At 36.4% G+C, this 69,899-nt stretch overlaps 2 protein-coding genes across 5 annotated transcripts; both read right to left on the bottom strand.

Annotated features, from left to right (window-relative positions):
* Nucleotides 1–3,567: 3,567 nt before the first annotated feature.
* LOC117916508 (serine--glyoxylate aminotransferase) lies at nucleotides 3,568–7,596 on the bottom strand. 2 transcript variants are annotated; one of them, XM_034832581.1, is made up of 6 exons: nucleotides 7,499–7,596; nucleotides 5,612–5,840; nucleotides 5,098–5,382; nucleotides 4,613–4,979; nucleotides 4,316–4,526; nucleotides 3,568–3,920 (listed from the first exon to the last, which is right to left on the bottom strand). In XM_034832581.1, exons 2-6 carry the CDS (start codon nucleotides 5,814–5,816, stop codon nucleotides 3,783–3,785), a joined length of 1,206 nt encoding a protein of 401 aa, XP_034688472.1. In that variant the 5' UTR covers nucleotides 5,817–5,840; nucleotides 7,499–7,596; the 3' UTR covers nucleotides 3,568–3,782. The 2 variants fall into 2 exon arrangements, with proteins under 2 accessions (XP_034688472.1, XP_034688473.1); XM_034832582.1 differs by having other exon boundaries at nucleotides 5,612–5,837; nucleotides 7,499–7,595.
* A 3,054-nt stretch (nucleotides 7,597–10,650) lies between these two features.
* LOC117917148 (protein CHROMATIN REMODELING 5) lies at nucleotides 10,651–64,199 on the bottom strand. 3 transcript variants are annotated; one of them, XM_034833394.1, is made up of 31 exons: nucleotides 63,854–64,199; nucleotides 62,180–62,972; nucleotides 61,939–62,006; nucleotides 44,145–44,591; nucleotides 40,124–40,348; nucleotides 39,870–39,953; nucleotides 33,254–33,313; nucleotides 33,038–33,141; nucleotides 32,740–32,791; nucleotides 32,267–32,330; nucleotides 29,707–29,800; nucleotides 29,506–29,593; nucleotides 29,213–29,347; nucleotides 25,560–25,751; nucleotides 25,306–25,373; nucleotides 19,247–19,340; nucleotides 18,978–19,102; nucleotides 18,827–18,890; nucleotides 18,309–18,521; nucleotides 17,061–17,303; nucleotides 16,868–16,978; nucleotides 16,611–16,697; nucleotides 16,173–16,352; nucleotides 15,854–15,934; nucleotides 15,498–15,734; nucleotides 15,065–15,220; nucleotides 14,768–14,945; nucleotides 14,472–14,653; nucleotides 11,901–12,260; nucleotides 11,719–11,812; nucleotides 10,651–11,631 (listed from the first exon to the last, which is right to left on the bottom strand). In XM_034833394.1, exons 2-31 carry the CDS (start codon nucleotides 62,874–62,876, stop codon nucleotides 11,132–11,134), a joined length of 5,283 nt encoding a protein of 1,760 aa, XP_034689285.1. In that variant the 5' UTR covers nucleotides 62,877–62,972; nucleotides 63,854–64,199; the 3' UTR covers nucleotides 10,651–11,131. The 3 variants fall into 3 exon arrangements, with proteins under 3 accessions (XP_034689285.1, XP_034689287.1, XP_034689286.1); XM_034833396.1 differs by having other exon boundaries at nucleotides 61,939–62,003; XM_034833395.1 differs by having other exon boundaries at nucleotides 63,956–64,199.
* Between the last annotated feature and the right edge of the window lie 5,700 nt (nucleotides 64,200–69,899).

Raw genomic sequence — 69,899 nt, 5'->3', positions numbered from 1 at the left:
TTGTCTATGTTTTAGAAAGTTTAAATAATGAGACCATTATATTTGACACTTCAATTCAAATTTGAAATATTGCCAACATATGAATCTAAAGTTTAAATTTAGACAACACTTAAAAGTTGATTTGTCAATCAAATTCACTTTTAAACTTTTCATTAATTCTTAACTTAAAAATAAATTATATTACCTAGATTTTATGCAATTTATAAATTAGTAAATTTATTATCAATAGGAATCAAATATAATTAAGATACGTTATAATATAATTAACATATATTTGACTTTTAATCATTTTTTCTTATTTTTTAAGTAAATTTAGATATAAATTTTTGTTTGAAGAATATATATTAAATACAACACAAATTATATTTTGATCGGATAAACCGAACATAATTATCTTACTTTAAACAAATATTAAATACATCGGTATAAGAGTGAAAGACTAGGGGTCTATTTAGTAATTGTTTTCAAGAACAGTTTTCTATTCTTCATAATAAAATAATAAGAAAATATGTTTGATAATCAGAAACTATTTTTTTTTTTCTTTAAGATCTGAAAACAGGATATTTTCAGATTACATCTTTAATTATTTATATTGTTTTCCCTTGTTTTCTAAAAGTTATCTCATAAAATAATTATAAAATGATTAAAAATAAAACACAGGATATAAGAACTATTTTTGAAACATATTTTAAAATATTAAAAACGGGTTAAAAACAAAATCAGAAAACATGTTCTCAAAAATAGTTTTTCATAACTATTTTCGAAAACAACTATCAAATAGTGTCCAATTAACTAGGTAAAAAGAAAACATTTATTTATTCTAAACAAATATAATTGAATACATTAACACAAAAGTGGTAACTAAAAATATATCTGATAATTATTACTTTTCTTTCAAAGCAAATACAACATATCACCGTCCAATAATTGTACATGAGGAAATAAAAGTACATGTTTTATAATTTATAAAATAAATAATAATAAAGTAGTAAATATTTTAAATATCAAACAAGATTGAAGATTCTATCCATGGTATGGAAAACCACTTTATTTAGTCACGTGTGATCGTCATCTCTGCAACCTGAAACATTTCCTCTATTCATCATCATGCAGACTTTCCAGGAGTTCCTAGACCTGGGGGACCTTTACCGCGGCATCTGGTGATGGGTGAGCAACCCCTTTTCCATCGATGGGCTTCTTGAGGTGGAGCCTTGGGATTCTCGCGACAACCTTCTGGTGGACTCGGTCCATGGCATGGGTCTAGGAACTTATCAATGTCAACCTCACCATGTACGTGCATGACCAAAATCATGCTGACAAGAGTCAGACATATGAGCCATTTCTTCGTGATGGAGAGTCCCATGATCTCTATGTTAAATTCCTTTTTCTTTAGCTTCCAATGCATGGCTAGTCATGTGAAGGGAGTTTATATAGATTTTGGATATGGAGACCTTTGGGGAGTCGAATGTCTTAACATAGAAGTGCTTAAAATAAAGAAGGGCAAAACCCTTTTGTTTAGATGGTTGGAAAATGATTTAGAAAAATAATTTTTGACAACTATTTTAACTATTTTAGGAAAATTGTTCGTTATTGTTTTGTAATGTAAATAAAAGTTTCTTTTAACCAATTTTTTTACTATGACAAATGTTATTTATTTGACCAAATTTTTAGTGTCAATGACTTCAAAATATTTCCTTGGAGTAAAAAATTAAAAATAATTTGGTATATGATTGTTAGGTATTTTTGGGCATAAAATATATCTTTCACGTTTTCACACTGATAAGTGTCAAATATTTCATTAATTCTTTCAAGTCAATGACTCAAAAATTTCAATTTACAAAGTTTTTGTCCAAACTTTTGTTTTCTTTGTTTAATTCAACATGTAACATAATCTTAAAACATGCCCAAATTTTGATAGCGACCCGAAAATGTTTTGGAAATGAAGATGATAAAATTAGTGTTAAATAATAATAATAATAATAATAACTATCGTTTTTGTTTTGTGGTTATGAGAGCTCTATGTTTTTGCTGAACTATTATGATACTTTCAATGCTTAATTATGTTATATACATAGCACCGTAAATTTCATTTATATAATATGAATTTAATTTAATTTAAGTTTTATAAAAAATGAAAATAATTTCATAATTAAAAATAAATAGCTTTGAATAAAATATAAATAGTAATATTATAATAAAATTAAAAAAAATTATTGTTATTTTTTTAGAAAAATAATATTTTGGTGTATGTTAGAAAAATATGAATATTAACGTCTTCATAAAAAAGTATAATTGATTTAATCTATAATTAGTTGGATTAGTTTTTTAAATTCTAAATTATTTTTAAAGAATAGAATATTTATTAAATAATTTTTATTATTAATTATGTATCACTTAATTTAGAACCTATTTATATAGTGAGAAAATTAAAAAAAATATGGTATTTCATAGGAGAAACAGTAAAGTCAAAATTTATAATGTATCGGTTTTGGTCTATTATTTTTTGTAGTGATTAGATTTATTTTAAGTTCCAAATTATTTTTGAGAATTATTGAACTCATTATCAACATAAAGTGTTGCTTACTTTGGAATTCATTTTTCTAATAAGACAATTTATAAAAATATAATTATATGCAAAAAGAAATAAAAAAAGCCATTGTAAAATCATTTTTATCCATAATTTTTTTTATTAATTGGATCATTATTTAAGTTTTAAGTTATTTCTAAAAATTATTAGGCTCATTAAAAATTCAATGCATTCAATCTTGTTTAAGTTGTAGTTTATTTGTGTGGTAAGAAAAAAAAAAAAAAAAAAGAATTATGGTTCTATATAAAGGACAAACAATATATTCATTTTAAACTAATTTTTATCCATAATTTTTTTATATTAATTAAATCAATATTTAAGTTTCAAGTTATTTATGAAAATTTCTAAACTCCTTATGAACTCAAAGCATTAAGTCTTACTTAATTTGGAGATTATTTGTTTAGTAAAAAAAAATTTGCAAAAATATGATGAAATGCTAAAAAGAAACTGAACAAGTTGTTCGAAATGAATTTTAATTTATGACTTTCTAATACTATGAGTTTCATGACTTTCTAGTACTAATTGAACAATTTTTGAGTTTTAAATTATTTTAAAAAATTAATAAATTCTATGTATCAAATATAATTTAATTTAAAATTTATTTATTTAATGAAAAAATTTAGATAAGCTAAAGGAAATTTTAAAGATCATATAAGATATACTGAGATTTTTAGCATGGATATTGGATCATGGAGAAAGAAGAAAATTGATATTATTGAATATGGAGAGAGAGAAAGAACGCTAATATGTTTAATTTTATTTGGTTTTTTATGATCTTTTTTTTTTAAATCTATATTTTCCTTTGATTTTTAAAAACAGATGAAAACTATTTCATTTTGTTTTTTAAAACATAGAAATAGAGAACAATGACAAAATAATATTATGAATGTCTGTCTTTTGTCTGTCTCTCCATGTGCAGGTACAAGCTAGACTGATATTCATTCTAAAAGCTTCATTTTTGTGAGAGAAAATGAGTGATATGGGTAGAAAATTTAGGGCATTTTTCATAAGCAATAGATGGATTCAACAGGCTTATAAATACAGGACAACGCAGCAAGAAATGTATCTCTTGGGATTTTTTGTGCTTCAAAAGAGTGCTAGCACAGAAAGGAAATTATCAACTTTTTACATAGTACCCTGAAGCACATTATAGAAAGAAAAATAGTTACATGGACAGACAGTTGGGAGGCACGCATCAAATCCTTGAAGGAATCAAGGGGATGGTGTTTTGCAGATATGCAGAAGCAGCTCCAACCCCACTTCCCATCTTCACCGGGTATCCCACATCCTTAAGTACCATCTCCACCCCAGCAAGACACCCCAGCAGTTGCACCTGAAGAAAAAATCATTCAATCCATTAATCACAAGCCTATAAAACTTTGAATGAAATGAAAATTACCTATTTTATTGAAGGCTGTAAAGCATTTGTATCTTGTCAGTTAAGTTTTCTAATCCTTCACAACCAAGAAAGAAAGTTTAAGCATTTGGGGTTTACTCACATCGGATGGGGTTAAAAGTTCTGTATGTATGAACTCCTTTTAACCTTATAGACGTCTTACAAAATTGTAAGGGTCCTTCAAGTCTAGAACAGACAATCTCCATACATCCCTGACCCTGTATGGGAGTTTGTTTGGCCTGCAATCTTATGGTTTTCCAACTAATCTCTAGTAATACTTTTAAGATTCAAACTATCTAATATCATATAGGAAGATGGGAAATGAACCATACATCATTAAGGTGGCCGAGATGGCCTATTCTGAAAACCTTTCCAGCAACTTTGTTCAGGCCTAGACCTAAGCTTAAGTTGTATCTCTTCCATGCCCTCTTGACGATCTCCGTACTATCGATGTATGGAGGCACAACCACAGCAGTGACGGTGTCACTGAACCATTCCTCCCTTTGGGTGCAATTCTTCAGGCCCCATGCCTCCACAGCAAGCCTGCAGTATCAAGAGAAGGCCCATAGAATTTATAATTCAGGTACAACGAACATTCACATTGTGTTAGAAGGAGAAAGAATATTCACCTTGTTGCTTTGCCCAAACGGCTATGCCTTTCAATCACATTGTCAAGTCCTTCCTCAAAGATGATATCCAGAGCTGCTCTCATCCCATACAGCAGTTGGATGGAAGGGGTGTATGGCCAAAATGTTCCCAATTTATAGAACTTCAAGTAGTCATTCCAGTCAAAGAAAAATCTCACTGATTGTGCAGATTTGCTTGCCTCTAGAGCCTTGGGGCCTGCACATACAATCCCCATTCCAGTGGGAAGAGAAAGAGCTTTCTGAGAGCCGGTTAACGCCACATCCACTCCCCATTCATCCATACGGAAATCAAGGGCACATATGGATGACACCCCATCAACAAGAAAGAGTGCTGGATGACTGTACTCATCTGATATTTCAATACAAAAAAGAACGTTAAAAATGAGAACCCAATAGTGGAAAATGACAGAATCCTAATGTGAAGTTTCCTTGCAGATGAAGATGTGGCCTAGAAAATGAATTCTTACCAAGGATTCTCCTTACTGCAGCCAAATTGTTGGTAACTCCAGTAGCTGTCTCATTGTGAACAATACAAACAGCCTTAATAGTGTGTGCTCTGTCTGCTGCAATTTTTTCTGCTAGAATCTCAAGGTTAGCACCTTGGCCCCATTCACTTTCTATGACATCCACATTGAACCTAAGACGTTTCTGCTGGTCGATCCACAGCAAACTGAATTGCCCAATCAGGAATGATACAGTTCGATCTCCAGGAGACAATGTGTTTGTAAGTGCACTTTCCCATGCACCAGTACCTGAGCCAAGACAGCAACAACAATATGTAACACAAATGAAGAGTAAATTATCAATCTTCCAATGACAGAAAAGGAGAACCAGAAGGAGAGTTATATTGTGCTGCCATAGCCAAACGATCGTTTGATCTATGCGTGCAAATATCAAAGGATGCCACAGAGAAATGGAAACTTCAAACCATCCTGATGATTAAGATTTCTGAAGAAAGCAGACTGTTAGTGAATGCAGTACCTGTGGTGGGAATGAGAAATGGGGTTCCAGTAGTTGTCTTGAAGATCTTCTTAACATCCTCAAGAAGGTCTCTGGTCAATGCTGGAATTGGTGGAGCACGATAATCCTCATTGTTCCGGTTCATGGCCCGAATGACATGGTCTGGGATATTGACAGGCCCCGGAACAAAGAGATGATTTGTTCCTGGTGCAAAATAGCGGTCCATCTTGCCCTCCTTGAAATCTCACTGCTGAGGTAAAATTTTGAGAGAACACCTTAGCTACAATGAACCAATTAAGGGGGGAAAGAAGAGAAAAACCAACTGAAAATCTGCAAAAGTCTGTTAAGAAACTCTGTCTTTTCATTCATTTATAGGTTTGTATTAATAAAAGAACAGAGCTAGAAAGAAAAAAAAAAACCAGAATTTTCGTCTCCCCTCGATCAATTACAATCAGGGGCCTAGCAAACATAAAGAAATTATGAAGTGAAGTAAAATCAGATGTTACCTAGATAAGACAAGAAAGAAGCTAATACTTCTTCAAAAGAGAATTTCATTGTAAATCCAAATCCTGGTCTGCAAATTCAGATTATGTGCATATTTATATTGGTTCTGAGTCTTCTGACATATGTAACAACAAGTACTAGTTTGGAAGAGTGCAAAAAGGATAAGAAGAATACAAAAACTGAAATGGGTAGAGACAGTTTAGACAAAAACACCATTGTCAAGGACCTAAATGGAGAATATGACTCCTATTTTTTCCAGATTGAGACTTCATGCAGTTTAGTTGATATGACCAGCCAAGAACTTACCAACCATATAATTGTGGATAATTGTTGGAACAAGACCCAAGTTCTTAGATCAAATTTTTCTTAAATTTCGTCGGGTAAATGAATGAAATATGTACACAAAAAAAATAAATAAATAAATAAATAATCTAATTCTGATAAACCGCAGGAAATGACTCAAAAATCATTCTGCAACTTCCAGTTTTTGCTTTAGTTCCTGGTGAAATGTAATTATCTAGAGTTATACCATGCATCAGAATGGTCATGAACTACACCTATCAACCTTTACATGACATTAATAAAACAAAAGAAGCTTGGAAAATCATTCTATCAAAGAAAAAAGGGACGATTACACTAAGAAAATTAACTGTTTGTTTCTCAAGAAATATCTTTTCAGAAAAGTGAGGGACTTTTTTAGCGAGAACTAAATGGATTGAAGAAGTAGGAAATCCTGAACATTCCATGAAATTAAACTCAGTGGAAGCTGCAATAACAACTGAGCAAGGAGGAATATGATTCTCCAATGACTAAAAATCAAAGTACTCATTTCTCATGAGTTAAAAATCATATGAAGTATAGTTTCAAGAAAAATATATCATAGCTCAGCCAAAAAAAAGGGGGCAAAAATCATGGGTCTTGTTGTTTGGTACCAAGACAATAAATTACATCAAACAAACCACTGATTAGAGCCTCTGTTTCTTATGTTGTATGAATAAAAGACAATCATTTCAATACACCCTAAAAAGAATCTCCCATCTTACAAGAGCACACACTTTCCTATTTCCCAACCAGGTTTTGATGGCTCCATAGCCTTTTCCCAACATGACAAAAAGTAGTATTTTCACCTTGGAAGAAGCCAAACAAGCCTGAAAAACTTGGAATTCTAAATTTCAAGAAACAGAGAGATGACTAAACTCTCCACAAATCACCAAAAGTTTTGCTAAGTATACTTAACATACATACCAGTCTAAATTAAACCAAAACCCCAAAGAAAAATAGAACAAGAGAACATAAAACACAACCTTTTCAAGCTGAAAGCAATCAGAATGAATAAAAAGATAGTGAAATAAGACACAGAAATGAATGATAAAGAGTTGAGAAGAGGAGAGCAATAGATTATACCTGAAGGTGAAAAGAGTGGGGGTTGAGGGAGTTGGGCAGAGGCACATAGAAAAAGAGGGTTCAGATATGAAAAGGCCAAAGAGGAATTGATTTTATAAGTGGGCGGGAGGCCAATCAACATTGCATCTGGCCCCCACTTTCCTCCAGTGTGGCAGATAAGACTTGGCTCCTAATAGAATCCTGGGGCTGCCATTCAATAATCTCATGTATGACGTGGCAGCATACTATTCTGCCTTTTTTTTTTCTTTTTCTTTTTCCTTGGATTTGCCCTAACATATTTAACTATTTTATTTTTGTTTTTCCTTCTAGGTTTTGAAATTTTCATTGAGGTCCCTATGTTATCATGCAATGTTCGAGATACCTCGAAAGAAAATTTTAAATCTTATATATTCATTTAAGCTATCACCCACCCGATCTTTCATATAGACGCATTCTACATTCAATTTATACATCATCACGGTCTTAAAACATGTATATATAAAATATAATTATATCTTATTAAAAAATCAAGATAGATAATATTAAAGTTGACATTCATTCAAAAGTGTACGAAGTTTGTCACCTTTTTTTCTTATTTATGAATCAGTGATATTCTCCCTCCCATAAGAATGAGCAAATGTGAGCTCCAACATATTGGGAAGTTTATAGAATTAAGGGATGATTTATTTCTTAAACCAAGGACAAAAAGGAAACAAAGTCAATGAAGTAATAGGCAAGACTAGAAAATAGAGAGAAGAGAGGGGCAAATATGCTAAAACATAGAAAAAGAAGGGGAGTCCAAATCCAAAAGATGGAAAAAAAAATAGATAATTACTTGGCAGAAAATTCTACTATTTAATATGAGAGGCTGAGAAGGAAATATGAAAGATAACATGATAAAGGGCTGTGTCAGCCACACCCTCACTTGTGGGAACCAAGGCCACATACAAGTCTTGGTTTTGTATTTTTGTAGCTCACACATACCTCATCTTGTTTGTTTTTGTCTACATCTTCAAGTCCATACCCACGATGTCATGTGTACATCTTCAAGTCCATTCATATGTATCCCATAACTTAATCCAAATTTGTTTCGATGCTTGATCTAAATTTTATTATCTACATTTAAGAATCTAAGTAAAGAGTTTGGTAGGTTGGTGGAAAAATAAGGTGATGATGTAATGTAATTAGTAACTGTGGTTTTAAAACCGAAAAAAAAAAAAATAACAAAGTGGAAGTTGACATGAGGAATTATTTGATGAATATTTTTAATGCAAATTTAGATAGAGATTTAAAAAAAAAATTACTTTGATGGTAGACTTTTGTTTTTTTACTTAATTCTAAATAGAAGTTTAATACTTAATAGTGTTAAATATTATGTTATTTATTTTTATCGTGTTTTATTTTTATTAAGTATTAAAAAGTAAAAAAAAAAAAACAATATGTTATTTTTCCATTTAGAAAAAACTCTATATTTTGGTTTTTTTATTTAGTAAAAAGTTTATAATAAGTTATGAAAAAATAGAAAAATAAACAACCTAAATTCTAAAAATAAATTACTTTAAGCAAAAAGCCAAAAAAACAAACAACACATTAGTATATCTTTTTTCCATCCAACTTACAACATAAATTTTACATTTTTGAAATTTATTAAGGAGGTATTTTTGTTTAATTAAAATCTTAAAAATATCAAAATCATTTTTTAATAAAAATGTTTTATCCTAAATATAGAGCAAGTAAAAGTAATTATTTTTATTTTTATTCCTTCAATGGTTAATGGTGAGAGTCAGAGCATGCAATCAGGTAATGTGAATGGTTCAGAATCCACTGAAACTTCTGGTATCATGAAGGAATCTTCAGCCAAACACCACCCCTTTTTCTTTGTCTGGTCCTTTATTTTACATGTCTTAAATTTTAACATTTTTTTTAAATAACTTTTAAAAACACAAGATAAATTTGAGTTATGTTTTTAAAAAATAAAAAATAAAAAGCTTATCCAAACAAGATTTAAGAGTTTCTTTACCAATTTTTTTTTAAATAATTTTCTTTCCTAGAAAAAAAAAAAAAGTACGATCGGTAACAAAAAAACAAAAAAAATATTTTTTGTTTTTGAAAACAGAAAAATGAGTGTTTTCAAATTGTTTTCAAATTGTTTTAACTTATTTTCTAAAATTTATTTTAAAAAATAACTATACAAATATAAAAATGATTAAAAATATTATACATAACAATTTATTTTAAAACATAGAAAACGATTTTAAAATTGGTTTCACTTTTATTTGACCAAAAGCCATAGATGAAATCTTTAACAATTGTTTTCAGGAACTATTTTTCAGAATTGTTCTTACAAATACTTTCTAAATATAGTGCAACCACTCACCCTATGAACCAAACCCTTTTGCATTTGGAGATGGACTTCCAAAATATTCTTGCATACAAAAGAAACTACCTTGCCACTCATCCTATGAACCAAACCCTCTTGCATGCATTTGGTGATGGACATCCAAAATATTCTTACATACAAAAGAAACTACGAGTGCATTTGGTAGTGATTCTAAAAAGTGTTTCTAATATTTTTTTTTTTTTAAATAAAAATTTTTAAGTATTAAAAAAACTAAAAATACTACTGTCGAATGTTCGATGTATGAAATTCCCTTGTTTCCTATCTAGGAGCTATTTTACCATAATGTTAATGTGAGAACAATTTTATTATAGATCCATAGTCGTCCATCTTATATACAATCCTTGCAACAACTAAGAAATAATATGGGACTAATTGAGGCATCACCTCCCTTACTTCAATCATTCAATTATGATAATGGAAAATCATTTCATCTTTTTAGTTGAACTTTAGGCCTGCAAAATTTCTAGGTATTACATGACTTTGGACAGTCCTCTCATAAAGACCCATTCGGGGCTAATTGAGGTAATGAGAGAGGGCAATGGAAATCAAGATTTATCAGGTACCTTCTGTCAAATCAGAAAAAAACAAATAGAGGAAAGCTATTGGTAGGGAAGATAAGTTGCATGTGATGAAACTTAATAGCATGAGTTTAAGATGATAATAAGATAATAATTCAATGTATTTATATCATGAGTTTAACATGCCATTTCCTCCACAAACATCTACATACAACAACGGAGGAAAATGCATATATCAACATTTCTAAGGAAAATTTTCAAAGGAGAGGATCAAGATTTCAATGATTCAAAACTGATAATGTACAATTCTGAAAGGACATAATACATATAAATGTCTCCCTCATGTAAATGTAATTCAAATGAGTGAGAAGTAAATCCTTTCCTAAATTTTCCCTATATACGTAAACAAATCACCGGCCTCATTTGAAAAGGGTTAAAAAGAAAAAGAACAAAAACAAAACAAAAAAATTTTGGCAAGACTCCCATCTCCTCCTTTAGTCTCTGCACATAAAAGGATCTTTGGCTTTTTCTCTCAGCCACCATGTTTCATGGTTGTGGCAATTCCCCACTGATCGTATCCAACTTCTCGAAAGGGATATTCAAAGTTTTATTCCCATGGACGGAAAAAAAATCCAGAGAATGTCAATGGCTGAAGCAATAAATTCCAACTGAGTGAGCAATTTTTTGCTTCACTCTCTAATTAGCGGGCTCTCATCCAATCAAAGCATCCTAAGACTACTTGATAACTGATGAGAAACCTTGTCGGGGAGGATAACCACTTTGACGCATCCTAGAAGGCTTCTCATTACCAAAACGTCTGTTATCAGTTGGTCCTGATCCAAGAATCCCCAAAGAATTTGGATCGGGTAAACGGGAACCATTGCTCATTGGCCTTTGAGGCAGGGGCTGAGTGTTAATATTATCAGCTCTTCTCCTCCGTTTCCATGCTTCAAATTTCCCAGCATCATGACTCTTAGAAACTGGTTCTGCTGTTTGATAGGCAGACATATTTTTGTACCCTCTTGGTGGTCTCTCACCATGGCGATGAAAAGAAGGGAACTGACCAGGATCACTGTCTTTGTCACCAGGACCCCATGCAGAACCATTGATATGAGATGATCCTACCCCTCCATCCTCATCTTGCTCCTGTTTAAGTTTTGAATGAATCTGACGAAGCTTCTCCCCAGACAAATTTGAAAAAGTTGAGATGTAGTTCCACAACCTCATGATCATTCCTGTAAATGAAACAGTGTGAGCAAGCATGTTAAGGCATCAAGAGTATGGATGAACAAATAATTCAATCAGGATGAACAAAAGCTTACTGTCTTGTTTATATTGTTCCTTGTCATGCTCCAGAACAATTTGGTCTATCCTTCGTCCAAGAAGCTGCAAATACTTCCGAATTTTTGAAAGCACCTGAAGAAAAATACACCCGATAAATACAGTTCTGTAATAGAATAAAGACAATGGCCAGTAAAAATGGTAGACAAGAAATGAGATGTACCAAATCCTTTGGAAGATTAGCACTAGTAGTTTGTAATTTGTGAAGACGGTTCAGGGTCTTAATCTCCGTCTTCATGACATCTTCACACCATTCCATCCATTTCACTTCCCTGAACTGCTCATATACTTCTTCATTACCGGACATTTCACCCTCCTCTTTCACTAAAGGTTCAACTCTATGGGGTTTATGGGATCTATCCTTCCTCATTTGAACGTTAGTTACAGGAAAACCAGGTTTTCCTTTCCTGTCCTTGCTGCGAGATATTGAGATATTCATAAGATTCTCTCTCTCCTTCTCCTTTTTAGAAGTCTTGCGACTAGCTTTGGTATTGGTGTTCTTCCCACCAACAGCTACAAGTTCCTGATTAAAAACACCTCTGGTCAGTTCTTGCAATCCGCAATCAAAGCAGCAATTTGTGGGAAGATGGAAACGGATAAGAGGAGAAATGAAGATATTCCAGGAAACCTAGAGGCACAACCTTATGTTAAAAACAGAAAAGAAAGAAAAGAAAATTTGAGGAAGTTGGCTGAGATGATACTTTTATGTACATTTCTGGCATAACCACCAACATGGACAGTGTATGTACACACACATAAATCCCTCCTAACCCAATCTTATCATCAATCACCTTTATCCTAAAAAATGGCACTCCAAGTTCTCAACAATTCTTTTCATAAGCAACACAGAAATAATCCAAAATTTTTGAAAGGGTACAACAGAAATATATCCTTGTACTGCTCTTGCCCAATGCACATGTTGGTGTTAGTATGATATCATCATGTAAAAAATGCCAATAATTTTAAATTAAACCTTATTTTCCATTTTATAGTTATATTCTAAATTTATATATGCATTTAAGTATCACCCAATGTGTTTGGGGCATGTAAGACCTATATTGAGCATTTTTCCAAAATTTGTCACCATTTTGAACTCCTGGACCAATTCTAGGCAGGTTCATCAGTTACAAGTGACTAGGCTCTCACTCTTTCTTCTTCTTTTTTTTTTTTTTTTTTTTTTTTTTTTTTTTTTGCATTTTTGTTCATAGCAAACAAAAACTGAACAAAAATTTATTAGAAAAGGGCCTAGTCAGTCCTAAACACAAGATATAAACACGCCCAAGGGTGAAACAAGAAAAGAAGGGAGAACGCAAAAGAATACAAGCTGTAGCTCCTAGTCACTCCTATCAATGCAATCCAATAGCATAATATTGGCATTCCTAAAAACAACACTAGACCACTGAAACATAGATTCAAGGAAAAAAAACATATCAGCAACTAATCAGAGCACTCCTCTTAAATCATGCTATACACTCTCAATGCACACCAAAACAAACAAAGAGGGACTGAATCTTGCACCATCCTACACTGATTGCCCACACTTCTACCATGCCACCCCAGCAGTAACTCTTTAAACAACCATGGAAACCCGCACTGAATTTGAAACAAAGAGAGAAAAAGGTCCTAAAAACAAACTAGCCTAATGACAATGAATGAGAATATGATTTGTAGACTCCTTATACCGACATCTCTGTTTTTTTATAAACAACTATTCCACAAATCTTCACTGATTAAAAAAAAAAAAAAAAAAACTCTTACACAAATCTTCTTTAAGACAGCAAGTCAGGAGCAACAAACTACAGATTACTTGTATCAATTGTTTTAATAGATTGACCTGCAAAGCATTTTAAACTATTGATTATTAAAATAGACATACACTAAAAATCATTTAAAATGTGGTGCTTCCAATTATGCGGTCAATTCTCACACCCATATTCTGTTTTCATTTTTAATAGAATTTTTCGCCCATATTCTCCATTCCATGAACTAAATTCTTCAACAGGTTGAGATTATCACAGTTCCCATACAGCATGAACCCAATCAGGGATGATTACTATTTTCCAAACCAATTTATTCTCACTAGAAAAGGGCCGATATTTAGCTCTCAACATATGAAGCCATTGGAATAAGTAAACCATTAATGAATGACAGAACAAAAATAAAATAAGAAATGAAAATCCAGACTCCTTTTTGCACTGCACAGTGGGGCAAAGCAGCAGTTCGCTAGCAGCAAATTAGTACATTGCTTTGACTCTCAACTTAAATATTTGACTTTTCAGGGGAAGCCAATATCTAGCAATCATAAAGAATCAACAAAGTACTCCAGAGAAAGTACATTTACAGGCGATCAATGTGAATTTTAGGCAGAAGATGGGCCATTCAGTAACACAGTTTATAGGTAAACACTGAAACCATCTTTTATAACATTCTGTTTTTTTTTTTAACCTCTTTCCTAGCTGATCCGTTTACTAACATAATAATCACTAAAATCTGTTTTCTGCTAACAACAGAACCAAAAGTTGGAGATTGCTAACATATGCTGAACATTAAATTCACTGCCTCTGTAATTTATACTGCCTATGCAGAGTACCCATTTCCTATTATTTTATTACCCTACCAACCCTCGGTATGTTTACGTGTTTAGTGCTATAATTCAGCATAAAAGATTTTAGTTGACAAACAATGCTGAAGCAACTCTCATTCATCCAAGGAATGGGCATAAGTGATTGCCTACCATTTCCAGAAGTGCAGAAGCACGGTCTTTCAGGTTGGGAGCACGAGGTAGGAAGGTTTCGTGGTGTTGAAGTTCAACTGGAGCGATCTTTTTTGTGAGACCCAGCCTTTCATCTAATCTTATCTTTTCCCAATTGCCAAATCCATGATAATGTATTCCAAGAAGCAATCTGGCATCGTCAACTAATGACAATATCAATAGTTAAAAGTATTACAATCAGAAAAACATAACTGAATTTCCTTTCTATCAAAAAAATAAAGAAATGAAAAATATAATAGAAAAATGATAACGCTTACTCTGATTCCAGCCACAACCTTTAGACCAATTTGAAGGTTTGAGGTACATTAACACCCGGAACTGGGCAATGGGATCTTCATAGCGACTGATGCGCTTAGCTAGGAGCTGAAGTTCTTGAACACGGTTAAGTACTTCATTAGCTTTTACCGGGACACCAAAAAAGTCCAATATAGGCCCCTATAGAGGAATACCACATGAAAATGTTAAACCACTAAAAAATGCTTCCAAAACAAACAAGATGCAGATATAAAATTCAAGTAACAATCTGTGACTCCAGAAACAATCTTACAGCCAACCTTTGGGTCTAGATTTCCTTCTTTAACTGCTTCTCTACACCCATCAATTAATGCATCAAAAAGCTCAATTTGTGCTTCAGTTGAAGCTGCTTCAATTGTACCACCAACCTCCATGACAATTGAGCCAATTTGACTGGGGTTTCCAAATTTCAATACCTGATTTCAAAAGGAACTAAAAATTAAGCAATTGAAGTTGTAGTGTACAATGCAAAAAGAACATAAAATTTTATGGCATGTGACCAAAGATCCAGCTTTGTATATCACAGATGAAAATGCAGAATCCTTGTCCACCATGACACAAGTATTCTGATTTTAACCCAAATACTTGCACATCTTGCAAGGAATAGTCAAAACTAATTAATCAAAAGCCAATTTTCTAGCAACCTCCTGTAAGGTGCAACCCCAAAGACAAGGTTGATGAATAGGACATTACCGCACGAGAAAAACGTGATGCATCTCTCTTTGGCAAGTTACCATAAGACCAACCCCTTACTTGAGCAGCCGCTCCCTCAATCCTTGGCACTAAATGAACCAAATAATCTGCTTTGCGGCGCTTCTGAGCTCTCTCCTGTGGTTCAGCAGCCTTCTTTTTCCTTTTACTAATTCTCTCAGGTTGATTAGCCTCAGCATAGCTCTTGGTATTTCTTGCAGCACGTGGAGCTAAAGCATCCTAAAAGGGAGTAAAAAAAAATTTAACAGAAAACTTGTAAGAAACAGAATCCTCAGACAAATATAGAGAATAGTCAGTTGCATTTCAGATTCAATCTTATCAACACAACGTGTTCATACTTCAGCTTCCGCTACAGCTTCTGGTTTTATCCAACGGGACCAGAAACTCCCATCATCTTCAGCACTACCGAAATTTGCAACCTGGGTATAATAAAAAAAATTAAAAAAAAGAGATCTCCTCAGGAAAATGCAAAGGGACCGACTTGCTATAACATGAAAGCAGAGACAACAAGAAATCAAACACAAGCAACAAATAACCACACTTAAAACCTCCTCTAACCCAACCAAACCCCCACCCACCTCAAGAGATGGGAAAAATAGAACAAAAAATAAAGCATAGAACAGTTTCAAGCCCCAAGGGTGATTGCTATATGCTTACCTTAAAAGCACTCAATAATTCATTCCCTTCCTCTCCAGTTTCCTTCTCTTCTACTTTCTCTGCTCTTTCAAGAATTTCATCAATATCCATACTTAAGAGCCTCTTTTTGCTTTCTTCTTCATTTTTGTCTTCCTTAAAAAGTTCCTCCGCCCCAAACCTTAAAATAGCCGACAGCTCATTCTGCAATCAAGAAAAGAAAATGTGGGATGGAGCAATCACACTATACAACCAAAAAAAACAGCAATGCAACATGTTCCTAAAAATATAAAATGACATAGGAAGAACTACGGTTGCAAGGAAGATGAACAAAAGAGAAATCGAGAAGATGATGGCAATGATGATGACTTCAATTAAAAAACAACACCAACAAAGCTTCAAAATCCAAAACCATCTCCAATGTAATCCAATAAGAACAATTGTTTTACAATGTATCCTTACTTTGTCAAAGTAACTCCCCTTTTTCGATTCTTTCTTCTCCAGTCTACCTTCTGCATTTAGTTTTTGAATCACCAAATGATCAAGTACCTATAAAGAAAAAATGGGAACATAAGAAAAAACATGTAAATTGTTTGGCCTCAATTAGTGAAATAGTAGAGACCATATAATCCACCATGTGTGCAAACAGACATGCTTTTAAATATAAACAGTATGAAAAGCAAAGGATTTAAACATAGACAAAGAAATGTTTGGTTTACCATCTTTTGCTTGGCTCGCTTCAGAATATTTTCCTCAACACTTTTGCTTGTAACAAATCGGTAGATGTTAACTACTTCTCGTTGCCCAATTCTATGAGCCCTACTCATTGCCTAGTGCATAAAGCTATAATAAGTATAATTGAGAAAAATATAACCAACTACATGACCAAACTAAGGGACATCCAGTCAAAACCTGTAAGTCATTTTGGGGATTCCAGTCAGAATCAAATATAATAACTGTGTCTGCAGTTGCAAGGTTAATGCCCAGGCCACCAGCACGGGTTGAAAGGAGGAAACAGAAATCATCACTTCCAGGTGCATTAAAATGATCCATTGCCTGCTGACGCAACTCAGCCTTTGTACTACCATCAAGCCGCTGAAATTGGAACCCTCTAAGTGACATATATTCTGCCAGTATATCCAACATTCTAACCATCTGCATAAAACAATCTTGTCACTTAAATAGCCAGTACAATTGTATCCCTAAATAAAGATAGTTTTTTAAGACATAATTTTGATCAATAGACGACTAATCTTGATCAACTTTCATCTAAATATAAAGGACACATGGTACAATAAATAAATCATAAAAAAAAAAAAAATTAATTTATGTAAACTGTAAGCATAGTTGACCCTAATAAATATTAGCCAAATATTGTTATGATCTCATAGGCAAGCACACACCTAATCAATAAGGAAAACAAAAAGACCTACATGACACCAAGGTGCAATTTTGTTGACGATTGCATGCTTCAAAGAAAATTTAATGGATTTTTCTTTCCTTCAGTGGTCTAAAGAGGAGAACAAATTGTTTGAGTATAATTTTAAGGGGGTAACTCACTAAATACCTTACAAAACTTAATTTCATTTTTATATTTCACATCTTTTTTTTTTATGAAATATTTTAAATCCTCTTCTAATTAAACAATTTTCAACTTTGTATACCAATCCTTATGACTTCCCATTTCGTATGGAGATATAAGAGCAAAAGGATATGAAGTAGAAGAGGGAAGAAGCCCTCTTTACACCACTTCTCTAATAAGCAGTAATTACAACACCAAACAGCAGGAGAGTTGAAAATTTAATGTCCCTTTTCAATGCAGAAGGCATAATTAGGATGTAAATGGAATATTTAGTTAAGCCACCCATCTTGTTCCTTTTGGAATAGATATGGCATTGCCAGAACCAGGTTTGTATAAGCATCATATAGGGTACTATAAGCATCACCCACTTCCAACAGAAACTAAGATGATAAAGCAGCAAAAAAAAAACACAAATGGGATTATGCACAATAAAATCATAGTCACTTTTCATGACTCCCAAGTGGAATAGATTAATTCAAGAGAAAGGATGATATCAGCTATTACCAAAAACCATGTAATACCTGGCCCAACAATTGCTAATACATTAGTCAAAATGCACAATAGTTGGCAACACAAACCTGAGAAAATATTAGAACACGATGATTCGTCTCATGCAATTTCTCAAGTAGCTTATCAAGTAAAACTAGCTTCCCACTGCTTAAAATAAGCCTCTCCAGTTTACCGCAGTCATTGGTACTTCTGTTCCCACCATAACCATGGTCTGCGCTTTCAAATAGAAAAGGATGATTGCAGCATTTCTTCAATTCTACAACAATATTTAGAAGTGAAACCTGCAATTTTGAAAGGATTGATATATGTCAAAGTTCAATTACTATGGAATGGGGAAAGAATAGCCATGAGTAAATCAAGAGTTATTCAGAAAGTTAAATCTCTGGTCGGTCAAGTCATAAAAGCAGTATATTTTGATCATTTTAGCAAGGTCATGCTTGAATCTCACAATAACAACTAAAGCTAAAAATCATAGACAATAATAACATATACAGATAATAGGCACCATCTAACTTCGTCAAGGAGCTGTGACAAAAGTACCCAAACCTAAACAATTTAAATAAGAATATGTTGTATATGTACTAACCTGATTCCCACGAACTCCTTTGTTCAAGTCATGGAAATTGCGTTCCAAAATCCACTTATAATACCTATGAATGTAAGTACCAGGTGAGAATAGAGAAAACTGATATAACCAGAAATGATACTACTTCATACAAGTTAAGGATAATACTAACTGTTTTTGAAGAGGGGACATTTCAACCCTAAGAATACGTTCAATTTTTGGAGGCAAAGACTTCTCTACATCCTTGATAACTCTTCGAAGAATATGGGGCCTCAATTCCATATGAAGATTTGCAAGCTACAAAAATAAATAAAAACAAAAAATAAATTTAAATTCCAGTTCTACGTGTAGTGAAATTGGTACTTTGTTGAATGAAACTAAAATTTATTGGGTGATGAGCGAGGCAAAGAAATTGTGTAATGTAGATAACCATAAATGTACCTCCATTTCGTTGAATGAGCTAAGATTCTTGTAATTCTGAACAAAATCATCTTTGTTCTTGAATTTATCAGGATCAAGGAAGTGAAGTAGAGCCCTAAAATTCAAAAGAAAAAGAAAATAAAAGAGATAAACTAAAGAACCAAGTACCAATGCTTGTGCAAAGGAGATATATATGGCATCAATAGTAGCCAGTGAATCCTTTCAAAAAAAATAGACAAAAGGAAAATAAAAATCAGTGGAGCCACTAACTTTCTTTTACCAAAAATAATAAAAAATAATACTACTACAATATTGTGGAGAAGGCCATGAAGTAGAGGTATAATGCGGGGATGAGGGCCCACTAAAAAGGGCTCTGGCAGATGGCAGTAGGGTGTAGCTTTCAGGTCCTCTGGAAAAGGTTGAAGAAGGCCTAATGGGTTTGAAGGTGAGAGTAGGGGTCACAGATAGTGGGAGGGACCAGGAGGGGTTAGTTCCCTCAGAAGATTGGTCCAACAGTAGCCTAGCTATTTTTTTAGCAAGTGTTTGGGCATGCCAATCAAGGGCTACAAGGTAGAAATGTTGACTCTCCTAAGAAAATTGAAGGCAAGAATGGAGTCGAAGGGCCAAGTCAATGCAAAGAGGAGGAAAGTATACACTTCAAAATTTAGAAGACAGTTATGGAAGTTGGAGTGCTCAGTGAACTATAATGGAGCAAAAGGAAGGGGAAGCAATAATTGTTCAGCATGATGGGAGCTGGTTTCAATTGGTAAATGAAGCCGAGAATTCTCTCTTGTAATATTAGAGAGGCCAACAATAGGGAAAAGAAAGAATTTAATGTCTTCTTATTAGAGCACAAAAAGCAATCCTAGTTTGTTTACAAGAGACGAAAATCCAAAAAATGTCGATGAAGATTGTGAGAAGTTTAGAGGTGAGATTTTTTTTTTATTTATTTATCAGAAACGAAGAAAAATGTATTAATAGAAGAAAAGATACAAGAGAAGGAAAAGGGGTGAGAATATTTTTAGAATGGGGTGTTATGGATGATAAGGATACAGCCAGAAGTGGTGTAGTTTTTTGGAACTACAGGATGTTAGAGCTTGTTGGTATGGAAGCAGGTGGTCTTTCGATTTCTTATCATTTAAAATATTATGAAGATGGCTTTGTTTGGATCTTCATGAGGGTGTATGGGCAAACTATAAGGAGGGAAATAGAGTTTGTGGGCTGAGTTAGAGGCAATTAAGGGTTGTGCAATGATCCCTGGTGTACCAGGGGAGATTTCAATCTCATCAAGTTCTCGAGGGAGTGTAGTAGAGGGGAACGTTGTCTACAGCCATACAAAGATTCTCGGGGATCATTGAGGAGCTCATTTACATGATCTCCCATTGTCGCAAGGCCCATTTACTTGGTGTGGCGACTTGAGCAATCAATCCATGTCGAGATTAGATCAATTTTTGGTGTCTAAAGAGTGGAAAAGTCATTTTAGTGTGTTGATGTAGTGCTCCTTGTCGAGGCCTGACGTCAGATCACACTGTTTTGTTAGATGGGAGTGGGATGAGGAATGGCAGCTCACCTTTCAAGTTTGAGAATAGGTAGCAGCTGAAGGTGGAGGGATCTAAAGACTTGCTCAAGCTTTGTTAGATGGGCTTCATTTTAGAGGTTTCTATAGTTTCATTTTGGCTTCCAAATTGTAAGACTTGACGGCAAGTTTGAAGGTGTGGAACAAAGAAGTCTTATGGAACATTGCAATTCAAAAGGAATTGACCTTAAATCAGGTGGGATTCTAGCACTACAAAGAGAGGGAATTAATCCTCTCTCAAGGGGAGGTTGAAACTAGAAGGGTATCAAAGGAAGAATATGCATGATGACCTCATTGGATGAAGCAAAAAACACGAGAGATTTGGTTGGAGGGGGATAGAAATGCCAAGTCTTTTCACAAAATGGCTAATGTGCATAGAAAGATAATTTTTTTAACCAAGATAAAACTAAATGGGGAGTGGCTCTCTAAGGAGAATGAGATAAACGAAGAAGTGGCACAGGCTTTCCCGATTCTATAGTTAGATCTGGATCAAACATCAATAGCATATCTTTCAATGCATTGGAAAGACGAGAGACAGATGGTTTAGAGGGGCCATTGGTAGAGGAGGAAGTATTCACTGCCCTCTCAAATTTAATTGGGGACATAGATCCAAGCCTTGAAGGGGTCTTTATGGTTTTTTGGCAATTTAGTTGGAACTTCTTAAAAGGTGAGATGATGGGTTTCTTTAGCAAGAACCAAGGAGATTGGCTTGACTTGGAATAAGTTACCCAAGGAGACTCAGGTTTATTTTAGCAAGAACAGGGCTAAACATACAGACTAACTGCACTTGATGAACGCGGGAAAATGTTCGTACTCAAGAAACATGTTCAACATACAAGCATTCTAAAACCTAGATGTTTACACCTTGTTTGGGATTACTTCTTGCCTTTGGAATTAGTTAGAAGTTAAAACCATGATTCAAAGCGAAAAGCGATGAGGAACTTTTTACTCTCTATTCATGTAATCAAGGATTTTATCCTGAAATGTGAGAAATGATATGGAGAAATGAAAGACTATTAAGGCACTGATTAGATCTTATAGGGTTAATCTTGTGTGTCTGCAAGAAACAAAGCTTCAGCAATTGAATTCTCAGTTAGTGAGAAGTTGGGGTGTGTGTAGATTTCTAGATTGGGGAGTTGTGGAAGCCAGAGGTTTTGGAGGTTTTTCGTTTTTTGGGACAGCAGGGAGCTTGACCTACTTGATATGGAAGTTGGTGTTTTCTCTATTTCATGTCGATTCAGAAACTGCAAAGACGGTTTCACTTGGTTTTTCTCAAGGGTGTACAATCCTGTCCAAATAGTAAGTTTGGGCCCTCTATCCAATTTGAGTGGGGATAAAGCTCCAAGACCAAATGGCCCTTTTTGTTCAAAAACAAAAGATGTATTAATTACTATAAAGAGGTCATGAGAAGGATGAGAAATCCTCTCTATAAAATACAAACCTGATCAAACACCAAAAAAATCTCCGCTTTACAAAGAGATTTGGACAAAAAAACGGAAAAGACTATACAAGTGGTACATCTCCACAAGCTCATCTAGGCTCCTCACAATGTAGGCCCAACGCTAAGGGGTACCCGAGACCAAATGGCTTCACCACGGCATTGTAGCAGTTCTGTTAGGAGTTTGTTAAATAGGAGGTGATGGGGTTCTTCAAAGAATTTTTTTATAATAGCTTTTTCAGATCAGTATTAATGCGACTTTCTTGGTCTTAATCTCGAAGAATGGTGATGCGGAGGACTTAAAAGATTTCAGATCAATTAGCTTAGCAGATGGACTTTTTAAGATTTTGATAAAAGTCTAGGCTAACTGACTCAAAAAAGGTTGTGGGACAAGTGGGCTTAAACTATCAACATGCCTTCATAGCCAATGTGGCCATTGAGTCAATGTTGAAAAGCTCCAATAAAGGAGTTATTTACAAAATGGATATTAAGTAGTATGCCCATGTCAATTGGGAATTCCTATTGGCAATTTTGGAGAAAATGAGTTTTGGTCTTAAGTGGATGAGATGGATCAAATGGTGTATATCATCAGAAAATATATATGTGCTTTATTAACGGGACCCCAGTTGAACTAAGTTGAGAAAGGGGGACACACTTTCTCCCTATTATTTATCTTGGTCATGAAGGTGCTTTGTAAGATTCTAAGGAGAGCTAGGAATGGGGTTTTCATCATGGATTTCAAGGTGGGTGGTAGAGGGGGCGAGGGGTTAGATCTGACTCATCTTCTATTTGCTAATGATACTTTTTTTTCTTCTTTTTTTTTTTTTTTTTTTTTTTTTTTTTTTTTTTGTGACTAATCAAAAGCATTTAGAGTATCAGAGCTAATTCCAATTGAAGGAACTGATAACATGGAGGCCCTTACCGCTACTATGAGATGTGGGACGAGGTGCAAGAAAGATCTCAAAGAAGGCTTGCCATATGGAGAAGGCAATATCTTTCCAAATGAGGGAGATTTAACTTAATTAAAGGTATATTGTCGAGTCTTCCTATCTACTTCATGTCTTGTTCATAACCTTTAAAAAGGTGAGTCTAAGATTGGAGTATATCCAAAGGAACTTCCTTGAGGTGGGGCTGCATCAAAGGAAAAGCCTCATTTGGTTAATTAGTCCATAGTTTGCTCAAATAAAAAGAATGTGGGCCTTGGCATTAGGAATCTCTCTTCTATAAACAAGGCACTCCTTAGCAAGTGGTGCTAGAGATTCACATCTGAATGTGAGTCCCTTGGAAGAGTGTTACTGCATAGAAGTTCAAGGAAGAAGGGGGATGGTCATGGGGTGGGTGCGTGGAAGGCTATTAGAAATGAGTGGGAGTCCTTTGTTAGAACTCACTTCATTCCTCGCAACAATAGAAGAAGGGACTAATTCTAGAAAAATAGATGGTGTGGTGACTCATCTCTGGAAGTATCGTTTCCGTCTCTATTATCTTTAGCCAATGATAAAGACTCTTAGGTAGTAGGAGCAAGGAGGAAAGGGTGATCTATAGAGCCCCTGCTTCTCAAGGCATTTTCATGATTGGGAGATTAAAGAAGTGATGACCTTTCTACAAATATTGCAGAAGAGCTCAATTTAGAGTGAGGAAGAGGACAAATTGGGGTGCAAGGAGTCCAAAAGTGTTGTGTTTTTAGTGAAATCTTTCTTCCATTCTTCAGTTCAAGAAAAAATGAGTTTTTCCCCTCTCAGCATGGTTTGGAATCAATGGGTACCTGTGAAGGTGGGATTCTTTGCAGGGGAAGCAACTTGGGGGAGGATTTTAATGACTGATCAGCTTAAAAAGAAGGGGATGGACAATGCCTAATCGTTGCTTCACATGCCTATGACATTTGGTTCTCTCTTTTTGGTGTTGCTTGAGTGATGCATTCCACCATCAGAGAAAATCTTTTGAGTTGGCACGTTCTTTCGTGGGTAAAAATGGAAAAAAGCTTAAAGGACTGCTCCTTTATGCTTGTTTTGGGAGTGTGGAAGGAAAGAAATAGGTCTTTTGAAAATTCAGAAGAATCTGATCAGAAAATCAGATCTTGTTTCAGGAACTCCTTTTTGGAATGCATTACAGTGTACATAGATGACCATTCATTGTCCATGATAGACTTTGTTGCTTGGCTTAGCTTAATGTAAGGAGAGGGAGGTTGTCTTTTGTGTTTCTCTCGTTTCTCAGCACACCTTTTGTTGGTGTCACATGCACACACCATGTGTACATTGCTGCACCTTTGCTTAGGCATCTTTGATATATTTATGCTATTTGCCTATAAAAAAACAGGCAATCTTGAGATTATGGAATTTACGCTAAACAAAAAATGGCTCCCAAATAAGCTAAAAATGGGAGAAGCAACACTTCCATGTTAAACTCTTTTTGAAGCCAGAGCACTTTTACTAAAAAATAATGTGAGTGGCAATACAAGAAAACCTAGAATAAGAGATTAATGCACTTACAAAAAGACAATAGTACAAAAAATCAGGACACCATGAGAAAGCCTAGTTGGTTTGGTCAAGATATACAAAGCACTGAAGACATCTTGAATGGGAAAAGATTGGTAGGGCAGGAGAGAAGAAAAACACCATGGCATGTGGCTTAACCAATGATAAAGCCTTAGAGCTGCAGCAATGAAAGAATTATATAGAAAGCTAACTAGTTAGGTGTTGGGCTGTCCTTTGCATCTGATTGAGTATCTTGATTAAAGCAAAATGAAGACTACCGAAGACTATGAAGACAGATTTAACCTCAAAGTAATGTTTTAGAATCAACTGAACTAAACATGGATTACAAGTTATCCAAAACAACAGGAGTAGTGAGACAGCAGAAAGATTTATTGCCCTTCTAACAGTAGATAAACTATGTGGATTGACCCACTGACTCTTCATTAGAAAAGGAGGCATAATTATAAAATGACATTTATAGATATGCATGTGACACTTATGATCAAAAACTATAAAAATCAATCAAAGAATTTGAAACAACTTTGAGCACCGGAACCTGCAATCTTCACAATAATTTGAGGGGAAAACCAATTACCAAAGCTCTTCAACACTGTTCTGTAATGGAGTACCAGTGATCAGCAACTTGTTCTTGGCACTGAATTCCTGCAGAAAAGCAAGGCATCATCTAGCATTAACCAAATAAGACTCATCAACAAAAATAAATATTATTTATTGAAAAGACAAAAGCCAGAAAATTATAATGAAATATGTGTACCCAGAGGATTGTTTACTATTGTGCTTCATAAATTAAAGGCCAACGTAAACAGATCATTAAGAAATACAGCATACCGAGAGGGTTGTATACAATTGTGCTTCACTGTTCTTTAACCTGTGGGCTTCATCAACCATGAGGTAGTTCCATTTGATCTTAGAAAGCACAGCCTTGTCCTTCAGAACTACTTCATAAGTAGTCAATAAAGCATTGAATAGAATAGTCCTGCCAGTTTTCTTATTAGTGTAAAATTCATATTGCTGACAAACCTGCAAATAAAAAGTAGCAAAATTATAAATAAATAAAACAAAATAATAGATATTTTGATAAGGACGCTAGTATAATAGGGAAATAACAATTCAGCAGAATTGTAAATAGAAAATTCTCATTTATCTCATAAGTATGGACTACATGGCATACACACACAATGCCTCCACTCTGCCTCAGAGGAACAACTGCGCCCCCCCCCCCCCCCCCCACCACATCCATTTCATTTGCAAAGCAATAAACTATTTAACTGGATCAACCCAAGTCTACCAACTCCCTCAACAACTCTATCGACACACCAAAAACCATTTAACTGCTCCTCATCCCATTTAACAGGATCAACTGTAATTCCAACTCTCTTGCCAAGAAGACAGCCAGTCACCACTAATGCAAGAGAATATTCATTAACACAATTGTTATAGGCGACAAAAATTTATTGGAAGCGCATAAATATAACTCTTCAACCATCTATCTACCTCTTCTCACTCCACAACAAAAACAACAACCACCACCATACAAACACACAGGCACACACAAAGTCAACACAAACACTCTCTATACCCTGCCTCAAAGGAACAACTCCTCCCCATCCTTTTGTCCACGCAGTGATGAACTATTTAACTGGATTAATGCCAACTCCACCAACTCCCTTGTCAACACTACTGCTCCTTCCACCAATGCAAGCACATTTTCATAAACACAATTGTTCTAGATGTCAAGCATTTATTAAAAGTTTATAGAAGACAATACTTCTCCGATCACACACAAAACCACCTAAAGTTGAAGCTTTTTCCACCAGTAGCAACTGAAAAGAGAGTTAATAAAGATGGCCTTCCCATATAAGACAATCTCTCCAGATAGACGTACTTGTATAAAAAGTGCAGTCTTAGACCCATTGTTTTATCACTGCACTATTTCTGAGTTTTTCCAGGGATTCATTCTGAAGAGATATTCCAAATATTTACAGTGTTTTCTCCCAGGGTTATGTAGGAGAGTTAGGAGACCTTGTGGAAGATTAGATTCAATAGAAATGTTTGTCTCTTTCAGGAAAAAGAGTGACCCGTTGATGAGCTGTGGGACAGAATGTGCTTTGAAAACTCTTAGGGTATCTATAAGGAGAGAAACCAAAGAACCTTTGAACTAACAGACTACACGATTTTACGCTTCTTCATGTACATGTTTGTTGAATGGGTTAGGGTACATATAGAGTCTACTTCTTTGTCCCTTTCAGATTTCATAGATTGGTTGGGCTGTAAGTGAAGCGAGGGTGTTGTTTTTGTCTATCCCTCCTTTTTTTGGCCTTGTATACATCATGTATACTTCAGCAGCTTTTTTGGCACTTTTAATACAATTGTTTTACTTATCAAAAAAAGGGTATCTATAAGGAAAGAGTTTGCTAACATCCCTATAAACACTATTGCAATGGATTGGGATATATTTGTCCAACTAAACAAAACTGAGTGGGGTATCATTGTCAATGGTTCATATCTGCAGTGGACCACCTTAAGCTCAATTTCAATAAATGTTCATCTGAACATCAGGTCAAGCAGGTGCCTAGGGCAATATTGAAATAAAAGGAATGAGCCTGTTAGCTCATCTACAAAAGTGGTAATGGATTCACTATAGCAAGGAAGTTATTAGCCACATTTGAGGCTTAGAAAGAGGCGTAGGGTTAAAGGATTTTTTTTTATATAACCGCAAAACCTTCCATGGCCGAGCTCTTCAAACTCTCAATGGGACCCAAATGTCAAGGTATTGACTATGCCCACCACAATCAACACCAGGTAATCTAGGGCATTCAACCAATAGCAGGAATTGAGCCTAGGACCGTGTGCCTCTACCACACATCCTAGCATTCACCTTAATCAATTGTATACCCTGATGGATAGAAAGAAGTCCACAGTGACAATTGTTTGAATGTGGATAAGGCATATAAACCCTAACGCCTACTCCTAATGCATGGATCAGATCATTTTTTTGATGGGTAAACACAGAAGAGAATATATTAAATAGAAAAGGAAGCCCGAAGGGCAACCTAAGGCATATAGGAAGAGAGGCATTTTACACCCAATCCCCCCTTACTTTTATCCAAGCATTTTTTTTTTTTGATAGGAAACCACACATGAATATATTGATAAGATAAAATACTACATAAGGAGGATGAGAAATCCTCCCGCCAGAATTAAAACTAAACAACACAATAAAATAACATGACACCCCAAAGGATTTTCCTTTCCAAGCATAAAACCCTCCATTTAACAAGATGAATTTTCCTTTCCAAAGCCCCCCCACCCCAAAGGAAATCCCTTTGGATTTGCTTAAGTCTCAATCTAACCGATCTAGGCATACGCAAAATTGACATGTAGTAAATAGGCATGTTCGACAAAGTGCTTCGAATAAGAATAAGTCTCCCCCCTTTAGATATATATTGCCTCTTCCACAAAGCTAATCTCCTCTGTAACCTCTACTCCACCCCATCCCACACCACCACTGATTTGTGAGGTACACCCAAAGGAAGCCCTAAATATAAGGAAGGGAGCTTCCCCACCTTACACCCAAGCTCAAGAGCCAGCTCCTCCAAATTCTCCACCCTCCCTACGGGAAGAATCTCACTTTTATCCAGATTAATTCTTAAACCAAATATGACTTCAAACCACATTAACACCCAGCTTAGGTGAGCCAGTTGGCCCTCAAAGGCATCACAGAAAATCAGCATGTCATCAACATACAGCAGATGGGTGAATTGAACTCCCTCACCACCCCTCCCTTTAACCCTACAGCTAGTCAAAAAGCCCCCATTAACCGCTCTCTTGATCAAACAGCTCAAGGCCTCCATACCTATTACAAAAAGATAGGGTGAAAGGGGGTCCCCTTGTCTCAACCCCCTGGAGACTGGGCAAGACATGATTCCTATTTTACATGGCAACCCAGATCCGCTAATCAAGAAACTGACAATCTCATGAAAGAAAGCCACAACATATATTGTGTTGATAAGAGACATTTACCCTCCTTGCAGTGTATGGATTACATTTACGGTTTATTGTATTGTATAATTTGTATGGCTATTGAGTTTTTACCTTTTATGCTGAACACATAGTAAAAGGAATGCAATTTAACAATTTCAAGGTTATTAAAATAATTTGAGTCAAGCAGGAATTTTTTGTTTTTTTAGAATTCTGATAATTTTTTTCTCAAGTCATGTGGCCCCATAATAAAATCAGTATATGTACCAAACTCAAACTTTCCATTGATAACAAACTATTTTAATTATCAAAATATAAAATAAAAAATAACATACAGTCACCATAATTAGGAAATAATGAAACACAATTTGCTTGGTCCAGAAAATGCCTTTTTTTTTTGGCCAGGGGGCAATTCTTTCTGTACATGCCAAAGATAACAAACAACTATAAATCCTGACAGCATAGCAACATCAACCCACCCAACACAAAGTATGACTCACCTCTCGGCTAGCACGGGTCCCAACATAAACAATGACATTCATGTCAGGAAGCCACTTCTTGAATTCTTTTGCCCAGTTTGATAAAGTCGATAATGGTACAACAACAAGAAATGGTCCATATATTTGTTGAGCATTCTGTAAGAACAAATGAATGTTTCCTTGGATTATAAGTCTACAAGGAACTACAAGAAAAAAGTAATAATAATAATAATAATGACAACAACAATAACAATAAATGATAATAAACAAAAAAGCAATAATAATACTACTAATAATAACTACTAGATGCTTACCTGCAAAAACCCAAGCATAGAAACTGACTGCACAGTTTTGCCAAGACCCATTTCATCAGCCAAAATAACATTAGTATCATTTCTCCAGCTGTTCTATGAAAGAGAAGCTGATTAGTATATATGCTAAAATTAGAATATTATATTTAAAGTACATTTTTTTAGTTTAAACTGATCATTCTAAAACAAAAGAAACCAGCATACCTGTTAACAAGAAAATTCAAGCCTTCAAGCTGATAATCACGAAGTTGTCCTCCCTTTAACCACCCAGGCTGCTCATCAAGCTTCCTTAAACTTGCTAAACAGAAAGAGTATTCTCAAGTTATATATTATTTGTGTTATTTGATCAGACATGCAAGTACCATATGGTTGAAAAGGAAGAAAAAGGAAAAAAAAGGGAGGAAAAATTTTGAAGGTTTTATTAACAAAATAATGTTGGTGTTTGAGAAACAATATGAGAATATACCATTAATGATCAATCAATCCATTCCACACTTAAATCACTTGGCTCAATGGCTCAAGCTTTTGTCGAATTTTGGTGGTAAAAATGGCTAAGGATTAAAGATAAAAATCAAAGTAAATGATATAAGATAGATTTAAGATAAAAATCAACCTTAATGAAGATTTTGAGTTAGTTTCTCACATGCTATGGTATCACAGTCACTTTTTTCCCTTTTACAGAATAAAGGAAATTTTATTATCAAAGAATGAAAGACACATGAGCGAACTCTTCGCTTATGATAAGCATTCACATCGCATACAGAACATAATTTGCAGCAAGCGGATGACATAGATAGCTGCTATAACTAGGTTTTGGGATAAGGGGTGTATATATATATATGTCACTAGCAATAATTGTAGGAAAGTTTCACTTTGAGACCCATACAAAATCTCAAGATGAGAATCATAGGAAATTTATCCTCACATTAAGGAATAGAGGATCTCAAGATCATTAGGAAGGAAATGAATTTCCCACATTCATCATAAGCAGAAAGCAAATGGGTTTAAGCTTGATTATCTGAAGCAGGAAGCAGTAACATCTCCAAACGCTACAGAGGTTTTAAAAAAGGTAATTCAAGTTCTACAAAATTGTTGGGCACCAATGTACTGATATGTGATTGATACTTCAGCAGTAATTCCAGTTTTTTGTCATTGATGCTAATAAGAACAAATGTTGGGCAAAAGAGGCATAAACTTTTCCTTCACCATTTTATTTGTACTGTATGGTTTCTACTCTCTTCTTTCTTCCTTCTTCCAGTTGTTCATGCAAAAACAACCATCGAATACAATTTAACTAATTCAACTTGATCTAGGGCAAACCTCCGACAGAAAGTAGTGGCTAAAAAGGTTCTCCATCAAACCTTCAGAACAAGCTTTTAAATACAGTAGAACCGAGTGCTCCAGATCTTTTGAATTTTATTAGACCATTAGAAGCATTCTTATGATTCTTGTGCCTTTCCTAATCAGTAAGACGCTCAACAATGTTGCATAGCAATCCATAGCAGAGGTTCTCTTTACAGTGTCCAAGGTAAAGTCTGAATATTTCCTAGTAGGTTAGTCAGGTTGGAGGATTCAAAACCCATACACACCAGTTGGTTGATGTTTTTTGAGGTTGAAGCTGTCAGTGATTTCAGAGGCTCAGAGGTATTACTCATGAAATTTTGGCAACTACTTGAGCTGCCTGGCTCATAACCAATCAATATTCAAGATGAGCATTACCCATAACAACCCATAGAGGCCATACCTCATATGAATAAACCTAACATTTATTGCCAGACACATTACAATTATAACAGGGGACTTCAAAACATCACCAGTAAGGCTGTAACCAGATTGGGGACTGACCAAACCACACTCTTTTTTTTTTACAGTAATCAGACAAAACAATCTTTACTTAGAAAATGAGTACATTTTACTAACAAAGAAAACAAAACAATGCAAGCAGGATGGTTTATATTCAGGTCAAGAAGGAAAAAAAAAGTAAAAAATAATTAAATAAAATGAAGACAACAACACTACCCTCAAGATCTGAAGACCCAACTCCTATTGGTGACTTAAAATGGTCCATATGGTGCTCCAGGGATATGTCTCCTTCCTAAGTTAAGAATTCCACTTCATTTACTGAACCAAGCTAACTGCACACAATTAAGCTCCATTTTTTTTTCTTTTTTGATAAATAAACACCAAATTCATTAAAAATTAAAAAACACCCCCAAGGACGCCACAATTGAGCTCCACTTCTATCCTATCCATATGGTCCATGATCACATTTGATGGATAGACAAGCCTCCAAGATTCCAGGGCATCAGAAAGCACCCATGCGATGACTGTTTATCAGGTATTCTAGCAAAAGCACTCCAGAAACCCGGAAACTGGTAATTTTCCTGAGGCCAGCTAGGATTGCCAACACCTCAGCCCTAACAGAATCCCCCTCAACAACCAGCTCTGAGAACACATTGACAACCTCATCCAAACAATTCTCAAAGATAACCCCAACTGATCAATAGCTTCTTAAAAATAATGCCAGATTGCCAACTATCATATAAAATAGAAAGAAGAACCAACTCCACATTGTCAGTGTTATAAAGGCAATGTGAGGAAATGCTTCAGTTATCAACTAACAGAAATAGAATTAGATAGGCAAGTAAGCCACTTTTCAGTTTTCACCTCAAAATCGGTGATTATTATTCTGCAAGTTATCAAACCTAGACATAAAACCGACAATTTGAACCAAGATAAGATGCGACTAAGGGACTATACGGACCTTTACTCTTCTTACGCTGCATGTCCACCATTTTTCCTTGGATGGCAGCTGCAGCTTCACGAGCCTGTTTAAAAAATGACAGATCAGGGATTTCAAAGAGTATAACATCCATGCTCTTATTTAACAAGAGAATCATCTATATTGATACTTGCAGCAAATACAAATAAAATAAAGAATGGAACAGTAATTAAAAAGAGATCAATGACAAGCAAAATTAATGAACTGTATGATCATAAAGAAAACTGGGGAGCTCTAATATAACTAAGATGATCTTGAATTACCATAGGTTATGAATCTAAATACATTTAGTTTAGTGATTAGTGGTAAAACGAATGTAAAAGCTATAGCCATAAAGGCAACTAGAAAGAAGAAAAATTAGCAAAGCACTTCTATAATTCAACAGTATGTGACCAAAAAAACAACCATTTGCATGTATTTTGGCAGAGAAATAAAAACATTAAATTGCATGCTACCTTGTACTCATCAATAGCATCTTGAGCAAATGCAATATCTACATCCTTCTCCCTAAAATGAAACAAATCACCATCATAAGCATTACAGCTTCCACCACAGAAAGAAATGAACAAAATATTGCAAGCACCAGAAAAGATACCAGCAGGGAATAGAAGCAGAAGTAATTTAGTAGCTTTTTTTATTTTCTTTTCTTTTTTTTCTTGGAGGGTGGTGGGTGGGGGAGGAGGGAGGAGGGGTTGGGGGAGTTGTGTGTTGAAAATAACTATAGTGTGTGGGTGTGTTCAAGTTTCAAAATACCATGTTGCTTCAGCATATGAGAGTCCCTGCCACTTGACTAAATACTCTGGCATCACATCACCTGAGCCCTCTTTACCAATTCTGTATGCAATTATTCTCTCCACCTGCAAATGCATTTGAGAAACTAAGCAGAGAGAATTACAAACTTGGAGAAGTAATCCAAAATAGTAACAAGGTTACAAACAAAAAACAAAAAATAAGATCAGTACAGCAAACCTGACTATTTTGTTTAATGAGGTCTAAGTCCATTTCCTTGCTTACATCATTGACTTCAATCTAATAGGTAAACAAACGCCAAAAGAAAAAAAAAAGGTTAATGGGTTTCATATATATAACTCAAGAATCAGGTTTATTCCATATCAACTTTAACTCCACTACAGAATAAAAAATAACATAGAATTAAAACTATGAAAAGAGATTAATGGGTTGTAATGCATACGAAATAAATGTGTAATTACTCAATTCCACGCCATAATCTCACATTAATTACCAACTGTTGGCAAGTTGGCATGAAGCAGTTCCAAAGAGAATTATAGGCAGAAATGTTAAGGTTGCATCATTATTATGTCACATGCGTGCACACAATGAAATTAAAATCCGCCTACAAAAAGAGAACAGCATTACTCTAATTCAGTGATTGACAGGGTCTCGAGGAGACTGGATGAATTGAAAAAGGTCTTTTAGTCTCTATGGGATAGAATTACTCTAATTCAAAGTTGCTTGTCCTACATCCCTAATTATTTCTTACCTTTTTTAAAGATTCCAGTATAAGTAGTCTCTAAGATTGAGAAATTACAAAGAAATTTTCTATAGACGAGAGTTGGGGAGGGTAGAAAAGATCATCTCATTGGTTGGGACCTAAGGTGTAAGCCTAAGGAGTATGGAGGTCTGAGACTTTAGATTGATCTCTCTGAGGAATTGTGCTTTCTTAAGGAAATGGCCTTAGAGATTCCCTAGGGAAAGTTTTAACCTTTGGCATCAAGTTTTTTTTTTTTTTTTAATGAGTAAATCAAGAGTGTATTATAAACAAAAAATGTAAAAACAGCGCTCCAAAGTACATGAGAGGTATACAACGAACGCTTAAAAGTGCAAAAAAAGAAGGACCAACAAAAACTACGCTCCCTTCAAAAGAACTCATCTAATCCACACAATCTGCAATTGAAGAAGGACCAGAAATTAAAAACAACCCAGACCAATCCCATAGATTACAAAGAAAAGCATGTTTTAGTCCTTCAACAGACTGTTCTTCATTCTCAAAAGCTCTTATGTTTATTTCCTTCCAAAATGGTCCAAAATAAGCAAAGAGGAGCTGCCCACTACACCTTTTTTCTCCTTTTACCAACAAAAGAACCATTTCATCTTAAATGCGTGTCTCTAACAGAAGGAAGTATCCAAAGCACACCAAACAGGGAGAACAAAAGATTCCATAACACTCTTGTCTTAACAAAATGGTTAAGGATGTGATCAATTGTTTCTTCCTCTTCAAGACAAAGAAAACATCTATTTGCTAAAGAGCACCCTCTTCTCTTTAAACAATCTAAAGTTAACACCTTTGCCCAAGACGCCTCTCAAGCAAAAAAAACCCACCTTCAAGGGAACCCAAGAATTCCAAATCACACTAGCAAGAAACCGCATTGTACTTTCTATCTCCAAGGTCAAATAAAGGGCTTTAACAGAAAACTTCTCATTTTTCAATCCTGTCCAAATCACTTTATCTTTTTGTTCCATGCACGTGCTCCTCCCTTGCAAACTCAAGAGAAACCACTCCACCAAATCCAGCTCTTAATCATTAAGGGCCCTAGAAAAATGAGGGGCCCAACACCCCCCTTCAACTGTCGAGTGTCAAACATCCACCACCAATCCTCCTTAGAATCAGCAATAGCATAAAGAGCAAGGTAAGAAGTACATAGTGCCATATCACCACACCACTTGTCCTTCCAAAATTTCACCCTTTGCCCACTACCAACCGAGAAATCAACTTTATTATGTAAGAGCTCCCATTCCTTTCTAATGGCTTTCCATAACCTTATCCCATAACTTTCTCTCACCACCTTGGAGCACCAGCCTCCCTCTTCCACCCCGTACTTGCCATTAATAACTTGCTTCCACAAAGCCCCCCTATCCTCTGCAAACCACTAGCTCCATTTACCTAAAGGGCTTTGTTAAGCTTAGTAAGATTCTTTACTAGCATTTATGAGACAAATCCTAATAGATGATACGCCAACATTATAGTCAGATGGTCACATAGTTATCTCTCAAAGGCCATTGCACCAGTGTTCCAGGTTTCTTCAAGTTACACTCGTCTTGTGGTGGGTGATGATGAATATTCGCTTCTAAGAGGATTTGTGGTGGGGGGATCAACCTTTGTGTCCACAATTTCCATCTCTTTATAGAGTTGTCATAGTAAAAGATCTTACCATTTCAACTATCCTTAGCCACTCTTCTTTTTCTTCTTCTTGGAATCTTAATTTTTTCCGCAACCTTACGAATTCGAAGATTGAGGATCTTGAAAGACTCATGTCATCCCTCACTCATGCACTTGTCTTCATCCACCCTATATGCGAGAGTGTGATCATTGACCTCTTCAGGATTATTTACTGTCAAATCATTCTTCATGACTTTGACTAATACATCAGATTTTGTTCTTTTCTCCCCGACTAAATATATATGGAAATCTAAAGTCTTATCTAAGGTTAAGGGTCTTTACTTGGTTAGTAGCACACAAGAAGGTAAATACCAGCAACATACTATAATTAAAAAGACCTTTCAAGTCCTCAAGCCTGACTAATGTATTTTATTTAAGGGAGAAAAGAGTGTAGTGATCATTTCTTTCTACATTGTCCGATAACTTTGGGGCTTTGGCACTAGCTATTCAAACAAGTCAAGGTTGTTTGCGTTCCACCCAAGAGTATATGCGAATCTGCGATATAATGATCAACTCATATAAAGGTTTGGGGAACTCTGTTAGAAGCAAGACTCTTTGACAAATAGCTTGTCACACATTACTTTGGATTGTGTGGCAAGAGAAAAATGTCAAGATTTTAGGATAAGTGAAGGATGACAAAGGGGTTGTGGGAGTTACTACTTTTAAAGGCATTTCGCTTAGTGTAATCAAACTCAATTGGCTTTTGGTGCATAAATCAAAATGGTTTGGACATCCCTAAGAGGAGTTGCGTTTGTGGTATAAACCTTTTGCATCGATTCCTTTTATGGTAGAGGAGGTCAATCATATTATGATCAGGTTTTTTCGTAATAGTGGGGAGGACTCCTCATCCTTCTCATATTTTCATTAATAAATATATGCTTCTCTTGTTTCTAATCAAAAAGAAAAAAGAAAAAAGAGGAGGAAAACAGCATTGAACTTAAAACTAGGAAAAGAGATAAATGAGTAATGATCACTAAGAACAATCCCATGCCATAATCTCACATTAATTACCAACTGTTCGACAATTAGTACGGAGCAATTCTAGAGACTACAATACACAAAAATGTTAACATTGTGTCATTATTGTCACTCACACACACACACACTGATCACAATTTTTTTTTCCATTTTTGATAGGCAAATAAAGTGAGAATTTAAAAATAAAAATTTAAAAAAAAAATCAGAAACAAAAAATACGTATTAAATGAGAAAAGAAACATGAGAAGGATGAGGAATCCTCCACATAAAGTACAAGCCTGATCAAATTGAGAATATATATTAAAACCACCAAAATGAATAACGCACCGATGTACAAAGGACATATACAACAAACGCTAGAAGGCCAAGCAAAAAAACTACTCCCTCAACAAGCATCCAACCAATCTACAAAATCAATTAAAGGCAGAGAGTCTTCATCTATGCAAAACTAGAACCCCAATAAGAGGTTGCTAAGGAAATTGCTTTTAAGCCTTTGGTCAGATTTCTCCTCATTTTAAAACAATCTTCAATTCCTTTAGTTTCATATTATCCAAAAGAAATGCAAATGGGCACAACCCTTCATGCCTTCTCATTTTCCAACAAAGTGGTCATGCCAATCTAAGAGAGTTTCTCTAACCGTGAAAAAAAAAACCTTGGATACACCAAACAAAGAGAACAACAACTACCTTAAAATCCTAGTCTTGGCATAATGAAGAAGGAAAACATCCGTTCACTAACAACCATCCTCTTCTTTGGAGATAATCTAAAGTCAAGACCTTAGCCCAACCAGCCTCCTAAGCAAAAAGGCTTTCCTTAGACAGAACCTATGGATTCCAAAGTATCCCTAGTGGAAAAGGAATGGCACAACCTAGCTCCAAGATAGAATAAAGAGCTTTGATGGAGAAACCTCCATAACTAAAATCGTCAAATCACATCCAATAATGCTGCCCAATAACCCAGCTGATTCCCTCAACATGCCACCCATGAGCTGCTTTTGCACATCTTTTTATAGGGCAAGCTATTATATATATAAAGTGTCAAAATAGAGGGATTTAGAGGTTATTTGCTCATATAAAACATTAGGGAATGGGAGACATGCAAGATTGAAATATTAAACTGGTTGCTCATTTTGGGTGATTCTCCTAGGTGGCAAGGAAGGGATGGCCTTTCTATGAGGAAATTAGAAAGTCATTTTTCAGTTAATAGATAAGGAGGAGAACTCCAAACAATTTAACTACAGAACTCAATAAAGATTGTTGATCAGGAGCTCTCCCAAGATTGGATTGTTAACTGCATCACCAATTTAACTTTCATTATCCTTTTCCTAGAGAAAGTTAGATCTTTAGCAATCAGACTTTAGACCCATATGTAAAAAATTCTAGCTAAGGTCCTCTCTAAATGATCCTATAAGGTGCTCCATGAGATAATGTCCCATTGCTAAGGAGCCTGCATCAAGAGTAGACAAAATCTTCTGGGCATCCTAATGGCAAAATGGGTCATCATTAAGGGGGATTCAAAAAAATGCTTGTCAGTTTCAGTGCTTGTTAATGGGCAAGCTAGGGGTTGGATTGAGACCACAAGAGGTATCCATCAAGGAGGCCTTCTCTCACCATCCCTTTTTACTATAGTGGTGCATGCTCTACTAGGATGATTCTTAGAACTAAAGTGTTGTCTTGTTGAGGACATTGACATTGGAAGGGATCCTGTGAGGATGTCTCATCTGCAATTTGTTGATGGAACTAATTTCTTCTCTAATGATTTGATTGAGAATGTCTCCAATCTTAAACTCATTCTGGAAAGTCCTCAATCTGGTTGCAACCCTCAAGATTAACCCATTTGCATGTTCCTCTTGCTGCTAAACCCAAAATATCAATTTTGGAACCCGACTGTTAAGAAATTTTTAGGATGCTTAATGAGCAGAAAAAATCTTATTTGTCCTCAGATGTTCTGAGGATGGGAGCAGACACTGAGATTTGAGGTTTCTTAGGAGTTCAAACGGTTGGCTAAGATATGAGTCCTTTCTCTTGTCAAGATTTCTTGCCCACTTGAGTTTTGATACTTCATTCCCACAGGAATGGAAAGAAAAAGGTGTCCTGCAACAAAGAATTTCATTTTCCTTCTCTTTCTATAGTCCTAAATATTTTTCATTTACAAGGGTTTTTCATCTTTTATACTTTTTTTTTACTAGAAACAAGATTATTCATTTCATCAGAATTTGGTAAATACAATGAAAGATAAGAGTCCTTCCAAGATTTACAAAAACACTGATCAAAAAGAAAAAGTATGACTATAACTCCAAATATAAGCAAAAACCAATTGCACATCTTATAGAGGAACCAAAAACAAAGGACAACCCAAGACCACACTACACATCTCAAGGGGGTAAAAAGAAGCAACATCTTTTTGTATATTTACCTACTTTTATCAATACAATATAAATATACTTTTTTACCTACATATAGGAAGAAGCAACATCTCTCATGTGCAGTAAATAAAGACACGAACTTTTTAGAGAAGAAAAGTCAACAATTTTCCAATCATTAATAATATTGCATAAGACAAGCTCCACTAAGGATATCGAAGTAGAAAGTATAAAGGTTTACAACAGCAGTGTCTTTTTGCCTCAAGAGACCTTACAACCTATCCATACCCTAAGGGGTAACTTTTTCCCCTATGGAAAAGATAGTCAATTATTTCTCACAAAATAACATTTGAAACATAAAATTTGTTATCTTCAAATTAATTTGCAAACCATAAAGTGAATCTGAAATTTCTTAGCAAGATTTGACATGAAGAAAACCATAATGAGTGCTTTATAAAGATTTAAAATGGTGATTAAAAGTGAAGTTTACACAAAAGCACAACTCAGTTTTCCTCCATAAACCAAGCAACTTTTTGCACCATATTTCTTTTTCTCATCCTTGAAACAGTTGGGAGAAGTGGAGAACATGCATAAAAGATTTTTCACAAAACAATGAAAGGCTCATTAGCCCTGCATCCAAACCATAGTCCACAGTGAAACAGTAAATCAGGTGGTTTGAACTTCTATTAAATGAGCTATGACAATATTTGACAAATTTGCCATCTTAAATTTCATAAAAATGATTGGGGTGGAAAAGATAAACAGGCAGGCTTTCTTTATATGCAAAGATAACAGATAAGTTTCAAGAAATATATGCCACTTCTTTGTTACACTTACACAACAAAACAGTTTGTTTCCACTTGTGGTAGTAATCTGCCTTCCAAGAAGCAACAGAATTCTACACCAATCATTTCATCCTTTTTTTTCTATAGCATCCCTCATTTACGGCTAAACATTTGAAGATGCAACTTCATTGCTTTAACGAAATTCATGCACAAGTAGACATTATGAAGGAAAGTCTCATATCTAAACTTGCAAATACAAAAATAACGAAGGGTAGACATTACCTCCTCACGTGAAAACATGTTCCTGTACTTCACTTCCTCCATCACTTTTTTGGTGTAATTTAAAACCTTCTTAAAACCACTAAGCTGCAATTTACAAAGACAAATATACATATATATATATATATATATATATATATATTATGAGACAAACAAGAAAGAAGTTTCAGTATAAAATAAAGCTCTACAAAAAAATGCATTCAACTAAAAACATCTTAACACATACAAAAAACCCACAGAGTGTTCAAAAGGCTTACATTTTGTAGATCAGAAAATGATTTCCACTGACAGTGCAAATGAGACTGGCCTTTCCATTTTATTAAGAACTCCATCTCATTCCAGTTGGGTTCAAAGTCAAACAAGTGGCTTAACAGAATGGGCTCTGTTGATTTATTATTCTTTAGAGCCTCGTCGGCCATGCCTTTTGGCTGATGCCAAAGCACCTTTTCGATTGAATCGCAATCTTCCTCTTCAATTTCCTCCTTCAGAAAATAATAACAATAAATGATGAGAGGTCCTTCCACTGATAAAAACCAAATAGGAAAGGAAACAGGAAGAAAGGGCGAAATTCTGTGTGTGCACACGCATGTCCCAAGGTGGGGGGGTGGCCTTCTCTTTGTAAGCACATTCACACAAGGTATATGGCCTGGGCTAGCACATAAATAACAGAACTACTGTCATTCATTAGATTGGTAAAATTAAAAAATTTTATTAGCACTCATCCACTAGAGTGTAATTGTCATTTGTATTTCTAATTCATTTTTTATCATACTTTCTGTAGTCCCTCTGTATATAAGTGGTCCCCCATTATTTGTTAACAACTCTTTAATATATCTATATTTGCCTATCAAAACACATGCATACACGAAAGCACACACATATATTAGCATGCAAGATCACTCCACAAGCAGATGACAGCACCAAGATAAGAAACCAGTTCCTAATTATTCATAATTAAAATTCACCACATTTTAGACTTCATCATATTCCACCCTAGCCACAATCATACTTCACCTTCCAATATGTCTTCAACATGTTGCATGTTTTATGTTTCTTCTCTGTAAAAGGACAATATGTCTCTAAAACATCAAGGGCAAAGAGAGGAAAACATCAAAGAGCAGCAAAGCAGAATTCAACTTGGGTAAAAGTCTTCCATATAGTCTTTCAAAATATCACTGCCAATTCCACTTAATGTTATTCTACTTAGTTGGCTTTTGGTTTGTAATTCAAAAGGGGTGGATAACATTTGAGAGAGTTTGATTTTGGTTTTTGAGATATTCTGTACATGCTTTTATCAGTAGTTCTCCTTGTACAGTAGAGGAGTATAGTCTTTGATCAGGTCTTGTACTTTGTGGGAAGGATCTCTCATCCTTCTCTTCAACTTTACTATTATCAATATATATTGTTTATGATAAAAATAAAAATAAAAAAGTCACCACTCTATCATCAAGATATCTGCTTACAGACCAGCAAATAACTGAGTCCATAAACACGTGATAGCATGTGATAAAAATCTCAAGTACAACCCAAGTATATCTCATGAAACTTGTGAGACTGAAAATGTTCAATAAAACAAAATAGATGGTACACCCAAAAATTTCATTCCAAGAGATCTCCCTTAACCCCATCAACAATTCCATAATACTTCTTCAATGCATCCCCTTAGCTTGCTAGTTTGAAGTGGAAAAAATGGTATTCACAAGTGATTAAGTATGCCCCTCGTCCCAAGTTGGCCAAATTATCATGAAAAAGACGATTAAAAAGAAAAATCCATCACAAGCTATCAATGAGGCTAGGAATTAGCCACAACCCAAGGTAGTAACAAGTATTGCTAGGCCTATGATTTCTTGGGGGAATTGCCCAAAAAGGACATCTGAGTTAGATTCTTTGCCAAATAGCTCTCACATTGGGATATTTCCCATCCCAGGATTTCTTTTCATCCAAATAAATCCACAAAATCGCACTTCATAGCTGATACACAGTATTTCAAACATAAAAGATACATATCCCAAAACGATGTAAAACCAGGCAATTAATAAAACACTAATCAACCAGTGAACTACTCCACTTTGCACAAGATACACTATTGAATAATGGGACTTTTAGGCTTCCAATCAGAATATTATCACCAGTAATCAATTTTTTTTTTTTTGGTGCTGATTTAACGAAGCAAAGGCTTGCTTTAAAACTTTAAATCAACATAGAGGAGAGAACATGATTTTTTTTTTCCCCTTTTTTTGATAGGCTACATAGGGGAGAGAACATGATTGCCATTTTGGTTTTTAACAAAATGGGAAAATACATCTATCTATCTATCTATCTGGGGAGAGAACATGATTGTCATTTTGGTTTTTAACAAAATGGGAAAATCTGTCTATCTATCTATCTATCAAATTTGGACAGGAAGAATATCAAATTTGGACAAGAAGAACCATCCTTCAGTCCATGTTAGCTTTTTTGCACTTTGAAACCTCTAACTTGCCCAAGTTCAGTACGTCCAAATGGTATATTTGAAACTGTGCATTCCTCCTTCCAAGCACTAATAGCCTTAAATTCTCTTTGTATCAGCACTTCACTACTATTATTTGCTATGTCCACTGTCATCCTACGTTATTTTGCAATCAGAGCTATAGTTCAGCATGTCAACAATAGATAAGAATCTATTGGGGAAACCTATGTGGAGAAGAAAGTTTAGCTGTTGATTGTAAATGGGAGTGAGAGTTACAAAGTGTGTTGGATAGAGAGGTTGATGAAGAACAGTCCATGGATACTTGTAAGCACAATAGACCTCCTAGGGAAATTATTAACCCCCAATTTTTCAGCACTAATCATAGTAATGAAATGTTTGTTTCTCTTCCAAAAAAATTGATAAATAAATAAATAACTTTGCACTCATAGCCCTAAATTCTCTTCTTATCAGCACCTAGCCATCATCCTTATTCTGCTAGGATTTGTCAATTAGGGGTGTCTGTATAAGCTTGTAATCTTTTCTTTAAAGGATATTAATAATAGTATAGCAGAATTTTCAGCAGCTTTGGAGAGATTAAGAATTAAGTGATACAACCCTAAAACTAGGTGTGATGCTAGTATTATTCTAGTAGCTATTACAAAAGTAGACTCAATGTCTCTTATTGATTTTGTAGATTGGGCAGGTTCTTGATGAGGGAGAGAGTGGCTGTTTTTGATTGCCCTCTTCGGTTGTGCCTTTTGGTAACCTTTGGATATGTCCTATATACCTTAGCATATAGCATCTTTGTTTGTTATTTATACAAATTACCTTTTTACTTATCAAAAAACATTCTAGTAGTTTCTCCATTTTGTTCTCAATTCTCTCTAATTCTTTTTAAAAAATAATAATAATAAAAAATCTGCGATCCATCTTTAAACTTTCATTGTCAATCACCATTTAAACCTTCAATTAGCTACTTCCATAGCCCAACACCCACTGCAGCCAAGATCTATTTAAAGCCCTAAACCATATCCAAACAAGCCTCCTTTACTAAATCTTTTCTTTTCAGAAAACTGGAAAAATGCATTAAGGACAAGAAATGCAATGCCAAGACAGTGCAAGGCATTAAGCATTTGCCATAATAGTAACTATGAAGCTAAGGAAGTCATTAAACCTTGATTGGTGGATGTTACCATGGAAAGTAAACGACCTTCCGATGGCATGTGCAAGGCTTGGACAAAACACAAAGAGAAGTATGGAAATGGCAACTTTGTGCCTATTTTGGTAAATTTGGAAAGAGAGGAATGCAAGAGTCTTCAAGGAAGAGGAGCTTCCTGATTAGAAGTTGAAAGGGTTTCTCACGGATCCCTTTCGAATTGCTCTAAAGTTCCTTTGGGGCTGGTGAACTGCTCTCTTTTGGACTATATTGATGGATTGAATTTGAGCTAGAACGTAGCTTTTGTAGTTTTCCATGTTCTTTTCTTTTTGTGGTGATTTTTGTACACTCCTTCCAATGTACAGGTGTTGTACCACCTTTCCTTAGGCAATTGTTTATAAAATACTATTTGCCTGTAACGAATAAAAAAGAAATGATTAAACCTTAATTAAATCCCAGTCTACTCCAATTTTTTAGCACCCATAGCCCTAAATTCTCTTTACATCAGCTTTTGATTGCTATCATTGCCACTTCCTTTGTAGTCTTACATCAACATTCTAAACTATGTAAACTTCAAAACAGAAGATATTGACACAAGCTTCATTAGAGGCATGAACTAAAAAGGGAAAATAATAAGTACATTGCTATAATGTAATAGGTAAGCAGAATGCACCTTTTGGCTCTTTTTCTTCTTGCCTTCATCAATTTCTTCACTTTCCTCACTTTCAACATATGATACCTTCCTCACTGATCTACTTGAGGTGCGGAGCTCACTGTTCCGTCCAATGATATTTGCTGTAGTACTGGACTGACCACCTTTACTTTTTCGGAGATGTGCACCTCTCCTTGTCATGCTTTTGAAATCCTCATCACTATCATTTTCGGAATCCTTTTCATAAGAATCTTCATCTTCCAATGACGTTCTGCCTCTTTTTCTTCGACCAGGTGCAGGGAATGATTTATGCTCTTTCGTGGGTTTTAAACCACGTCCACTGTTACCTCGTAGTCTACCCTTGGGTTTCTTCATATAATATGCATCATCCTCATCTGAGACATCTAGATCATCATTGCTATTATCATCTTCATCAGAATCTTCACCATTCCAGTCCTTATCCTGGTACTGTTGCCCCAAGAAGAGAAAAAAAATGTTAGTTCACTGAAAGTTCACTTTCTTTTTTCCTTTTTTTTAAATAATGAAATATATTCCCTGAAATAAGTTAAAAGGACAAGAAATCCTTCCAAAACGACAAGGATCTAAAAAAAAAAAAAAGAGTATAATAAGCTTCCAAAACTATGCATTGCACTAGGCTTTTAAAGCAAGCACATGGTAGGGACAATGAAGTACATCATATACATACTAAAAACCAAGTAAAGAAGATGCCTTGAGGCCTAGCTCAAGTGGTAAACAGTTGGGGTGGGTTTATTAAAGGTTTCAGGTTCAAATCCCAATGGGGACAAAAAAAGAAAAAAAAATACCTATAAGGAGAAAAAAAAAAAAAAAAAGGTAAAGAAGATAAACACATATTTATCTTCACAAATGTGTACGTAAATTATAGCAGCAAACATCAGAAAACTAGAAAGGCATAGAGAATACTAGTGTCCAACCAGCTTATGGACAGACAATAGAGTGTAGCTATAGGCTTAAAAGCCCATATAGACCTAGCAAAATATAATTCCCTCAGAGTGGAACTGATCATAAACAAAATCCATCTCAATTTTATAGATCCATGTCTCTTATGAAGAGAAATGACATTGTTTTTTCACAAGGAGCAATGCTTTAAAAGGATAAAGGTGGTCTTGAGACGTTTTGCCTAAATGAGGCGAGGCGTAAGCCTCAAGGCAAAATGAGGCATAAGCCTCAACTTAAACGAATAAATAATAAATAATTATCAAAAAATAAATAAATAAATAAATAAATAAATAATCTCATAAAATCACAATAAAATTGGGCATAAACTTCATAATGATAAAATTAATTATTTTTCATTGTTAATAATTCTAATTTAGTTCCTTTTTCTCTCATAAAATTTAGCTCTCTCTCATGGTTTTACCAAATAATTTTAACATTACTATTACAATCACCAAGATCCTCCAAGGAATATAATAATATCAAATTGCTATAATATTCTCCCCATTTGCGCTAATATCCAACCATCCCTCTTCTTTGTCCACCAATTGTAGTGGTATCTTTTTTTATCCATCAATAATTAAATTATATATGAGATCAAACACTAAGAGTGTCAACAATTCCCTTATTCTTCTCAACCTCGTTTTCCCTTCCATTTACATTTTAAAAGTTAACTGAAAGTTAATTAAGCCTTTGTAAAGGGTTTAACCAAGTAGGGACCCAATACAAAATGCATGAAATCTATATCAGAAATCCACAAAAGCATAGAAAATTGAACCCATTAAAACTCATTGAATATTAAGATTTAAGCCTCTTATAAAATATATACCAAAAGTCCATAAAGGCCAAAAACCCTTTGAATATTCAAGTCTAAGGCCTCAACAGCCATGAGGCTATAGCCTCAAAGCTATAAGCCTTGATAAGTGAGGCTTAAGCCTCAATTACCTTAACTGAGGTGATAGCCTCAAGGCTAATTTGTAGAGCCTCGCCTTGAGACGATCCTCAAGGCGTAAGCCTCAATAGCCTTTTAAAACATGGATAAGGAACAATGGAATTGCATAACAGGGTTTTCTTTATCTTTTCTTCCCACCAATGAGATAAATAGAGTTTTAATATGATAGACTTATTTGGATAGACCCAAAAAGAGTCAAACACCTAAAAACATACTAAAACATAAGTTTTAAGCCTGAATTTTTCTACATGACATTCAAAGAAATAAAAATAATACAAAATATGATTTTTTTTATTTTTTTTTGATAGGTATAAAAAAAATAAAAAAAAATTACATTTTGTAAAATAATACAAAATATGATATATCCATTACTAACAGCTGAGTCCTCTCCAAATCACAGGAGATAGTTGCCCATCATCATACAGCTCACTTACTAGTCATGCTTACACATTCAAACAATCTTTTAGAGAAGCATCAAGTGATCCGGCTCAACAAACCAAGTGCCAACAAACATTTTAAAAGCTAAAGGTGGTTTTGAGGTGTTTTGCCCAAATAAGGAGAGAGATAAGCATCAACGCAAAATGAAGCATAAGCCTCAACATATCCATTGAAACTACATTAACACAAATGACAGTATCTAAGCTCAGACTAGAAACATAAGCTTTTTCAAAATGTACTTATGAAAACCAAGCTTTTGTCATGGACAGTCTCTTAAATTGATGTTCCCAAACAACGGTGATAATGAAAAAGAAGCCCAGTTTAACAAAAGTTAACTTCTAGATTGAATATCGATTGCTTTAAAGGTAGAATTAACTAGTAAGAGGAAAGCCTTCTCTTACACCAAGAGTTTAGGAATTTTCTAGGCCCATGAGTTTGTAGTAGGAATCTTGTGGGGGTTGTTTGGAGTTAGAGATCTTATGGCTTTACTTTTGTGTTGTTCTTCTGTTTTTATTTGTTTGGTCATCCTAATCATCCCTTCAACCTCTTTTCTTGCTAAAAAAGGGGGGGAAATCTATTTTCCATTAAAAAAAAAAATTCTTCTGAACTTCAATTATCCATGAGAAGGAGTTAGCAAACATAACTTCACAAAATTTTAAACATCCAAGATAAGGTTCCAGTTGATAGTTCACAGATGTTTGGGATCAAAAACTTCCCTCATTGGTAGGCATTTTATAAAAATAAAAAAAAAGTTTACTTGCCTGTCATAAACAAACTGGGAAAGTGCAATCCAACAAAACTAGATAGAGCCTAAAACTGCCTCTGCCTTAGACATGTAATTCCAAAGCCTTACCTTGGGTTCATTGCCCTCATCCTCTTCCACATTGTTGTCCACCACCCTTTAATCTAAACAAACCCATCAAAATCCAAATTCATGCTGAAAACTTTTCTCAAGAACACCTTCTCCACTAAAACTGTGCTAGGACAGCCTTATATATATTTATAGGTAAAGAAAAGTCGTCTAAAATGTAAAGAGGAGACACCAAAAACAATTTTTCACAAATATATGGTCACCTTGGACAAAGGGCAGGGGGATAACTGACCACAAATTGAAGGAGTGGAATAAGTTTTCTTTTGGAGAGCTTAAAGAAAAGAAAAAAAGTATTCTCAATGATTTAGCTAACTTTGACGCCATTGAGCAGGAAGGGGGTCTCAATCCTGATTTGTTAAGCCAAAGAGCCTCAAGAAAAGGGGAGCTAGAGGAATTAATATTGAGGGAGGAAATTCATTGGAGACAAAAAGCCAAAGTGAAATGGGTCAAGGAAGGGGATTGCAACTCTAAGTTTTATCATAAAGTGGCTAATGGCAGGCGAAATAGGAAATATATCAAGGAGTTGGAGAATGAGAGGGGCTTAGTGCTGAAGAATGCCGAGAGTATCACAGAGGAGATCTTACATTACTTTGAAAAGCTTTACACAAATCCTACAGGAGAGTCTTGGGGTGTTGAAGGATTAGATTGGTCCCCTATTTCGGAAGAGAGTGCGTTAAGGTTAGACTCCCCTTTCACCGAAGAAGAGATTTCTAAGGCCATTTTTCAGTTGGATAGGGACAAGGCTCTGGGGCCAGATGGCTTTACTATTGCCGTATTCCAAGAGTGTTGGGATGTGATTAAGGAGGATTTGGTGAGAGTGTTCGCTGAATTTCATAGGAGCGGAATTATCAATCAAAGCATTAATGTCTCTTTCATTGTTCTAATACCCAAAAAGAGTTTGTCAAAGAGAATATTAGACTTTAGACCCATTAGTTTGATCACTAGTCTCTACAAGATAATAGCCAAAGTGCTCTCAGGGCGTCTAAGAGGGGTTCTACATGAGACCATTCACTATACTCAAGGCGCTTCTGTTCAAGAGAGACAAATATTAGACGCGGTTCTTATAGCGAATGAGACAGTGGACGAGAGAAGAAGGTCAAGGGAGGAAGGCGTCGTATTCAAAATAGACTTGAAAAGGCATACGATCACGTGAAGTGGGATTTTTTGGATCATGTGTTAGAAAAGAAGGGGTTCAGTCCTAGATGGAGGAAATGGATGAGTGGATGTTTATCTTCGGTATCTTATGCAATCTTGGTGAATGGTAGTGCTAAAGGGTGGGTTAAGGCATCAAGAGGATTAAGACAAGGCGACCCTTTATCCCCTTTTTTGTTTACTTTAGTCGCAGATGTACTGAGTAGGATGCTTATGAGAGCTGAGGAAAGAAATATGATGGAGGGTTTCAGGGTGGGTAGAAATAGAACTAGGGTGTCCCATTTGCAATTTGCTAATGACACCATATTCTTTTCTAACTCAAGGGAGGAAGAGCTGCAGACTCTGAAGAGTCTTTTGTTAGTGTTTGGGCACATTTCTAGGCTCAAGGTTAATCTTAACAAGAGTAGTATTTATGGCATTAATCTTGATCAGGCTCATCTTTCAAGATTAGCTGTGATGCTTAATTGTAAGGCGTCCGGATGGCCTATTCTCTATCTGGGTCTCCCTTTGGGCGGGAACCCTAAGGCGTGTGGCTTTTGGGATCCAATGATTGAGAGAATCTTAAGTAGATTAGATGGGTGGCAAAAGGCCTACTTATCCTTCGGGGGAAGGATAACTCTTATCCAATCTTGTCTTACCCATTTGCCAAGTTACTTCCTTTCCTTATTTAAAATTCCCGCTTCAGTGGCTGCAAAAATCGAGAGGTTGCAAAAGGATTTTTTATGGTCAGAGGTTGGGGAAGGCAAAAGGGATCATTTAGTGAGGTGGGATGTTGTGTGCAAACCGAAGACAATAGGGGGTTTGGGTTTGGGGAATATTTCTTGGAGGAATCTCGCTCTTCTAGGGAAATGGTTATGGAGGTATCCTAGAGAGGGTTCAGCTCTTTGGCATCAGGTCATTTTAAGCATTTATGGTTCACACTCTAATGGTTGGGATGCTAACACTTTAGTCAGATGGACACATCGCTGTCCTTGGAAGGCTATTGCTCAAGTCTTTCAGGGGTTTTCTTTGATTACTCAGTATGTGGTAGGAAACGGGGAAAGAATTCGGTTCTGGGAAGATTTGTGGTGGGGGGACCAACCTTTGGGAACCCAATATCCAAGACTATTTAGAGTAGTCATGGATAAAAGCATTTCTATTTCTTCAATTCTCGGTCCATCTCGGCCTTTCTCGTAGAATTTGAATTTCCGCCGTAACCTGTCAGATTCTGAGATTGAGGACTTAGAAGGCCTCATGCGGTCTCTTGATGATTTGTATCTCTCTCCTTCGGTCCCAGATGCCAGATTATGGCCATTATCCTCTTCAGGGCTTTTTTCAGTCAAATCCTTTTTTCTAACATTATCTCAATCTTCTGGATCTCCTCAGAACTTTCCTTCAAAGTTCGTGTGGAATTCTCAAGTTCCTTTCAAAGTGAAGTCCTTTGTCTGGTTAGTGGCACACAAGAAGGCGAATACTTTTTTTTTTTATATGTAAACACAAATATAATAGCAAAGGCAAACGCCGCAAGGTACACAGGGAGTATACGAGGCGACGACGGCCTCACAACAAAGCACCAAAAAACAAACAAAAAAACCCACCAGCCCTCAACTGGAGGCTAGCCACTCCAGGAAACCTATAAGGGAGCGGGACTCCGCACCATTATACAACTTTGCCCACCCCCACAAATTACAAACAAAAGAATATTTAATATTCTGTATAGCTAGCTCCCTCCCTCCCCCCCCCTAAATGCTAATCTATTCCTTTCTTTCCACACCGTCCAAAAAATAAATAACGATATGGATCTCCAAATTCTCTTCCTCTTTTTGCCCACAAAAGAACCCTTCCAGCTGATAATCACCTCCTTTACAGTTTCTGGAAAGACCCACTGGGCTCCAAACAGGCTAAGAACCATCCCCCACAACACTCCAGCCACTATACAATGGATGAGAAGATGATTTACATTTTCCTCCTCACTACCACAAAGGTAACACCAGTTAGGCATCTGCCATCCTCTCTTTTGAAGCCTATCAATAGTAAGAACCCTCCCCCAAGTAGCTTCCCATGCAAAAAACGCTAACTTGGAAGGAACGTTCTCCACCCAAACTCCTTTTTTGGGAAACATAGGGGTACTATGGCTGGGCTGGTACCAGCCCATACGCATCCTTGACTTCATACTTCCCATTTTTCCCCCCTTCCATACGGTCAAGTCTTCCTCCAAGGTAATTCTTTGACTCCTTAGGATTTGTAGCAATTCGTCAACCAAAGTCAGCTCCCAATCATTGAAGCTTCTAATAAATCTAAGGTTCCAACCTCCTTGGCCAGCAAACTGGTCCCATAACTCCCCCACAGTGGCACTTTTTTGTGCAGCCACATTAAAGAGATTAGGGAATCTCCTGGCCAGCCCCACATCCCCACACCAAGTGTCCTTCCAAAACCTGATTTTGGTGCCTTTTCCAACCTTAAAAACCATATTGTTCCAACACCAATCTGCTTCTTTCATAATCTCCTTCCATAGCCCAACACCAAACGCCCCATTTGCTTTTTTAGTTCTCCACCCAAATTCCTCTTGCCCATACTTTGCCACAAGAACACGTTTCCACATCTCCTCCTTGGCATGAGCAAACCTCCATACCCATTTTCCAAGGAGGGCTTTGTTCAAGAATACTAGTTTCCTCAAGCCAAGCCCCCCCTTCTCCTTGCTCACACACACCCTCTCCCAACTGACAAGGTGAGCTTTCCTCTCCAAACTTCCCCCTCCCCACAAGAAGTCTCTTTGCAATTTTTCTAGTCTTCTCGCCACTGCCTTAGGCATACGGAATAGGGACAATTGGTATAATGGCATGCTAGCCAGTGTACTCTTTATGAGGGTGATTCTACCACCCTTAGAGAGATATTGCCGCTTCCAAAGGGCTAGTTTCCACCTCATCCGTTCTTCCACCCCATCCCACACGTAGCTAGCTTTATTTGGCGCACCCAGGGGCAGCCCCAGATAGGTTAAAGGCAGCTGCCCTACCTTGCATCCCAACTCCACAGCCATCTCCAGGATCTCTTCCACCTCCCCCACCGGAATTATTTCGCTTTTAGCCAAATTAATCCTCAGCCCTGAAGCAGCTTCAAACCAGCATAAGGTCCAACTCAAACAGGTCATATCTTCTTTCTTAGCCTCGCAAAAAACTATGGCATCATCCGCAAAGAGGAGGTGAGAGATGCTAACAGCCTGCCCCCTACCCCTCTGGATTCTACATCCAGTGATGCAGCCCCCTTCCACAGCCCTTCGAATCAAAACACTCAGCACCTCCATTCCCATGATAAACAAATATGGAGATAGAGGGTCGCCTTGCCGAAGTCCCTAAGAGCTAGGGAAGAAACCAGCTGGCTCCTCATTCACTAAAACTGAGAACTTGGCAGTCGATATGCAGCTCCATATCCACTCCCTCCACTTAGTCCCAAAGCCCATTTTCTCCATTACCCTCATCAAAAACTGCCAATTGACGCTATCGTACGCCTTTTCAATATCTAGTTTGCAGATTAGGCCCTTCTTTCCTTCTTTTTTCCATGAGTCAATCACCTCATTTGCGATTAGAGACGCGTCCAAAATCTGCCTTCCCCTTACAAACGCATTCTGGTCATAGGAGATCACTCTATCCATCACCTTTTTAACCCTATTGGCCAGCACCTTAGCCAATAGTTTGTATAATCCGCCCAAAAGACTGATCGGCCTGAAGTCCTCCAGCTCCTCCGCTCCTCCTTTTTTGGGGATCAGCACCAAGAACGTGGCATTGAGACTCTTGAGAAAAGTATTATGTTCATGGAATTCCTTGAACATCTCCAACACCTCCTCCTTCACAAACTCCCAGCAGAATTGCCAAAAAGCTCCCGTAAAGCCATCCGGGCCTGGAGCCTTGTCCCCATTCATGTCCATTAGAGCCGAGTGGACTTCCTCTTCCATGAATGGCAGCTCCAAGATGTCCGCCTCTTGTTGGCTAATCTGATTCAGATTTAAACCCCCTATATCTGCCTTCCACTCCGAGTCTTCCGTTAATAACCGATGAAAAGCGTCTACTATTCCGGTCCTAATTGCATTCTCCTCTGACAGCCAGGCCCCCCTGATTTTTACTCTTTCCATGGTATTCCTTCTTCGGTGCGCGTTTGCCATTCTATGGAAATACCCCGTATTTTTGTCCCCTTCTCTTAGCCACAGCTCCCTAGATAGCTGTCGCCAGTGAGTCTCTTCCAGCTTGACCCACTTAGCATATCCTTCTTTTGCTTCTTTCTTTCTAGAAAATTCCTCCTCTGACAACCTCCTCTCACTTTCCACTTGGTCCCAATAGTCCACTTGCTGCAAGGCAGCCAATTTATTACTCTCCAAATTCCCAAACACCTCCTTGTTCCAAATTACAAGAAGGCGAATACTAATGATATGTTACAAGTGAGAAGACCCTACAAAGCCCTTAGTCCTGATATTTGTATCCTGTGCATGAAGCACGGAGAATCAGCAGATCATCTTTTTCTTCATTGTTCCTTGACGATTGGGTTGTGGCACAGGTTATTTCAGTTAGCTAAGATGGATTGGGTTCCCCTAAAGAGCATATATGACATGATGTCCATCAAATTTAAAGGTTTCGGTAATTCTAAGAGAGGGATAGTTTTGTGGCAAGCTACGAGCATAGCTCTAATTCGGGTTATGTGGTGGGAAAGAAACGCAAGGATTTTCGAGGATAAAGCAAGGAATTCAGAGATCCTTTGGGACTCTATTGTTTTCCTTGCTTCCCTTTGGGCTTTCTGTTCCAAGGCATTTAAGGGGATTCCCCTTAATGTGATTCAACTGGATTGGATAGCGGTGTGTACTCCATTGGGATTGGTCCTTAGTGGGAGTTCGTTTGTTTTATGTGTATTTTCCTGTAATTTAGTTGTCTTTGGTAGGAGGATTTCTCATCCTTCTTCTTGTACTTCTTTTTTATATTAATATATCTTTGTGGCGTTTCCAATCAAAAAATAAAATAAAAATAACTGACCACAAAACTCAAATGTTGTGTAATGTATGCAACATATTTTTTTTATATATGGGTATCAAATATATTAAAAGTGTCTAACAAAGGGGGGCGCAAAACGTATACACAGTGTCTACAAAGGTGCCAAAAGGCCAACCAAAGCTAAGGGATAAACAAATGTATGCATCATAGATTAACAAAAATTGAAGCAACTTCTTTACATAAATGAAAACTAAGGTCCCACTTGCCTCCAGCAAAGAAAGCTCATCTCCCTTTACCAAGGAAAAAAGGAAGGACAAATAAAATGAAGCAGAAAGCAGATTTGGAGAATGAGAAGCAGTATATCCAAATTTTGAAGAGCATTTTCCTCAATAATCTCCCTCTGTGGGTACAGTTGTATCTAGGTGAAGGCACAATGTCTCTAATTGAATTTGTTGACTGGTTGAGTTTTTGGTAAGGGAGGGAGTTATTTTTTGGTAATCCCGCTTTGGTTGTTCCTTCGCTTTTCTATTGTTTTCTTTGGCACCTTTCATATACTTCTTGTGTTTGGCCTTGGTACCTTGTATACATCATGTATACTTTTGTGTGCCCTTCTTTAGGTGCTTTTAATAAAATTGCTTTTACCTATAAAAATAAAAATAAAAATAAACCTTCCTATGTGCCTTGATGCACTCTTTCTTTGGTGCATGTTTACAATATCTCATCATTACTTATCAAAAAAAAAACATATATTTGTAAACTGTTCCTCCAAAATATCTCTGAAAACAAGACAAAGTCTGGAAAAATCAAAAAACAATGAGGGATTTGACTGCAACTAGTGTAGGAGTTCGGGTTTACTATGGTAAAATGGGGAATTATGATAGCCAGCCATGTCTGGGTTTGACTCATGCTTGGATTGGAATATTATTTTCAGAACTGGCATGGTTAATTGTAGACTGTACCAACGGTTTGTGGGTTAGTCATGTTTAGGGTCCAAAAGTTCATTTTTTGCAATTCCTCTGGCTGGAAGGGAGAAGAACTTTGAGATGAAGCACTCTTATATGAAAAATGAGTATGGAGACATGAGATGAAGCATATTCTGTAGATGTTACCATAAAGGGAAATAACTTACCAAGTGCTCTACTATTCAGGATCCTATGCATTTATCACTTTATATTTATCGATCTTACTTTATATTTGCTAACTGTTTACTGATCAGGATCCTATGCATTTATCACTTTATATTTTTTTGATAGGAATTTATCACTTTATATTTATTGATCATACTTCATATTTGTTAGCTGTTTACTGATCAAAAAATATATTTGTTAACTTTTTCGTAATTTTTTTTTTTTTTTTTTGATACGTAAACACAAATATATTAGCAAAGGCAAACGCCGCAAGGTACACAGGGAGTATACGAGGCGACGACGGCCTCACAACAAAAGACCAAAAAACAAACAAAAAACCCACCAGCCCTCAACTGGAGGCTAGCCACTCCAGGAAACCTATAAGGGAGCGGGACTCCGCACCATTATACAACTTAGCCCACCCCCACAAGTTACAAACAAAAGAATATTTAATTTTCTGTATAGCAAGCTCCCCCCCCCCCCCCTAAATGCTAGTCTATTCCTTTCTTTCCACACCGTCCAAAAAATAAATAACGGTATGGATCTCCAAATTCTCTTCCTCTTTTTGCCCACAAAAGAGCCCTTCCAGCTGATAATCACCTCCTTTACAGTTTCTGGAAAGACCCACTGGGCTCCAAACAGGCTAAGAACCATCCCCCACAACACTCCAGCCACTGTACACTGAATAAGAAGATGATTCACATTTTCCTCCTCACTACCACAAAGGTAACACCTGTTAGGCATCTGCCATCCTCTCTTTTGAAGCCTATCAATAGTAAGAACCCTTCCCCAAGTCGCTTCCCAAGCAAAAAACGCTAACTTGGAAGGAACATTCTCCACCCAAACTTCTTTTTTGGGAAACATAGGGATGCTATGGCTGGTCACCAGCCCATACGCATCCTTGACTTCATACTTTCCCATTTTTTTCCCCCCTTCCATACAGCCAAGTCTTCCTCCAAGGATATTCTTTGACTCCTTAAGATTTGTAGCAATTCGTCAACCCGGGTCAGCTCCCAATCATTGAACCTTCTAATAAACCTAAGGTTCCAGCCTCCTTGGCCAGCAGACTGGTCCCATAACTCCCCCACAGTGGCACTTTTTTGTGCAGCCACATTAAAGAGATTAGGGAATCTCCTGGCCAGCCCCACATCCCCACACCAAGTGTCCTTCCAAAAACTGATTTTGGTGCCTTTTCCAACCTTAAAAGCCATATTGTTCCAACACCAATCTGCTTCTTTCATAATATCCTTCCAAAGCCCAACACCAAAAGCCCCATTTGCTTTTTTAGTTCTCCACCCAAATTCCTCTTGTCCATACTTAGCCACGAGAACACGTTTCCACATCTCCTCCTTAGCATGAGCAAACCTCCAAACCCATTTTCCAAGGAGGGCTTTGTTCAAGAATACTAGTTTCCTCAAGCCAAGCCCCCCCTTCTCCTTGCTCACACACACCCTCTCCCAACTGACAAGGTGAGCTTTCCTCTCCAAACTTCCCCCTCCCCACAAGAAGTCTCTTTGCACATTTTCTAGTCTTCTCGCCACTGACTTAGGCATACGGAATAGGGACAGCTGGTATAGTGGCATGCTAGCCAATGTACTCTTTATAAGGGTGATTCTACCACCCTTAGAGAGATATTGCCGCTTCCACAAGGCTAGTTTCCACCTCATCCGTTCCTCCACCCCATCCCACACGTAGCTAGCTTTATTTGGCGCACCCAGGGGCAGCCCCAGATAGGTTGAAGGCAGCTGCCCAACCTTGCATCCCAATTCCACAGCCATCTCCCGGATCTCCTCCACCTCCCCCACCGGAATAATCTCACTTTTAGCCAAGTTAATCCTCAGCCCCGAAGCAGCTTCAAACCAGCATAAGGTCCAACTCAAACAGGTCATATCTTCTTTCTTAGCCTCGCAAAATACTATGGCATCATCCGCAAAGAGGAGGTGAGAGATGCTAACAGCCTGCCCCCTACCCCTCTGGATTCTACATCCAGTGATGCAGCCCCCTTCCACAGCCCTTCGAATCAGGACACTCAGCACCTCCATCCCCATGATAAACAAATATGGAGATAGGGGGTCGCCTTGCCGGAGTCCCTTAGAGCTAGGGAAGAAACCAGCTGGCTCCCCGTTTACTAAAACCGAGAACTTGGCAGTCGATATGCAGCTCCATATCCACTCCCTCCACTTGGCCCCAAAACCCATTTTCTCCATTACCCTCATCAAAAACTGCCAATTGACGCTATCGTACGCCTTTTCAATATCTAGTTTGCAGATTAGGCCCTTCTTTCCTTCTTTTTTCCATGAGTCAATCACCTCATTTGCGATTAGGGACGCGTCCAAAATCTGCCTTCCCCTTACAAACGCGTTCTGGTCATATGAAATCACTCTATCCATCACCTTCTTCACCCTATTGGCCAACACCTTAGCCAATAGTTTGTATAATCCGCTCAAAAGACTGATCGGCCTGAAGTCCCCCAGCTCCTCCGCTCCTCCTTTTTTGGGGATCAGCACCAAGAACGTGGCATTGAGACTCTTAAGAAAGGTGTTATGTTCATGGAATTCCTTGAACATCTCCAACACCTCCTCCTTCACAAACTCCCAGCTGAATTGCCAAAAGGCTCCCGTAAAGCCATCCGGGCCTGGAGCCTTGTCCCCATTCATGTCCATTAGAGCCGAGTGGACTTCCTCTTCCATGAAAGGCCGCTCCAAGAAGTCCGCCTCTTGTTGAGTAATCTGGTTCAGATTTAAACCCCCTATATCTGCCTTCCACTCCGAGTCTTCCGTTAATAGCCGATGAAAGGCGTCTACTATCCCGGTCCTAATTGCATTCTCCTCTGACAGCCAGGCCCCCCTGATTTTAACTCTTTCCATGGCATTCCTTCTTCGGTGCGCATTTGCCATTCTATGAAAATACCCCGTATTTTTGTCCCCTTCTCTTAGCCACAGCTCCCTAGATAGCTGCCGCCAGTGAGTCTCTTCCAGCATGACCCACTTAGCATATCCTTCTTTTGCTTCTTTCTTTCTAGAGAATTCCTCCTCAGACAACCTCCTCTCACTTTCCACTTGGTCCCAATAGTCCACTTGCTGCAAGGCAGCCAGTTTATTACTCTCCAAATTCCCAAACACCTCCTTGTTCCAGATTTTAAGGTTTTGTTTAATTCCTTTCAGTTTTGTTGCCAATTATAGCTAGCCCTACCACTAACCGATATCCCTGCCACCAACTCCTCAATAGCTCTTTAAAGCCTTCCACTTTTAGCCACATGTTCTCGAACCTGAAAGGTGAGGGGCCTCTTCTTTTACCACCCCCTTCAATTGTAATTGGAAAGTGGTCTGATGTAGGCCTAGATAGCCTCTTCTGAGTCACATTGCTGAACTGGTCAAGCCATCTGGACGAGACCAGAAATCTGTCAAGCCTTGCCCAGGCTTGGTTATGAAGCCCCCCACTCCACGTGAAAATTCCCCCTTGGAGGGGAAGATCAATGAGCTCAAGGTCATCCATAACCTGAGCGAACCTCCTCATAACTGAGGTCACCCTCCCTTGCCTGCTTCTTTCTCCTTGCGCGAGAATAGCATTAAAGTCACCCCCAACACACCATGGTTCACCCCAAAGACCTCTCACTGCTCCTAGCTCATTCCAGAAACACTCCCTATCCTCTTTGTTGAAGGGCCATACACACCCGTGAACACCCATGTTGCCCCCATTTTCCACAGTTCTAAATTTGCAAGAAACTGAAAAAATGCCCTCCTCCCACTCCAACAATTCCAAGGACCTTTTATCCCAACAAACCAAAACACCTCCAGCTGCACCAGCAGCTGCAATAGCTCTCCAGTCTAAGAATCTCCCTACCCCTAAGCTTTTCGCCACCCCATCAGTCATTAACTGAATTTTTGTCTCCTGGATACACACCAAATCCACCCTCTGTTTCTAATTACAGACTTAATAATCCTTCTTTTGTTGACGTCATTTGCACCCCTCACATTCCAGCTCATTAGTTTGAGGTTCATTAACCCAACAGCAATTGGCCCCCTCCATCTTTCATGGAATTATTCTTCTTTTCCTTCCCTTGTACTTGACTGAGCATTCCAGCCTTTTGAGCTCCCTCTCAAATTTAGTTCTCTCCAATAATCCCTTGCTATGTATCCTTTCCCGTCTTTTCCTTATTTTAGACAGGAAATCCAAGATCTCCCTCTCCAATCCCTCTATTGAAAAACCCAACAGCTTGCTGAACTTAGCCAAGCTACTTTCTTCCCAATCTGTCTCCTTCACACTCCTTTGGGCCTGGGATCCAGACACGGCTGGCATCCAGTCCGGGTTTTGGTCCTCAAGAGCATCGCCATTAATCGCAACTAAATCCCAACAGCCCTCTCTTCGCGCTGGCTCCCCCCCTGAAGTTGCATCTTCTATGTTGTTTTCTTGCTGGCGGCTCACCCTTAAATCCCCAGAAAGGTCGCAATACTCCCTCGCCGGAGTCCGACCAAAAAGAGAAGAAGAAGAGGGAGAAGAGTCCCCAACCCTAAGATTTAAAGAGGACCCGTACCTGAGAGCTTCCTCCACGATCGCTCTCTCTGCCATGGAGCACAGGGGAGCCGGCATCTGCGTTCCAAAGATCTCCCTCTCGCGACACTTTATAAAATCCCCTTCCATTTTTAGGCCCAAATTTTCTTCATGGCCTATGCCCATGAACTTGGCTTGCCTTTGGCCCAGAAGACCCCCAGCCGAAACATCAGGCCCATGGGCCAGGAGCGCCATTCCATCAGGGGCTTGAACCTCAGCAGGCCCACACTCTAACCCACCTGCTTCCATTGGGCCTTGGAACACTGGCCCGCTATCCCACTTCAAGCCCACGAGGCCAAGCCCCGATCCAGAGGAGCTTGACCCATCACCCGCTGGACCAGAGTTCTGTCGGGCCACCCGCCCGACATGGGCCCATTTTTCAAACACTTCTCCCCCTTCCCCTCCCACCTGCTCTCCCGTCACTTCCTCTGACCGGCGCTGCTCCTTGGTTCCAGCGCCCAGCTTCTCTCCCACGCACCAACCCGCGCGTGGAAAGCGATCACCCCGTCCAGCATCCTCACGCCCATCCCCCTGGTTTCTTCTCAATGCCGGCAGGATCTCCCACCACAGGGATACAACGTACATCTCCCCTTCCACCCCAATCTCCAGCGAACTCGGCAAGAAGCCTCCGTTCCTCCTAACCTTAATCCTTGCCCATTCCAAATCCTCTTTCCTTTCTGTTTGAGGATCAATTCCTACGAAACCGCCACACTCATCCCCCACTTTCCTCAGAACCGACGGCACCCACAACGAGATTGGGAGCCCCATGATCCTTACCCACGCATCTTTCCTCTCTTCATCCTCTGCAACGCATCCAAATCTCGGACTCCACATCTCCAAGCCCAAATGGAGTCCTCCCACTGATCTTTCCCCCGCGGCAAGGACCCACTTAGCTTCTTCCACCGTCTCAAATTCCATCAAAGCGCAGCCCTTTCCCAGTCTGGCCAGCCCTAACTTTCCTTTCAATCTCCACGCTCTTGCCGCTGTCCACCCCAGCCTCAATAGATCTTCTTCGCAAGCCGAATTAGGTTTCCATTTCCCTATCAGACAATGCTTCAGTCTGTTCACGTTGCTCCGTATATCCTCCTCCTTCAGCTCTACTCTAACCCTTGCGGAATCCCTTAACCCCGAGCCCCTGGCCACCTCTGCATATGACCTGCCCGACTCCCCTGGCCCTTGTTCCACTGCTTTTCCTTCGCGCCGAAATCCAGCCCACAAGAGGGACTCCATCAACGACACCCATCCTCCCTTTTCCCCTCTCCCTTTTGGTATACAAATCCCAAATCTCCTCTTTTCCTGATCCGTCACCCCCAAGCGGATGAAACTCCCGGCCCTGTTAGTCTCTCTTACCAGAGAGTAGACCCTCCCTTTTTCCTTCCACCCTTTCTCCATTTGCCATCTTTTCCGTCCTTCAAGCACTGTGTCAGCCCTTCTAAGAGTAGACCCACACTCGCCGGACCCAAGAAACTACCCCTCCCTTGCTCTCCGAGATAATGGCAAAGCTCTTACCATTTTTCTCCTCAGACACTATTTCAAACTCCTTTGATTCCACCACGAAGCTTTTTCTCTTCCTCTTCCCTCGATTCTCCGCCCTGCTATCCCCTTCTCCCTCTTCGCTCGCAGGATCGCCCACGCTCTCTCTCTCTCGCATCTTTTTTCCCATGTGGTAATATTTACAACATCTTTTTATATATATATATATATATATATTAAGAACAGCTCAGTGTTATGCTGGTGACATTGGCAGAGAAATGGCAGATGGTATTCAAAACAGCAGTGGTGGTGGAAGAGGAGGTAATGGTTGCAACCGTATGATGATAGTGGTGGCGGTGGCAGTGAAAATGTTTAAAAGGCAGCTGTACAAGTGGAGTAGGCGCTGGTATCCATAATGATCAAATTTTCTAGTTTCAATTCCTAGCACAATTATGACCCACTGCTGCATTTATTAAGTTGGAAAAGGAAACTATTACCGCCAACTTTACCACCATACTAATGGAAGCACATAATATTATGTTAACAAATGGCAGATCTAGAGTTAAGCCTCTGTTCAGAAAAAGGATTTAGCATTATGCTAGGATAGATTTTTTCAAACAGATTAAGTTCTCTTCCAAAGTTTTCCTTGACTATTTTTTGTGCTTTGAAAGTTATCGTCCAAGTGATTTAATTTCAATTTTCCAATATGAGTAGTTTCAAAAAACAAATATAACTTTTATAACAGTAGTCAAAAAAATGCTCCCTTCATCCTAAAAATTAAACTAAAATCGAGATCAATGTCCCTACCCAGAATTTTATTATTGGGGTTTGTTTTTATTTGAGAGACAAAAATAGTGATATACACACACATATATATACATATATATATAAACAGGATTGAGTTTCTAAATCGCATGTGATATAAATTTCTAAACAACATTCATATGCATTTTATTTAAAATTCGCATATTTGGGACTGAACATCGAGATGCAGATTTGTCCTAAAGTCAAAACCCCATTACCAAATAAATTTCTAAATTGTAGGTGCCATGGATTGCTAAATAACAACATATAATTGTTATTTAAAATCCATATCTTTGGGAACTTAACATCCATTTACAGATTTGTCCTAAGATCAAAATCACATTTTCAGAAGTCTTACCAAATCAACATATTGGCTTGGGGCCTCACACCCAAATCCAGAACCCTCAAAGTCTAGTTCCAAGTGTTACCTAAACCTAGTACTATGTGCAACAATTAAAAAGAACGATATCCAACTAATACATCAAATATAATTAATTAAAATAATACAGAAAATATGAACCTTGTTGGCAGTTCTGCTGCTAGTGACACCATAATCAGGTTCAAAATCTGCATCATCAGGATCATCTTCTGCAGCCAACAAAAGAAACAAACACCAGATGTCATGAAGAAAATTAATGCATTGCAATAGAATAAAAGTGTATGTATAGTTAAAATAAAAAATAAAATTTGAAAAAAAAAATGCACACACTAAATATTAACTAAATGACTTATAACAAAAACAAAAGGTCAAATACAATTACCATCTTCCTCTTCCTCATCCTCATCTTCATAATCAGCATCACCATCATTATCACCATCCTCGTCATCATCATATTCATTATCATTTGAAGCTTTTGAATTCCGAGCCATGTTTACAGCAACAGGTCTTGACTGTGGTTGTGAGTTTAAGACACTGGAATGATTTAAACCTCTGTAATGTAACGAGTCACTTTGGTCTTCCCCGTCCTGTTCGTAGTAATCATCAGATGACATCTCATCTGCAGGAACATCATTTTGACCCTTCTGAACCTTGTCAACTTCCCTGCCATCAGATGAATTGTCTTCCAATGCTTCCTCATTTTTACAATCAAAACGACATTTTGAATCCTGCTCAGATTCAGAACCATTCCGATGACCCATGGGTTGGCAGTCTTTCCAAAAGGTTGAACCCCACTTCCCTGCCATAGCTGTTCTCCTTCCAGAGGGCTGCAAATTTGATATTCTCAAACCAATATCATCAGCAGCTGCTGCCTCATTTTGCAGCCCAGCATCATTTGTATCACCATCACTTTGATATTGCCCATCCACCTTTGATTCAAAATCCTTTTCACTTGAAGTCGCATCTACATATTCATTTCCTACTGAACTGTGAACTCTATTAATGTTTTGCCCTTGGCCCTTCTCATCCAGGACACTCTGTGCTACCGTTTCATTCGAGTAGTTTCTAAAGAAAGCCATCCTTTTACATGGAACTTATTTGATAGTCACTTCAAATCCTATACTGCAAAAACTAAGTGCTTCAAAGAGAGTTATTTCCCAGTCTCTGCAGAAAGCCTGCATGACAAATAAACGGCAATTAGTCAGTTGAAGCCTGAATGAACATCATGCAAATCTAGATAGGAAAAACACATAAGCCAATATAGTCCAGTAAAGCAAGAAAAGCTGACTCCAAACTTTCTATTTGGATTAGAAAAATGCTGGAGAAAGAAAAGAAACAAGAATTTCTGATCCTAGATTTTAGTTTATTATCAAGGAGTCTAACATGACTAACTGGCTCAGTTGATATTGGTTTTCATCTTTAAGATACCAAAACAACATGAAAGCTCTTAAGGCTGCTTGAAATTGGACACCCACAAAGCAGTCCTAGAGAAAGAAAATGCCCCACTCAGTTAAGCTTACATTGCCTGAATACCAAAGCTACATAACCATGCTAGAAATAAAAGTAAATTAGAGGTGAGCTCTGGTCATTGTTGGAACTGACAAAGGGTGCCATACCAGAGTAAAACTCAGACATTTAAGATACAAAGAACAAAACCTTCAAAATACCAAGTTCTCGCCCCAAATATAATCATAAACAAGGAACTGCAATCAGAATTCAGTATCCAAAACAGTTCAAATGAAGCCAGCACTGGAACAAACTCAACACTCAATTTGAGGCCGAAACATTCAAAGTCTCAAGCAAATCTGATCATGAAATCAAAAAAACTCACCAATGCCCAAAAAGAAATTAAATGAACAAATTAAAGAGACTCATCAACGGATCCATAAATTCAAAAGTGGAATCAAATAAATTGAATCGCTAAACCCAGAAAAATTCCGATTAGCGAACCCTAGACCGCATTCAAACCCTAAATCCACAATCAAAAACCCTAAATCAACACCAAACCACACTGAAGCAAAGCAATCGAAGCCGATGCTTCATCGGAGACACTCACCTCCACAGAGGGGCGAAACTTCGACTGATTACAGATCAATCAATATATATGGATAAACAAAGAGACGAAAGAGAGCGCAGGTTAGCAATCGTGCGGATGGACCTTGCCGGAAATGACCGCCGGCACCGGAAAATGACGAAACGCAGAGTTTCGGTCTCCTCCGGGAGATAATATCGGGAGGGGGCGGCGGTGGCTAATCTGCACGGGGTGGTGAGGATAAGGATCCGATTCCGGTTCAAAGCTATAGGGTTAATTCGGATTTAGCGACTCGGCGATGTCCAGAGAGAGAGAAAGTCTAGAGAGAGAACTTTTTTTTAGAGAGAGAAAGAGAGATAATAGAGAGGCTGCCAAGAGGAAAAAATGAAAAATAAAAAAAATAAAAAAGGGTGATTTCCAGTATCGTAGTTTTCCCTTTTTTTATTTTTTTTTATTTTTTATTTTTTATTTTTTATTTTTTATAATTGGAGAAACGTGTTTATAGAGGAGCCTCCTCGCTCTTCCAAGTCTCCAAGCCAAACGATACACTTTCTCTCTCTCTCTCTAGGTTTTTCACTGGCCGGCTTCAGTATCGCCGGTGGTGCGTGATTCGGCCATGTGTCCTAATTTGGGAGGGGCCGATGAATCTGGCGGCGGAGGGTTATTCGAGTCTTTTGGGGCGTTCACGCGGTTCTGGGGTTGAAACGGCGGGTGATATATTTGACTGAAATTACCAAATTACCCCAAAAGGGGTCAATTTTGGGCCTTGATGCGTGAGGTTATTATTGAAACTCCAAATGTAAAAATGGACTAAAAGTATGGGTTAGGGTCCAATTTCAAAAGCTACAATGTTAATACCCTATCTAAGGGTATTTCCTTTTGTACCATTGGATTTTGATTTATGTATTTAGTGCTTTCCAAATTAACTGATGAATGCTATATTTGTTGCCCTAAAGAAAGAAAAAAATTATTATTTGATTTCATAAAAGTACCAAAGAAAATAAAATATAATTACAATTAATTTCATGTATGATTTTATGTATTTTAAAATTATTTATTTAAATAAGAAATCAAATGAATTCTAATAAATATATAAAAACAATCTATTAATTTTAAATCTATTTTTTATTTATTTAGGTTTTTTTTCACTTTAATTTTCTTTATCTCACATTTTTCTACAAATTTTTTAGAAGTCAAATATAATTGAAAAGATTTTTAAAATTTGGGAAATTTTGAAAAATTAAAAATTTTGATTTTAATTTAATTAATAAATTATGTTTATACATTAGTTCAAATTTATTTTATTTACTAAATAAATTATGTTTATATATTTTAAATTTTTTATCAAGTTCCACTTAAGTCGTTAAGAAAATTAATTATTAACAATGATTTTCTTGTTAAGGTTTTTCTAAAAAATTTGAAGCATATGGAAAATCTTTTTTCTTAAACAATGTTTAATCTCATGAAAGAACAACAAAGATAACGAAAATAATTTTCTCACAATGATTTTTCTACAAAAAAAAAAATTGAAAAAAAAATGTTAAATATAATTAAAATTATTTAAAAACTTCTGTATTTTCAAATGATTTAATCTTTATATAAAAAAAGTTGAAATAAATGAAATGAATTTAAAATATCATATAAAAATAATTTATACATTTTAAATCTAACTTTTATTTTCCTTTTCTGTTTCTTTTATTTTGTTTTCTCTTTATTTTCTTTTCCCTATACTTTCCATCAAATTTTTTGACGGCCAAAGGCAACTTTAGTTTTTTTTTTTTTTTTTTCCCTTTTGAGCACTTTAACTTCCTTTCTAAAAAGCAAGATATTTTATGGATTAAATTTTTTTATTAAATTACTAATTATCCATATCTTTGCTATTAGATTTCAAAAGTTAGGAGGGAAGAAAAAAAAACTAATGTATATTATTACTCCTAAGTCCTAACACTTTTGCCTTAGAAGTGTAGCTGATAATGAAGTCTTTTTATAGTTGACAACCTTCTTAGATATTCTTGGTATATTTGTAATTGAATGACCTTTGAATCCATTAGTATTATGCCTTCACAAAAGCCTATAATTTCTCTTTCAGGTTAGGTATGTTCCTATTGCCAAAAGCCTATTGCTATATGAGAAAATTGAAGGTTTTTGCATCCTCAATTTGCTTCTATTCAATAAAAGATGTGGTAGATGGCAGCAAAGAAGAGGAAGATCATTAATTAAGAAGTCTTCAAGTTGTATTATGTTAGGTTTATAAAACAAGCACATTATCCAACTTGGTGTATCAATATTATGGTGGTTCAAAAAAAAAAAGAATGGGACAAGCCATGTTTGTGTGGATTATAGAAACTTAAACAAGGCTTGCCCTAGCGATTGTTTCTCACTCCCAAGGATAAATCAGTCAACAAATATTTTCAACAATTCAATAGAAATGTGATCCGTCATGGACTTCACAAAGGAAAAGAGAGAAACAACATTAGTTAAAATGACAACTCGCCGATAGACATTGATGAGAGAGTATGATAAGAAAGTTAAAAGGAAGTTTCTAAACATTAAGGGCTTTGTCTTGGGATCGGTCTTTGAGAATATTAAGAATCCTCACGATAGAAAACAAGGACTATTTAGGAATGCACTTATTGAATATGTGATAAAGTTGATCAAGCTATATATCGACTATAAACACTCTTTGACAAGCAATTGGTGAAACCATGGAACGTAATGAACCTTAAGAATTATTACTTTTGATGTTTCTTTTGTTTGAAAGGTTACTATATACACTATTTTCTTTTACCAAGGTATATATCTACTGCAAACACTCTTTGGCAAGTAATTGGTGAAACCATGGAACACAATAAACTTTAAGAAATATTACTTTTGATGTTTCTTTTGTTTGGAAGGTTGCTATATAAACTATTTTCTTTACTATTCTAAAAGCATTATTCAATTATGGACAATTCTTGTTATACTAAAAGCAAATTCATAAGGGTTAATCTACCATAGATTGGATCATAAGGAAATAAATGCATAGACATGGAACATTGAAAATTTAAAGATGCACCTAAAGGAAAAGGGTCATGATTTCTAGGTTTAAAATTCTAGTTGGCTTTATAGTACTAAAAAGTTGCCAAATAAAAGTAAATGTGTCATGATGTGGAGAGTATCTTACTTGCTCTAACTATATGAGAAATTTCACGAACGATTTAAAGAACACTTTTGTAAAGAAAGTAGAATGTTAAAAAGTATAGGATATTCCATAAGCTATTAGATTTGTATGTATGTGCATGATGAGTAACTAAAACATGATAGATAAAATAAGTGAAACACTTTAAACCTTTCAAAATGTGTGTAATAACTATTATATGTTTACTTCCTTATCTTTTTGAAAACAAGAAACAATATAGTATCTTGATAGATTCAATTAATCTCCATGATTTCTAGTATCCCTTTTTAGCATTGCAATGTGGCTCCTTTGATAATACTTTTGTATTCCCATTCCCTTTTTCACTTTCTCCACCTAAATTTCTAGTCTTTAAAGATAGTGAAATAGCATATTTGATGTGGTAGTTTTCATGGTCAATGTTGTAACCTAAGTCTTTATCAATGAAGGAAGATGGAATCCAAAGATTGTTTGTGCTAACAATGGTAGCATGGATTTCTTGATGAAGACGATAAAGAAAGCAAATGGATGTAGTGCATTATGAAAGTGGTCTTTCTTCTTTTGTGGTGTCCGTCAGTATTCTGAGATATTAAACATTAATAAGCATGATTTGAGGTGTTATAACGATTCAAGGGGCTTATCAGTTTTGAAATTCAAAAACATTTAGGTAATGCTTCTTTACAAGAACTTTGGCATTTAATAATGATGGCGTTGCCATTACCAAGTGACATCATACTTGGTAGAAGTCTCAAAAATGTCAATACTTGTTGATTCCCTTATCATGTCTCAAAAAATATGACTTGCTATTATGAGAGCAATGTGGGAGACTATTATTCTATTAACAATACCAAATATCTATCATTAGAAATCGTTGAATTTATGGTTTGATAAATGTATAGTGTTAGCATAAAGCCTTTAAAAGTGAGGCATGATGTAATAAATTTAAACTTGAGTTTCCACTAAAATATTCATTAATTGCATTAAAATTTATTTGAGTTTTCAAGCTTGCACTACTTATATTGTACATGACATAGATGCATTACGAGTTACATGTAAAATGTAAGTCATAGATTTCTTGCAAGTTGATGAGTTGTTCACAGTTGGTTCATGAACTTAGATAATCCATTAAGGTTGTAATATACTACCTACTAATTAGAAGCATCATTTGTTTTGGTCATTAAGATGAATTTCCAATGGTGAGTGCATTAGTATGTATAAATACACTTTAAACAAAACTTATAATAAATATTAAGTTGGTGTTGAGGTCTTCAATAGTTATAACCTACGAGTGAGACCATAAGGTGGTCATACATTCCTTGTGAATTAAATCACTATTGATTAAAGTATATGCCAATAGATATTCTGAAGATAAGTATTATAATATCTCATGGGTTGGAGAAAATGTCTCTTTTGGTGATCCTAAGAACTTGTGATCATAAAATTTGTGATGTTGTAGTAATTTCTTTAATGGAATTTGACATATGTTCTTGGTAAGTTAGAGTATATCGGTTGATCACATAATTAGAAGATATGAGGCACAAGAATCATATAGATAATCTTGAGAGGTTGATATCATCTATCTTGTTAGATTACAAACATCCATTCATGAGAAGTCTATATGCAATGGATAGTAAGTCATAGAATGGGAGAGTTGATTATTTAGTTTAATCAATATTTATCTTGATGTAATGACATGTGATATTGGAGTGTGATTGATTTTCTTTAGTAGAATGTTAAGACAACTCTAGAATTAAATTTTGAGGGAGTCAATGTTTTTCTATTAGTTTAAATGCCCCCCCCCCCCCCCCCCCCCCCCCTCCCCCCTCAAACTCAGATTCTTTGTTATAACAAAGGTTTTGAGGATTTATGAAAATTAATCATTTATGTGCATAAGGATGTCTTATTAAAAGCATAAGGTTGGATGAGATTTTATGATTAATTAATTTTGATTTACAGATTGGGCTAATTAATTAATTAAAATATATTAAGGTTAATTAATTAATTAAGATCCAATGAGATAGATTAAGTGACCCAAATTCAAGTTGGGTCAAAGTTAGTTAAGCTCACTAGAAAGTCTATATAAACCTTGAGACTATATTTGGTTTGTGAGATAGAATAGAATAGGATAAGATATGTATATCCTAGGATATCATATCCAATTGGATAGGAAATATATATCCTAGGATATGATATCCTGGAATATACATATCTTATGAATATGATATTCTAAATTAGCATATTCGGTATGTTATATTATGTTTATATTTAAATTGTGAAAAAAATAAAATAAAATATATATATTATTTTTAATATTTAAAATAAAAATTATATCACATTCCAATATATTTTTTTTAAATCTCTTATATTTAACAATATTCATGATAAAATATTCAAACTTTATAAATAATTTTTTAATATTATGTTATTTAATATATAAAAATAATTTATATGTTATATATTAATATTAGTTTATAAATTCCTTTTAGTTTTTCTTTTTGAAACATAAATTTAATTTATAATAAAAAAATTATTTTGTAAAATGAGTATAAAAAAATTTGATAAAAAAAAATTTATGATAAATGAGATATGCGTATTTCATATTTTAGCATGAGATTAACATATCCCATATAAAAGGGACAAAAAACAAAAAGTGGATAATATATCCCACCATTTATACTATCTCATATTTGATTGTGTATAGTATATGATAAGTGATGGAATAACTTATTATATCTCATCACCAATCAAATATGAGATATAATATAATATCTCTCTCTTAACCTATTCCATGTTATATGTGACCAACCAAACACAGTCTAAGAGTTTTAGGGTTGGGCTCTAACTTTTCAAACTATTAGTCTTCCAAATACCTAGTCTCCTCTTCTCTGTCCTCTCAAGATGTGTAGCCACTTTATA

Source organism: Vitis riparia, chromosome 6 (genome assembly GCF_004353265.1).
Source record: "Vitis riparia cultivar Riparia Gloire de Montpellier isolate 1030 chromosome 6, EGFV_Vit.rip_1.0, whole genome shotgun sequence".
NCBI classification, from domain to species: domain Eukaryota; kingdom Viridiplantae; phylum Streptophyta; class Magnoliopsida; order Vitales; family Vitaceae; genus Vitis; species Vitis riparia.
This window is presented reverse-complemented; position numbering and strand designations above follow the sequence as displayed.

Excerpts from the sequence above, each read along its gene's own strand:
- LOC117916508 (XM_034832581.1), bottom strand. The coding sequence starts at position 5,816 with ATGGACCGCTATTTTGCACCAGGAACAAATCATCTCTTTGTTCCGGGG. Across the intron at positions 5,383-5,611 it reads ATTTCTCATTCCCACCACAG|GTACTGGTGCATGGGAAAGT; the intron begins GTACTGCATTCA and ends GTCTTGGCTCAG. Across the intron at positions 4,980-5,097 it reads TGCAGTAAGGAGAATCCTTG|ATGAGTACAGTCATCCAGCA; the intron begins GTAAGAATTCAT and ends TTGAAATATCAG.
- LOC117917148 (XM_034833394.1), bottom strand. The coding sequence starts at position 62,876 with ATGGCTTTCTTTAGAAACTACTCGAATGAAACGGTAGCACAGAGTGTC. Across the intron at positions 16,979-17,060 it reads ATCCCCAAAATGACTTACAG|GCAATGAGTAGGGCTCATAG; the intron begins GTTTTGACTGGA and ends TTTATGCACTAG. Across the intron at positions 14,946-15,064 it reads AAGGAAATCTAGACCCAAAG|GGGCCTATATTGGACTTTTT; the intron begins GTTGGCTGTAAG and ends ATTCCTCTATAG.